The sequence below is a fragment of the Mus musculus genome, chromosome 16 (genome assembly GCF_000001635.26).
Source record: "Mus musculus strain C57BL/6J chromosome 16, GRCm38.p6 C57BL/6J".
Lineage (NCBI taxonomy): Eukaryota > Metazoa > Chordata > Mammalia > Rodentia > Muridae > Mus > Mus musculus.
This window is the reverse complement of record NC_000082.6, coordinates 23786540-23858628: the sequence shown is the minus strand read 5'-3', so window position 1 is coordinate 23858628 and position 72089 is coordinate 23786540. Positions and strand designations below refer to the sequence as shown.

Genomic DNA, 72089 nt, shown 5'->3' with positions numbered 1-72089 from the left:
TTTATTCTTTGTGTAGAGAAAGGCCATTGACTTGTGTCTTAGTTAAGGTTTTACTGCTGTGAACAGACACCATGATCAAGGCAAGTCTTATAAAAAGCAACATTTAATTGGGGCTGGCTTACAGGTTTGAGGTTCAGACCATTATCATCAAGGTGGGAGCATGGCAGTATCCAGGCAGGCATGGAGCAGGAGAAGCTGAGAGTTCTATGTCTTCATCCAAAGGCTGCTACTGGAAGACTGACTTCTAGGCAACTAGCGTGATGATCTTAATTCCACACCCACAGTGACATACCCATTCCAACCAGGTCACACCTATTCCAACAAGGCCACATCTTCAGATGGTGCTGCTCCCTGGTCCAAGGATATACAAACCATCACAACTTGTTTGAGTTAATTTTATATCCAGATACTTCACTGAAGCTGTTTATCAGGTTTAGGAGTTCTCTGGTGGAATTTTTAGGGTCACTTATATATACTATCATATCATCTGCAAAAAGTGATATTTTGACTTCTTCCTTTCCAATTTGCATCCCCTTTGATATCCTTTTGTTGTCGAATTGCTCTGGCTAGGACTTCAAATACTGTGTTGAATAGGTATTGAGAAAGTGGGAAGCCTTGTCTAGTCCCTGATTTTAGTGGGATTGCTTCCAGCTTCTCACCATTTACTTTGATGTTGGCTACTGGTTTGCTGTAGATTGCTTTTATCATGTTTATGTAGGGGACTAAAATTCCTGATATTTCCAAGACTTTTATCATGAATGGGTGTTGGATTTTGTCAAATGCTTTCTCCACATCTAATGAGATGATCATGTGGTTTTTGTCCTTGAGTTTGTTTATATAGTGGATTATGTTGATGGATTTCCGTATATTAAACCATCCCTGCATCCCTGGAATGAAACGTACTTGGTCAGTGTATTGGTAGTTTTGTGTCAACTTGACACAGCTGGAGTTATCACAGAGAAAGGAGCTTCAGTTGAGGAAATGCCTCCATGAGATCCAACTGTAAGGCATTTTCTCAATTAGTGATCAAGGGGGAAAGGCCCCTTGTGGGTGGGACCATCCCTGGGCTGGTAGTCTTGGGTTCTATAAGAGAGCAGGCTGAGCAAGCCAGGGGAAGCAAGCCAGTAAAGATCATCTCTCCATGGCCTCTGCATCAGCTCCTGCTTCCTGACCTGTTTGAGTTCCAGTCCTGACTTCCTTGGTGATAAACAGCAGTATGGAATTGTAAGCTGAATAAACCCTTTCCTCTCCAACTTGCTTCTTAGTCCTGATGTTTGTGCAGGAATAGAAACCCTGACTAAGATAGTCAGGATGGATGATTCTTTTGATGTTTTCTTAGATTCAGTTAGCGAGATTTTATTGAGGATTTTTGCATCGATATTCATAAGGGAAATTGGTCTGAAGTTCTCTATCTTTTTTGGGTCTTTCTGTGGTTTCGCTATCAGAGTAATTGTGGCTTCATAGAATGAATTGGGTAGAGTACCTTCCGTTTCTATTTTGTGGAATATTTTGTGAAGAACTGGAATTAGATCTTCTTTGAAGGTCTGATAGAACTCTGCACTAAACTCATCTGGTCCTGGGCTTTTTTTGGTTGGGAGACTATTAATGACTGCTTCTATTTCTTTGGGGGATATAGGACTGTTTAGATCATTAACCTGATCCTGATTTAACTTTGGTACCTGGTATCTGTCTAGAAATTTGTCCATTTCATCCAGGTTCTCCAGTTTTGTTGAGTATAGCCTTTTGTAGAAGGATCTGATGGTGTTTTGGATTTCTTTAGGATCTGTTGTTATGTCTCCCTTTTCATTTCTGATTTTGTTAATTAGGATGCTGTCCCTGTGCCCTCTAGTGAGTCTGACTAAGGGTTTATCTATCTTGTTGATTTTCTCAAAGAACCAGCTCCTTGTTTGGTTGATTCTTTGAATACTTCTTGTTTCCACTTGGTTGATTTCTCCCCTGAGTTTGATTATTTCCTGCTGTCTACTCCTCTTGGGTGAATTTGCTTCCTTTTGTTCTAGAGCTTTTATGTGTGTTGTCAAGCTGCTAGTGTGTGCTCTCTTTAGTTTATTTTTGGCGGCACTCAGAGCTATGAGTTTTCCTCTTAGAAATGCTTTCATTGTGTCCCATACATTTGGGTATGTTGTGACTTCATTTTCATTAAACTCTAAAAAGTCTTTAATTTCTTTCTTTATTCCTTCCTTGACCAAGTTATCATTGAGAAGAGTGTTGTTCAGTTTCCATGTGAATGTTGGCTTTCCATTATTTATGTTGTTATTGAAGATCAGCCTTAGTCCATGGTGATCTGATAGGATGCATGTGACAATTTCAATATTTTTGTGTCTGTTAAGGCCTGTTTTGTGGCCAATTATATGGTCAGTTTTGGAGAAGGTACCATGAGGTGCTGAGGAGAAGGTATATCCTTTTGTTAGGATAAAATGTTCTGTAGATATCTGTTAAATCCATCTGTTTCATAACTTCTGTTAGTTTCACTGTGTTCCTGTTTAGTTTCTGTTTCCACGATCTGTCCATTGATGAAAGTGGTGTGTTGAAGTCTCCCACTATTATTGTGTGAGGTGCAATGTGTGCTTTGAGCTTTACTAAAGTTTCTTTAATGAATGTGGCTGCCCTTGCATTTGGAATCACATAAGAGTTTTGCCAGTGGTGGTGGCCCACGCCTATAATCCCAGCATTGAGGAAGCAGGGGAAGGTAGGTCTCTGTGAGTCCATTACCATCTTGTTTACAGAGTGAGTTTCAGGACAGCTATGTGGAGAAATGCTGTCTTGAACCCCCTTCCCTTAAAAAAAGTTTTGTAAATGAAATGCTTGATCTTAAGCTCAGATCTATGGTAGTCTAAATTCTGTGGGGGAAAGTAACTTTCAGGACATGACAAGCCTTCTAGAAGTTTCAGATATACACTGAATTCTAGGAACCCCTATTCTAAGACAGTCATGGGAAAGAGCCTGGGCTGAACACACTTGATACAAAATGTGTATTTTCTCTGTCCAGAGTTCCTTGGTTTTGCTATATACACGAGAAATCAAAATAAAAATATGTTATACTTCTGTGTACTTGATCTTTTCTTCAGAATAGGAGTTTGTGCTTTTGAGGGCTACCCATTTAATATTGCTCAATGTTATTGTTGCATAGTATGTCATTGGGCAAGTCCACCTCAAAGTCTGTCATCCTCATGTTGACCAATATTTGAGTTGTGTGAAATGGAAGCAGAAGTGAAAGTTGTCAGATACTTTCTAGCTTTGTATGATTGGATAATTTGTCCTAACTGAGGGGAATAGTCACACATCTAAGTAACTACTGGTCTTATGGTCTCTTTTCATTCTGATATAAGAATTCCAAGCTTTCTGGCCAGGCAATGTCTACATTATAATTTTTCGTTCAGCCCAGGAGTCATCTACATTTTGCTTGTGTGTTTCTGGTGATTGTACTTACTGCCAGCGGCTTCCATCCTTTAGGTCCTTTTTGTAGCTCTCTGTGTGTGTGTATGTGGTGTGTATATGTGGTATATGTGTGTATGTGGTGCATATGTGTGTATGTGGTGTGTGTGTATATAGGATGTGTGTATGTATGTTTGTGTATGTGTGTCTGTATATATAAATGTGTATGTGGTGTGTGCTTGTGTATGTGATATATGTGAATATGTGACTATGTAGTGTGTCCATGGCATATGATATTGTGTATGTGATGTGTGTGTCTGTGTATGAGATATGTATATGTGTGTATGTGTGTGTATGTGGAATGTGTATGTGTGTCTATGTGCTCTGTGTATATGTATGAGTGTATGTGGTATGTGTATGAATGTGTGTGTGCATGTGTGTGTGATATGTGTGTTTGTGCTGTATGTATGGGGTAGGGAAAATTCAGAGCCTTTCATTCATCTTTGTACATACTATGTGTTGAGTTTTGGTTATTTCTGAAAATAAGGAGACATAATAATGGTCTAGGAAGAAAGGATTTTAACTCTAGGAGTAAGCACATTGATTTCTTTTTATTATTTTTTAATGGACTACTTTTTGGTACATTGGCTACATTGATCAACACTTGGTTGAAATGTTCTGGCCTTTTGGGTCCATTACTGCCACTAGACTATGGAAAGATGTTTCCTCAAACACTTAAAACTCAATTTTAAAGATGAGGAAAAAAAATTGAAATTTATGGGGGAAAGTACCATGTCTGCTGCTGCAGTCAAGGCTGATACCAAGTTCTGATTCTTTTTAAAAATATACTTAAATAAAAAAACCCATCTTCATTCAATACTGTAATGCTTATTATATTTTGCAGTGTGGAGGTGCGTGGTCAGTACGTGCCCACCACAGAGCCCCCTCCCATTTCAAACAGTGTTGACACCAAGTGAGGGGATGTGGACAAAGGGACCATGACTCACTCTGAACTCAAAAGAATATACACGTGGAGTTGGTCATTGATCCTGCAGTGTCTGGATGCTCTGGAAACAATATGGCCCTGTACACCCCATCAGGACCAATGGTAGACATAGTTCCCATGGCCTTTGTTGTGGGGTCTTCTGCCATCTATAGCAGTAAAGTTTGTACCAACTCCTCTGGCTTCTAGAGTGGCTAAAGGTGAGTTTTTGACATAGTTGGTCTGGAAAAAGCTAGTGGTGCTCAGTTGCAACTCTCCCTGTGAGGGTAGACAGCCTACTGACTATGGGTGGAGGTGCTGGGCATATGGGGTGCAGGATTAGCCACCTTCCTGCTCTGGGGGACACTCGATGCTTGTGTCTAGCCTTTCTCTGAGTTGCCACTGGCTTGTATCTTCATCTTCACAATAAAACTGGCCAGATCTGTCAGCTGCCTAGGCCCTCAGCTTTCATGTTGGCCTTTGGAGTCTCTTCCGGGATTATAATGGGTTTGGGCCTCGTGGTTAGCCTCAGTAGAGCAAGAACATTCTGGTCCTCTACATTACAATGATCCAGAAGTCTATGCTGGAGAGCCTTCTCTAGCAAGCTGCAGTCCCCATTTGTCCTCTTCCTCTTGGGACAGGCAGTGTTGTAGGAACATAGCCTAGATGTCCATGTGTGCCTCCTGCTGGTCCATATCCTTCAGATCCAGCAGATTCTTCAATATCTCCATTTCCTGTGTCTCCATCTCCTATATCATCTCCAGCACCTCCATTTCCTGTATCTATCTCCTGTACCTCCATCTCCTGTATCTCCTCCAGCACCATCATCTCCAGCTTGAATCCTTTGTGCCCTTCTCCAAGACCTCTAATGGGTTGTTTAACTTCTCATGCTCTCACTTTTTTTTTCCTGCACACACATCTCCTCCTCCTCCAGAAACTTCTCTTCCTTGAAGTTCTCCATGCATGACCTCATGCTCCATGGGTTTCCTAGATCTGTCCCCAAAGTGACCTCCACAGGAAGCACTTGCATTTCCAGCAGAACTGAGGCTGGGCAGGCACAGAGAGACCCAGTTCTGAGACATTCCTTTGTGCTCATTAAGTTTCTTCCCCTGTGGATGTAGTCTCCTAGTGCCTTACATCTCATGTTACAGGAAGTCATCAGCTGCACCATGTCCTGATGGCCTTTAGGGAGCTTGACTTTGAGGATATTTGACAGGTGGAAATTGGGTGGGAAGTATCTGTTTAAAACTTTCTGCTCTGACAAAGTAACTTCCTATTTGTAGCACAATCAACCTGGCTCTGGACTTCCAGTTTGTTTGCGTGCTTGTTTGTTTTCCTTAAATTATGCCTGGGACTGGGAACCTTGCCATCTACCAAGGGCTAGTAGATCTTACTAAAAAAAAAACCCTACAGCTGGCACTTTACCAAACCCCCGTTAACTCAAAGAATATTTTAGATATTTTCCTGTATACCCACAGATAAGTGTAGTCCTGATCCCAGGAAACTTCACTTTGCAACATATGGAAACCAGTACAGAAAAGTCACAGCCAATCAAAATGCAGAGACACTAACTCCAGTCCCAGCTGATTACATCTACCAAAGACTCACAAACCTAAAGCTCAGAGATCATTGAGGAAGAGAGGAGAAAGAATTACGAGCCAGAAGATTAAGGAGTTTTTTTTTAAGACACTGTGTTTTCTAAGATTGTCAGAGCTGCATCTATAAAATCTCACCATCATGACTGCCTAGACGTGCGCAGAACAATGACAACAAACATAGTCAGGCTAAAGTGGATGGGCAAAGCCCGGGAGGCCTTGATCCTACATAAAGAACTACAGGCAACAGGGAATGCTGATAGCAGGAGACAGAGAATCACACACAAAAAAATTGGTATTACTCAATACTGAAGATTAGTAGTGAAAACATACAATAAGTAACAGCATACAGACTGAGCAGGTTATATTTATGTATTCAGGATTTTATATAAAGTCCTAAATATAAAGACATATGGGAAAACAGGCTGGGAAGGGAGAGCCAGCTTCAATATTTTATTCTCACGCAGAGTTTTCTTGGTATACAGATAATTTAGGCAACTCCCTGTTCATCTGTTTGTGGGAAAGTTGATGTAGAAATATAAAATCTTCTCTGAGAAGGATAGAGTATGTATGTGTTCTCTTTTGAGATGTTATGTGAACATTTTCCAAATTCTGGCTGAAACTAAAAAGCATTCTTTTGGAGGTCAAAGAAAATATGCTTTTGCAATACCAAAAAAGAAACAAAATTAAGTGGTCCGTCAAAATGGCTTTTGACAATTTAGCCCTAAAATGACTTCAAATAGGAAAAAGTCAATTGAAAAGTTTGACCATTTGCCTGGAACCTTTTGTTTCTTTAAATTGTTCCTTTAGAATCTTTTTTTTCTCTTTCTTCTTAATTTCTGGTTGGTCCTTTTACATTTACTTTGTTTTAACTGATGAGGCTCAGACCTAAGTGTTCTACTTCTGAGCTTCACATCCAGCCCTTGTCTTAATTGTTTTTGTGGGGAGTTTATTTGATGATGTCTGTGACAGGTTTAAAGATCAGAAGACAGCATACGTCAGACCTTGGGGGATATTGGGAAGATCTAGTAGATGTGGAAAGCCTTTATTTTACACAGCAAGCTCAAGCATGCCCTCCTCATCTTTGACCCTTTCCTTGGGTCATTGCATGGACCTTAGCAGTTCACAGGTCACTGTTAACCAGCAGTGCTTTTTGAGTGGGATCCTGAGGACAACCAGAAATTGGGAAGATGACTGAGTTAAAGAGAAAATCAAGAGTTAAGTAAAAGACACACTGAGGAGTAACTTAGGCTCATTTGTGACAAATGAAAGGGACCCACAATAGACTTGTTTACACAAAACAGTTACCTTTTGGAAGAAACCATGAGCATGCTATGAATTATGAGATCAGAGTGCCATCAAATTATAGGAGAGGCTGGTCCAAGATCTTAAAGGAACTCACTGAACCACAGATACATATCCAGCTTACATATATTGGTCTGCGGTCCAAATCGTTGGTGAAGATCAACTGCCTGGCTCAGTGCCTAGAATCTCCTCTATCCATAGTGTGATGACTTCAAGTTAAAATTGACGTTCTAAAGCTCTCCACCATGGATGAAGCATGAAAGATGGAGTTTCAAAGGCTGAAAAGACTTTTGAATAGACTTGAATAGGCTCCTCGCCTATTTCAAGACAATCTGAGACTTCTCGGAAGCATCTACTGATAGTGTCAATCGAAGTGGAGACGATGAGCTAATGGGGACAGTTGAGAATGGAGGCTGGTGGGGAGGACATTGTTTGCTTTACTGTTTTTTAGATGATAAGGTTTTCTTATGTACAACAGTAAAATCATTGGGATTGTCTTATAGGTAGTTAACTGGTGGCATGGAAGTAGATTTGAAAAAGATCCTGGAGTCATGCAAAAAGATGAAGAAAAGGGGAGAGGACAAGATGAAGGAAAAAGAAGGAAGAGGAGGAGATGGAAAAAATAAAGGAGATGGATTATCCTGGAACTCGAGGACAATTTCAGGTGATGGGGAGTTGCTGGACAGCATCCTCTTTGTGTAGTAGAGCAGGGGAGACATCATTCCTGTTTTAGAGAGCTAATGAACATTTAAAGACAAAATGGCTTTTCCACATTCACAGTAGATTTGTAGCAACAGAGAGACCAGAGCTTGGAACTTTTGACTTCTAAATCTGTGTACCTTCATGAAAGAGCCCACAGAATCCCAAGACTGCCCTATCAGAGACTGTCTGGATCAGCCTCTGAGTTTCCCCAGACCTCTAAGGGATGCTGCTCCTTGCTACTACTGTGTCCCCAACTCTCAGGAGCCCAGTTGAGAGATATGTTGAAGGGGCACAGGACTCTCAGGTGTGCCACCAGCCTGAAGACATGCTCAGCTTTTAACTAGCCCTGACATTAGCTGAGCTTGGCCTCAGTTTCTTCTGTAAAGCTGAGAAGTTAAACCGTAGGATCCCTCCTCTGATTTTTATGGTTCTATTTTTTATAACATGGTTTATTGTTTTTTTTTCCTCTTTATGGAGGCAACACATCCTCATAAATTTTCAATGTTGTGTCTAAACCTGAAGGTGAGAGGAGATGGCAGTCAGAGGAAGAACCAGAGACCATTGTCTTTATAGACACATATAATTCAGAATTTTACCAGCTTCTATAAAGCATGGGTGAATTCAATGGGGTAACAGAAGAGTTAGGGGTGCAGGCAGGGCTGATGAAGCTCATTGGTAAAAAGCAAGTCACCTATAGTGATAACTGTGAAAAATGAAGCCACAGTAATTAGAAATAGCAGAGACCCTAGAGAGGCATTAGAAAGCAAGCTCATTGGATTGTTCAAATTAAGAACAACAAAGAAATGGCTGTGCAGGCTCATGCCAGATTCTGAGTGCTTTGATTTTTTAAGTAAACAGATATTAACAAAACTCTGTTTCTTTTCCAAATCCTCCCCATGTTGCAGGAAGCAGAGATGTTGTCACTGCTCCTTTAATGTTTGTATTCTGGAGTTAAAGAAAGATGAAATTAAGTTTATGTTAATTTTTCCTTGCAGGCCGTAAAGCCACGGGCATCATTTATCCCAGCCCTGACAGTTACATAACCTAGATACCACGGGAGCCATTGGAAGTCATTAAATAAAAGAAAACATATAATAATAATAATAATAATAATAATAATAATAATAATAATAATAATAAAGGCAGTTAAAATCCTGACTGTTAAAATAAGCCAGGCAGAAGACTGGATTTACATGCAACCTTATTGACTACCAAGGAAGGAGGGGATTCAGCAAGGAAGGGGAGTGGGCAGTTGAGGGAGTGTGGAGGGGGCAGGTCTGCACTGTGGCTATGTAGTCTTTCTCAATGGAGAAGAGTAAGACCATCACCAAAACTTGTTGGCTTTCCAAGGCTCTCTGAATCTTGGAGAGGAGATGGGGATTGCATAGGGTGAATGAGGCAAGCAATAGCTAGTTTCCAATGGTGTGAAATATTTGTATTTTATTTATTCATTTTTTATTAGTGTGTATGCTCATGCACATACATAATGCCTGCAGGATCCAGTGGTCCTTTATCTCCCCCTCCTTTATCTCCCCCCCTTATTTTTTTTACTTTTTGAGTTTGGGTCTCTCAGTGAACTGAGAGCTCACCATTTGCCTAGACTGGGGCCAGCAAGCCTCAAGGGTCATCCTGTCTCTGCCTCCCCAACACTAGGATTATATAGACACTATCATACATTTTTAAAATGTGGATGCTAAGAATCCAAGCATTGGTCTTCACACTTGCACAGCAAGCATTTTATCCACTGAGCTATCTTCTCAGCCCAAAGTGGGATATTTCGTAAGAAGACATCCATAACAGAGGAGTATGACCTGAAGATTATCTCTCTTTCTTTTCCTACCTATTTTATTATTTCTAGTCTTCCTGACTCTCACAAGGGTCAGGAGCATCTTACTTAAATAGGCGGTCTCCATGAGTGTTAAAAGCTCCACTGTTCTAGGTTTGGGCCCTTGCTGAGGTTGGGGTTGATGCTATCCTGGAAAGTTAGGATCTTCTAACAGATGGCTCAAAATTATCTTTACAACTTTCATATTGTAGCAAGGTCACTCCTATCAAGATCTCATGGTCTTATTGCCCCCAAATCTGCTCTTGAATTTCCTTGAGAGAAGTAGCTTAAAGTTTGGCCAAGAACTGAGGATGTGCGGGTACATTCCCAAGGAAGGTTAGGATCATACGCCAGTTTAGGGAAAACATAAAATGTAGCCAGAGCCTTCTGGGAAGGGCACCAAGGTTCAGCAATGAAACTGTGAGAGTCTCCCTTGGATCCCATTTTCATCCTGTGCAGTGGCTGGGATGCTATGGGAAAGACAGTCTGCAGGCTTCTCAGTATGTGGCCCTACCTAAGCCCTCTCATAACTTTGGAAGGCAATAGATTCAGCACTCTTTCCTAATTTCCTCAATTCTCCTTCCATCGCCACATATAAGTAGCTTAAGGGCACTAGCAGGAGGCTGAATAATAATTCCTAAGTAGCTCAGAATCTGATGTCTGTAAATGTAAATGTAGCTTTTATTTCCTCAGATAATGAGATGAGAGCCCCAAGCTGTGCAAATGCATGGCTTGGGCTGAGCCCAGAGCATCTCTACATAAATATTCCTAGGCCTATACCTAGGCTTGGAAGCTGCTATCCTCCATACAATCTAATATTCTGCAAACCTAGACCTACCTTGTAGGCTTCAGCTTCCAGCCTCTGTCTGCTAACCTAGGCCTAGAATGTTTCAGCCTCTGAGACTTACTGCTGAATAAATTCACTCTTTCTAGTTCTTTCTGGACTCTGACTGGATGGTTCAACTCTGTTGTTTTGCGTCAAACTCCTCTCCAAGCTGACTGATTCACACTGGCTTCTCTTGGATTCCAACTAAACTGCTCTAGTTGGAAACACTGCCTCTGAACTCCATTACGTTCTCCAAACTGCACTGAAATGAGCTGCATTGATCTGAACTGAACTGAACGCATCCAATTCACAATCTTTCCCTTACAGGTCTTTAAGCCACCTCTCTTTCCTGTCTGGCAGTAAGGTCTAGGTCAGCAGAGAGCCTGTAGGTATGAGAACTTGAGACACACACATGACAACTCTTCCTTCTGTTCATTACCCACATGGAGTAATCAATCTCACCTGGAAGGCTCCATCCTCTGTAGTACTGGACCCTCTTGTTACCAAGAAGGATTTGGCAATAGAGAACTAAGGACCACATTTTCATTTAGACCTCAGAAAATGAAATCCAAAGGTCCTGATATCATCAAGCAAACCTTGCCATAAGGGAAAGAAGCTGAGGACTTAAAGGTAGCAATGGTTTGAATGTGCATCTTCTGTAGGACTGGAATGGAACCGGACAAGCAGAACCAGCTAAACTATCTGGGCAGCTTTAGGTTGCTACTGGGAGCAGAGAGTTTGGTTGAGGGGCCTTCCTAGAAGGCCTGTTCCAGGATCTATAGAGATCTGCTTCTGGCCTGGAGCTTTCTCATGCTCAGCTTAGGTGGTACTAGTCCTGGTCAGGTGGTCCTGCATTGTGTAAGAAAAGAGGCTGAGCTAGCCTTGAGGAAGAAGCCAGGAAGCAATATTTCTCTGTGGCCTCTAAACCAGTTCTTATCTGCACGTTCCTGACTTGACTTCTTTCTCTGGCTTCCTTCAGTCATGGACTCTGATGTGGAAGTGTGAGGTGAAATAAATCCTCTCCTTCACAAGTTGCTTTTGGTCATGGTGTTTTATCACATCACAGAAACCGTAACTAAGACACCACACATCATAGAAACCGTAACTAAGACACCACACTGACAAGGGTTAAGAAGCTTGCTATAAATCCTGGATCTGAATCTGCTTTATTTGGCCTCAAGGAGCGAAGTGCTTATGTCTACCAACCCCACCTTAAGTAAGACACATGATCTCTGGGATCCTCCTTCTGCCTCACTTATATTTGGAGATCTCTATAGGCAATTTTTGACATATCTTGTTAGATAAGATCTGCAAAGTAAATACTGTGAAAAAGGTCAGTAGGGGAGAGATGATTCCCTGTTTGGACAAGGACATATTGCTATGGAAATAAGATGTGGAGCTTAAATGGTCATAGATAAGAGACAGGGTGTCTGGGCCTGCGACTGGGTAATGGATGGGGTAGATGGAGCTGTTGCTTTCAACATACATGTTGGCCCCCATTGGTTGAATTTAGGTGGCTTGTGCTTCCTCCACTGGGGAGAAAAGTTGTCCCCTGAACACATTTAAATAATCTAAAATAATCTCATTAAAGACATTTAGCTTAATCTCATCTGGAAAGTCACCTTTGTCATAGAGGTTAACATACTTGAAGCCTCTCATTCATTGGTTCTCAACCTTCCTAATGCTGGACCCATTTCGTGCAGTTTCTCATGTGGTGGTGAGCCCTAACCACAAAATTATTTTGGTGCTATTTCATAACTGTACTTTTTGCTACTGTTATGAATCATAATATAAATATCTGTGTTTCTGATGGTCTTAGGTGACCCCTGTGAACCCTAAATGGGTTTTTATCCACACAGGTTGAGAACTGCTGTTCTAAGGGTTTGGACATGAATGTCTTTGGGAGGTATCATTTTTGTCTACCACAGATTGTCTGATTGCATTTTGCCCAACATATCAAGAGTGAGCTCCTGGTTAAACAAAGTCCTTAAATTTAGGTGTCCTACTCTTCTGTTTGAAACTATCTGAGAAGGTCAACGGCAATGTTAAGATGAAGGCATTGTCCAGACTTAACGGAGTCCATAAATGCAAATAGATACAAATGGGACCATGCTCAAAGGAAAGTAAGCTCAGTGGATGGTGACACATCTTTGATTGCTACACAATGAGCACTTGAAAGCTTTTAGCTGCTGCTGAAGAGGGATTGTATATTCCTAGTCAGGATGTCAAAAAAGAGATTCAAGATTCAAGTGACAGCAGGATTCAGAGACCCTGTGATTCTTCAAAATCTGGCCATCTATTGATTTACTAAATGAATTGGAAGTAGACATCCATCTTATTTAGGAACCACAGCAACTTGGTAGTAATTACCCACTGTGTATTTACAATGATGAATCAAATAGAGTTTCAAAATCCACCAAAAAGAAGCAAAAGTCCCAGGGGACAAAATGGACTTCCTGCTCACAGCTTCCATTAAAGTTAATGAGAAGTTAATCATGTCACTAGACTTGATAAAGAAGAGTCTCGAGAAATGACGGGGAGAACAGAAAGACTCAAAATGCCATTGGCTGGATACTAATTCAAATAACTCAACTTCCCATAGAGTGTGGGGGATAAAGGACAGCAAGAGATGGCATTAGTGGTTTGTCAGGCACTCTAATTGCAGCGAGATTGCCTCTTAGCTTGAAGTGTTTGTCCAAACGAAGCACTTCATTAAAAAGAGTGGTTTGAGCTACTTAGTAGCTTCGCTTTCGGTCGTGAAGGTTGGGAAAAGGTGGCTTTGCTGTGAAGTTGTTCACATCCTGCTTCAGAAACATCTAGACTTAGCCCCCACCTCCACTTCCACTTTTAGTTTTCCTACTCCAACCCTGATGTAACTAATTTTTTTTTTTTAATGCTTGGGTGTTCTTTCCCATAAGCTGTGATCTGAAACACAGGTGCTCATATACAAGAGAAAGAATTGGACGGGCAGCAAACATGTGTGAGTGGAGGGAGGCAGGGCAGAGAGGGAAGTACCACATCTCTTGGCCAACCTTTAAAGTCCTACTATGCCGAACATGGACAGGTTTTGATGCTTATCTAATGCAAATGTCTCATCTCATAGCTAAGAGCAGGCGTTAGACTCTCAGTTCCGTTGGGAGCTGTCATGTTTCTACCGACAAGGAAGCCTGTGACTTTCTTCCCCTGCGGTTTTGTGGTAAACACATGGGCACTGCGTATTACTGCTCTTGTGTATTCCTGTTAAACTCTGATACGTCTCACCCAACCAAAAGTGATTGATGCTTTATCCTGACTTGGTGCCAATGGTTTCTTTATCTCTTACATTGTTGTTCCTGGCACACCCTCTTCCACAGCACCCTTTTGAAGGCACTTTCTCATATATGACCTCCTACCCTCTAAAACATCCTTCTCTTTACTTTTTTTTAATTAGATATTTTCTTTATTTACATTTCAAATGTTTTTCCCTCTCTAGATCTCCCTTTCAGAAGCCCCCTATCACATCCCCCCTCCCCTCAAGGGTGCTCCCCCATCCACCCAATCCTGTCGTCTCGCCCTGGCATTCCTCTACACTGGGGCCCAAGGGTTTCTCCTCCCACTGATGTCCAACAAGGCCATTCTCTGCCCATATGTGGCCAGCGCCAAGGGTCCCTCCATGTGTATTCTTTGGTTCTTGGTCCAGTCCCCAAGAGTCCCCCTGGGGAGGGGGGTCTGGCCTGTTGACACTGTTGCTACCTCTATGGGGCTGCAAACACTCTCAGCTTCTTCAGTCCCTTCTCCAGCTATTCTTAACAATAAAAGAACTTCTGGGAGAATCAGCATCTCTGACCTCAGGCTATACTACAGAGCAATAGTGATAAAACTGCATGGTACTGGTACAGTGACAGTCAGGTAGATCAATGGAATAGAACTGAAGTCCAAGAAATGAACACACACACCTATAGTCACTTGATCTTTGACAAAGCTAAAACCATCCAGTGGGAAAAAGATAGCATTTTCAACAAATGGTGCTGGTTTAACTGACAGTCAGCATGAGGAAGAATGCAAATCTACCCGTTCTTATCTCCCTATACAAAGCTCAAGTTCAAATGGATCAAGGACCTCCACATAAAACCAGGTACAGTGAAACTAAAGCATCCTTTACTTCCCTACTGGACTCTCATTCCCAACCTCCAGAGCCTTTCTTATGTTCCTCTCCCAGGCGTATGTCATTTTATAAGTTGTACTACCTCTCTGTAAGAGTATCATACTGCACATGGTGACAAACAGGGCTCAGGCCTGATCCATCCCCATAGTCCACCCTCCATCTTTGCCAGAGAGCAGCCGGGCACATGAAGAAAATAATAAGCATAGTGCCAGCATAAGCTAACACGGTACTTACTAACACCAGAAGCTGCTTCTTGAACATTTTACATTGATTTATTCCTTTTCATTTTAAACACTGATATGAGATCATCACTAGGGTTGGGTATGTTGTTCAAGGGCACCCAGCTAGTTGATCATTGTGCCAGAATTGGAACCAAGGAATCCTGCTCCAAACTTCCACTCTTACCAATTATGGGAGGAGCTTGCTTATGTGTCGGGATGAGTACACATTTGTTCATCTATGTCTATGTGTCTGTCATCACCCTACCATTTCTCTGTCCATACATCATGGATCTTTATACATAGCTATGTTCTCATCTCTAAGTGTACGGGTGTAGGGAAACATGTCTCTTAGATGGATGCTCGTCCAAGTTAAGGACACCATTTTCACTATGAACTAAAACAGACAGTACCAAGGGCTGGAGAAACACCAAGGCAGGCTGAGAGCGAAGGTCCTCGGTACAAGCATGGGACCTTTCTCTCTAAAGCCTCTCACCTAAGACATGTCCTCAATTGTACGGAGAGTGAAAATGAGAGCAAACACTTTATTTGTAATTGCCTCTAAGTGTCCACGGCTTAGGTACTTACTCCAGAAACACTAAGAGGTTCAGACACGTGGAAGCAGTAACCAGGCTGTCTTTGCATAAATAAATATTAACACCATCTGGTTTCCCTTTTACCAAGATAAGCACTAGAAGCTTTAATAATTAATCAAATTAGGACCTAAAAATAATTTCCCTTTTAGGGAGTTTGTTTCTGTTAGCTATCAATTAGCACTGATGACTTCGGCTCCCTTCTCAGCGTGTTTTGGAAAATGGGGAACAGAGAGGCTCCTCAGTGTGTTAATGGAGCCTAATACACATTGCCTAATGAAGCGGAAAGGCCTTGTTTGCTCTGAACACTGCAATCATTTAGGAGCTTTTAAAACCCAGTATTAAGCCTTAGCTCTCCCCCACCTCTTCCTTGAGACCCAAGTGATACATTTAAGGTTTTATCTGTGCCTGGTAGAGGTGAGCAGCTCATTACCCTTTCCATTTGACAAATTCTTTTATTGCCGTGAAAGGCTTTTGCCCATCTGAGTGCTAGTGCAATGGTTCATGGCACCTACCAGTACCACCACGTAATAAAGGCCTCACACTGATCATCTACATTTGTTGGGCCCTGATAAGGGCCTACAGGCTTGCAGTCCAGACCTCTCTCTCCTTTTGAGTCAGGAGGTCATACTGTCTACATACTCAGTTCTTGGAATTTGGATTTCTGTGTTTAAATTCAGGCTCTTTACCACTATTTAACCTCAGGAGGTGATTGAGCCTCACTGTGACTTTCCTTCATAAAAAAAAGATTGGGGAAGATATTCTGAACATTAGTCAGGTTTGCCTAAAGCCCTTTTGGAAAGACCTATTCTCTCATTTCCCTATAATAGTTTATTTAGTAGGAATTGATAAGTCAGTGTAGGCGGCATTTGAACCCTGAACACCTGACCTAATTCCGCATGTTGCCTGATCACCTTGGCTTGTCTTCAGCAAGGATCCTGGTGGGTTGGTCCTACCAGCTACCCAGCTCTTTCATCTATGCTTAGTAATTTTTCATCTACTAATTTACCTTCCTTTCCAGTTTGCTGAGTGCCAGCAAAATCCCAGTTGTTCGTATTGGATTTGAACTTAACCATAGTTCTGAATCCAGCTTTACCTCACCAAGTTGCAAAAGTGTTGAACAAAAATATTTCTTTCCTGCTTTAGGGTATGTGGTTTTCTTGTGAAGCTAATAGTGACAAGCTGCTGTGGATCCTTCAGAAAGGATGCAAACAGTGTCCTAAGAGATCAGCAAAGGTTACCAGTGGTTAGCACCTCATATTCATACCATGTTGCTCGATTTCTGTAAAGCCTGAAAACATCAGGCCTTGCATGTAGCAGAGAAGTGTGGGCCTAGGTATTGGAGCATCTCCACCCTGCTTTCTCTAGTTGCCTCTCTGGCTAGCACCTGTGAGCACATCACTTCTCCCTTCTAAGCCTTAGTCCACATTATGAATTGGTATTGAATTCTTCCTGCCCCACTGTCCCTTGCACCTACTATGAAGACTAATGGTTACAGTAATATAAGAGGGACTTGAGATGGGCTGGAACATTGATGTAAGGGAACCGGAAGACATGATGCTGTCCCACACACTCTACAAGGTGGAAAGAAGCAACACTCACCCTGTCCTCTAACCCAACCACAAACAGACATATACATGTACATAAAAATTTTAAAAAAATGTATCACGTTAAAACCAGAGAATAACCCTCACCAGACACTAAATCTGGAAGTGGTCACAGACTTTCAAGCTTCCAGACCTTTGAAAAATACACTTTTATTGTCTATATAATATCCAACCTCAAGGTTTTTGTTATGGCAACATATAAGGCATTGCTTAAATTAATACAGTTTGTCAGTGGCAGAGCCACTAGTCAAACCTAGAAATTCACTTTCTGATCCAGTCCTTTGGACTACAGATGAATTAGGAAGGCCTGATGATATAGAGTTTCTTGGACCCTTCATTAAAATGCGTTACTATGGGTATCAGATACTACGAAAAATAAAAATGTCAGTGCATAGAACATGAAGCTAGGGAGGACTAACAGGTGGCACCTTAGTTATCCAGACCCTGGGGTCCTGAGTGTAACAGTCTGTTGTATAACAGGCTCATTGGCATGTGGTAGTGAGAGACAGTCACACCGGGCTAATGTACACAGATTCATCTGTGCCTTTCAGGCTTCAGTTGATGTGATGACTCTTACATCCTTCATATTGTTCCTGGACAATCTATTCTATGTCATCCTTGACCTCTGCACACTGGCTGATCATGACCTGCTGGGCTGATAAGGCCCAACTTAGCTGATGTCTCTCCAAGGCAAAGCCGGGTCTAAGGAAACTCAGTATCTTCTGCCTCTTCCCCCACATTCTAGCCCTAAGAGGCTTATGGGATACAGAGCATGATCTTCCTTGAGGCCCCTGTCATATGCCTCACGTACCTGGCCCAGGAATGCAGGCAGTGATTGTGACTTTGTTGTGTTGACTTGGAGCTCCTAGCAAGTAAGACCAAAGAAAGCCCACCAGAGGATGTTTCTTTCTCACAAATACATCCTATAGCTTTTAACACCAAAGTGAGGAGACACCTTTCTGACAAGACCCTGAGGACCTGTGTTCACAGACTCACAGGTCCTGTTTAGCTAGGGGATAGGAACATGATAACCTTACAGAAAATGTCTCATTTTGCTTCAAAACATATAACACAAGCTATTTTCTTCAACTGAAGAGAACAGCCAAGTGTTAGGACCGCTGGCTATCTATCTGTGCAGACACCTTCTGAGATCTGTCTCCTTAGACTTTCCCTTAAGCAAACACAGCATGTTGTCCAGTGGAGGCCAAGTGTCAAGTACCCTGACTGACTGGGCCCAGTCTCTCTCCAATTTTATCTTCTATTGATTTTTCTCAATGTGCTTTCAGCATCCTGTACACACAATTTCACTTCGTCAACCCACTGGGCTCTATCCACCCCTCAGCCATTCACATCCTTCTCGATGTAGAAACCTTCCTGAATAATGGCTGCCTTTGAAAGCCTTTCCCCCAAAGGCTACCATCAGGAATCACTTCTCTAATTTAAATGATGCCCACAGTGATGTCAAGAAACTGTGGCATGTACTTAGATTATTTGCTTCCTTCTCAATCAGTTGATGAGATGGACTTTTATTACACGTGTGATGAGGTTTACAGCAAACACCCTAAGCTTAGCTTCATGATACGAGCTTTAAGAAAATGTCATCTCCTGTTTTTGCTGCACAATAAATATTTGAGTTGGTAGAATTTAGTAAACAGAAAAAGAATTGGATGTACCCTGAGTACCCAAGGGATGGTAATCTCCTCTGACTTGTGTTTGCCCAGTGCTTAAAAGAATGGAGTTAAAGCCCAGCTTCCAGCTCTGAGGTCCTGAACATACCACTTACTAGCCACGTGATCTTGAATACAGGCTTGTGTAACCCTAGAAATAGTGTCACCTTATTTTTAAAATGGAAATTAAAATCCATGGGAGATGTTACATCAGCTCACATAATCATGTAAAAGCTACATGGATTTGGTTGTCCTGTGAGCTACAAGGTTTGGGCATTTGCTGCGGATTCGATTCTGCTGTTAGTTAGCATAAAAGTCCTTTGAAGTGAATTCACTGTGAAAGTCTTGCTGTGTGTGTGAGTGCTGTCTCTGAGTCCTAGGCTCCAGAAATCTCAGCACCTGCATGGAATAAGCTTTGAAGCCAGTGAGCTGCTGAGAGCTGTGGAGGACACTGTCTGCTGGAAGCTCTCAGTCTGCTGACAGAGACGTGTGCCTACCTGCACACTATTCTGCACAACAGAATAAAGACAGACAGGAGAAGTCTGAAGGCTATGAGGGAGGTGGAGGCAGCACCCAAGCCAGGACTGGAATGTGGACATGAAGAGAAGGACAGACAACCAAGCAAAGGGCATTCCCAGCTAGGAGATTAGGATGGGTTCTTCAGGCCAGGCTTGGGAGATTTCAGAGAAAGGCAGGAGATTTATAAACCTTCACAGTACCGTCCAGACAAAAATGCTGCTAAGTGATGGATGGGATGGCACAGGCTTCAGTTTTCTGTGCTGTTCTTTCTGTTAATCAAAGGTGACATGAAACAGAAGGTGAAAGAACACCCCTCCCCCATGACTCTGGGAAATGACTCAATCTCCTGCACCAACAAATCTTGAGCTCTGTAATAAGAGGTAGGAAGAGCCCAAGGCTGACGGCTGGACAGGGCCCCGAGGAGGGCAGGCTGCATGGCATAGAAGCCACTGGTCGTATGCAGCCAGATGTCCCTCGATTCTGCTGCTCTGTGTTCAGCTTACATCGAGATAACATAGGTCTTTAGAACTCGAATTCCAGTAATGTGAGGTTTTGACAGGAATGCAGATGGTTTCACTGTACGACATTCACCCCGGTGGGCATGCTGACTCCAGCTGCTCTAGGCTAGAATGAGAGCCTTCCTCAGCCACTGACAGGTTGGCCTCAGAGTACAAAGAGCTAATTCCTTGCCTGGGTTGAGCAAACTGTGTGATTGGTGCTCCGACAGGACTATATCAGGCTAAGCCTTTCCCCTACCTTTCTTCTGTTTCTCTTTCTTTCTTTATCCCAAGCAAAGTACAAGTAACAACTCACCGAGACAAGAGCCTGAATCTCCAACTCAACTTCTAGACAGCTTGAGCTGAGTAAGACCTGTTTGAGATGCTAACACTAGCAGCAGCGTGTGGGTTAAACCACAGACAGTGACAGCCTGGTTTCCTGCAGGCTATAGTGACACAACCATCAGCAATTGCTGCCCAGAACCATGTTGCCCTTGCTTTCCCACAAGGCTTGCTGAAGGACTAGCTTAACCACACAAACCCAGTGCAAAGAAATCAACCTCATTTTATAACAGACAGAACTTCTCATGATGCTGAGAAAAGGAATTTGGACACTAATTTTGAACATTTTTCTCAAGTAAGGGAGAGCACCTATTTGTCTGTAGGTGGGTATGTAAAGGCTTTGGTGAGACACATTGTACTCACTGAAGAACCCAAATCTAATTATGCACACACTCGCACATGCATGCACACCCACAAACACCCAGCCTCCTCCAGCTCAACATCCGAGTGCGACACTGATAAATATTTGTGTTTAATGGCACTTATGGGGAGCATTTTGAGTTCTAAACATTAGCTGGTGAGTAATGATTTTACCAAGAGCACAGCGAGGACTTTGCAATCTTGACTATTCCTAGGCTCCTGATGACAGACAATTACTCTATACTGCAGAAAGGAGTTGACAGAAATCCTTTAAAGAGCTCCTTGGGGGACAGTTTCATCAGGGGGAAAAAAAGTAGGAGTAAAGCAAATGAATCCAAGACTGTAAACATTGTATTTTCACTGCCATTCCTTCTGCCTGTGATACCGGAACCTACTACATGGCCTTCTCCTTGCACTGGGGCCCAGCTGCCCCAGGGGCTTAGTTCTTGTTATCCGGGGTCATTGCAATCGAACAGACCTAGGTATAAGTCTCTGGTGTTTGTGAGAACCCTAAGGAGCCTGTAGCTGTCAGCAAGTGCAGATGTACCAACAAGGAGAGTGTAAGACCCTGCAGAGGAGGTGCAAGCATGGTTGGGTGAGCTTCTCTGGGAAAGTTAGCATCCCATAATTTCAATTTTTACACATGGCAAGTGAGAAGCCCGCAAGCCCACCCCTAAGACAGAGCTGTATGGAGGAGCGGCTGAGATGGCACCTATCAGCCAGCAGAGCCTTGCCTACAGAGGAGACACTGACCAATGGGTGCTCTTCTCCAGGAGCCAGGTTAGTGCCACCTCTGAGTTTGTTGGAGTGACAGGATCTGGGAAAGCCACATCAGATCTTGCCCTGTGTCACCGGTGATTCCCTGGTACTGAGTTGTCCTTGTTTTTGCTTTCTGAGACCCTCCTTGTTCTTAAGCACTGGCTGGTGCTTCAGCGTGGTTTTAGCTGTGTATGTCATCATGTCCTAGCCACACTCCAAACTTCTGGAGACTAGGTCTCATAATATTCGTCTTTATAGCTCTTCCATCCCCCAAGGGTTCATACAATGCACATGTGACACACTGAATACTACTTATTGGTTAATGGAAGAGCTGGGTTAGTTTGTGAGTTGGATTCTTGATTTAGTATATGTAATGATGGTTTTTAATCTTTACTTGAAAATTATTTCTTGTACTGAGTATAGGCTAGGCTCAGCTCTCAACTCCAGGAAAAGAGTAGAGAATGTGTGTGGTAGACAAGGTCCCTGCTCTCAGAGAACTCACACAATCGCACAAAGACACAATTAACAGGCAGACGTGGGAGAAAACAAGTAGTGATATGTGTTGTGATGGAATTAACTTGAGCTGGGATTTGCTAGAACAGGAGCAGCAGGAAGTGTCAGTTGGCCAGGGACAGCCCAGTTTGAAATATGGGTGACTGGAAGCAGACAGCCATCCAGAGACATGCAAAGTACTGTCAGAGTGATGTGGTGGACAGGACATGGGTTGAGGGCTCATCCAAGGGCTCAGGTAGGATCTTGCAGGCCAGATCACAGGTCTGGAGAGAATGTGAATGACAGGAAAACACCATGGGGACAATGACCTCCTCCATCATCACTGTCTTTCACCCTTAGAAACAGCATTGATACTGGAGGTGTCCAGTAGACAGCGCTGTGCTGACAGCTTTCAGTGTGACTCTGAGGAGCAATAGCCCCAGATTTGTTCTCCCTTTAGCAACAGGAACTTTGAGTTACATTCCCCATTAGATTTGTTTAGCTCTCTTGTACTTGCACATTTCAGAAACTGCAAAATTCCAGAAAAAGAAATTAAATGCTAAAAATTGGTCTCTCTTTGTCTCCGTCTCTCTGTCTCTGTCTCTATCTCTTTCTCTATCTCTCTGTCTCTGTCTCGCTCTCCTCTTTATTTTTAAATCAAACAAAAAAAATAGAGAAACGAAGTCATAGCAGGACCTTCTCTGGTAGGATGGCAAGGAACTGCTTGCTGCCTGTCACAGAAGGTTTTAGAAACACTGGAGAGTCACTCGACAGCTGAAGAAGGAAGATTCTGCTGTCTACCTAATTTTCATAGCCTCACAAAGCTCTTGGCTAGAGGCCTTTAGGCAGCTCATCTGCCCTGTGCTCCAGTGTCTTCCTCTGAAATAATCACAAGGTCACTTCTAAAGGAGAGCCTCTGAGCTCATTTGGATTTAGACCTGACTCCCAATTCAGTATTGTTTCATCCTCTTTGAGGCCCAGTCTTGCTGGCCAAGTCTCATAGCCTCTTGTCTCCAGGGTTGATATTACAGTACAACACTCTGAATCCTGGCTGAGTTTTAAAGCTTCCTTAGTGCAGCTGGGGCTCCAACAGGCGGGGTGGAATATCAGGTAGGAGAAGATGCTTGGAAAGGTATATCAGCCTTGCTGATGTAGCTGATGGCCCATCCTAGGGAGCTTGCCTGTCGTGTCTGAACGATTGCATTCTGGTGACCTTCCTGGATCTGAATTTTTGTCATTCCTTGAATCATCCTCTGCCTCCGTAGTCCTATCTATAAGAAGGGGCTTCTTTACAGCACCTAAAGACTAGGATTCAATAGACATTTTGCAGGGACCCATTCAGTATATAATAGAGCTATCCACGCAAGAAGTGACACTGATTTATCTAAATAAGGATGGTGACAACTTTTGATTGACAGATTGTAGACAGAGTCAGTGTACTCAAAGCTCAAAGAGACTATTTGGGAAGTGGGAACCCCTGCCCCATTTCTCCTGCTTTGTAACCAGACCTCAGCGGTGAGGACACCCTCCTTCCCTGTTTCCTTGTGCCCAGAGAAGGATTGGCTGGGGCTTCCACGCAAGGACATTAATGAGATTACTCAGCCTCTCTGTCCTCATCCCAGATTTGACTCTTTGAAAACATGATAAGAATCACGAACATTTATCAAGCATTCTGTGTGTGGTGCACTGTGATAAATGCCACATGGTATCTTCTCGAGTGTCCTTGACTCTGTGAAGCAGGCAGGGACAGTGAGGTTCAGAGCAATCCATTTCTACTGGTCCTCACTTGGCTGACTCTAAAGTTTAAGCTCTAAAGGCAAGTTAAATATCTGTGAAATTACAAGCTTACCCCACCACAGTAGCACAGCCAGTTTGAGAACAGCTCTCTCCCTCTCCCTCTCCCTCTCCCTCTCCCTCTCCCTCTCCCTCTCCCTCTCCCTCTCCCTCTCCCTCTCCCTCTCCCTCTCCCTCTCCCTCTCCCTCTCCCTCTCCCTCTCCCTCTCCCTCTCCCTCTCCCTCTCCCTCTCCCCCTCTCCCCCTCCCCCTCCCCCTCTCCCCCTCCCCCCTCCCTCTCCCCCTCTCCCTCTCTCCCTCTTCCTCTCTGTCTCCCTCTCCCTCTCCCTCTCCCCCTCCCCCTCCCCCTCTCCCTCCCCCTCTCCCTCTCCCTCTCTTCCCCTTTCTATATCAATGGCAAAAGTTGAGATTTCAGTGTTGGGTTTTCCACCTTTAAAAATCCTTTACAGGGTGTGGGTGTGGACTTAGGTAAGCCATTAACCAAGCCTCTTAGTTCTGTCTTCTGAGTGTCAGGGCAATCAAGTGCTTTTCAGTTTCTCCCAGGGATGCAGGGAAGCTTCAGTCCTACCCATAATGCACTTGAGGCACTGTGCAGAGCAAACTGCATTCAATGCTCTCCACCTCTTTCCTTCAACGTGGTCAACCTTTGGATTGCTTTCCTCCTTCCAGATGACATTTTCATCGTGGAAAAACACAACTCTCAGGTTACCAGTCACCTCAACCCTAAAGATCGTGGCTTGTGCTTGTGCAAAGAAAATCATCTGGTTTTATCTCTAAAAATATCCGAGGAGCTGGCTATCTAGAGGTTGAAAGTGTGTGGCCAAATGTGTGGATGTGACTCTTGGGGAGTTGTGACCCATCTCTGTCAGTGGCAAAGGGAGGACTAGGTTGCAGCCTGGGAAGCTGCCAGGTCTAAGATCCCATCAGCAGCAGCCAGCAGGGAGAGAGAGATTCCCTTTGACAGAGAAGCAAATGATGTGGAAAGTCTTAGTTCTTCCTGGAGCAGAACAGTTACAGTGTTGACTTTAGTCCCTCTAACCATTCAGGTTTGTTGACTTGTCAATTATTTCTTCCTTCCTTTTCTTTGTTTGCTCTGTCATAATGGACTGATTAGACGTGAGGGTTGTCAACAAATACACAGGGTGCTGTGCCTGCCTAGAGGGAAGGTGAGGCAGCATGCCAAGAGAGGCTTAATGCAGGGGTGTGGGCCAAGGCTCTTAGAGTTCATTTCATGTGGGCGTTTCTTCTGGAGCAGTATGAGCCCTTCTTGTCATTTCTGATACCAGTCTCTGGAGGGCAGAGTAAGGCAGCATGAGGCAATTGGGGACTACTTCTCTCAGTCACATGGCCAGGCCATTTGTCATCATTATGCCTCAAACATTTCATCTACAAAATAGGAAAAGAGATGTTGCAAATTGGAGCAAGGCTACTGAAATGTTTCCCAAAGGGTCCTCCATACATGGATACCATTAACTGAGCAACTGCTACATTCCAGACACTGTGGTATGTTGCAGGAACCTAGCAATGAAAATAATAAGGATTCAGGTCACCGGGCTCTTTACAGTCTTACATGTACAGTGCATAGCAATAGAAGGGGTTCTCCAGAGGTGCCTATGTCATGCAGAAGTGGACGGTGCTAACATTCTTCCTTATGGCCTCTAGGAAAGATGACATTTGAACACAGACCTGAAGGGAGTGAGACAGGTCTGGGAGCTTTCCAAAGGAAGGGAGTTCCTAAATGCAGCCAACAAGAGCTGCTCTGGAGGCTGTGCACAAAGAAGCTTGATGGGGGAGGGGCTGTCTACACACATGGCTTTTGTCATACGATCCTTGACTCCAGTAACCCAGCACTTCAGAAAGGCATAAGTTGCCTTTCTGTGTTGTCATCTCTCTAGTGTCTATCCTACATGAACCATTTCCAAGGTCATGTGTGGAAGGACAGGATGTGTTTTTTAAAAAGGCCAAATTGGTATTGTAGTCTCTGAGCCCCCATTTAAAAAAAGAAACCAAAACAGAGCTTCTGTCAAATTGCCAAGTGTCTTTTTATTTTTTTCTTCAGAACATCCTGAGTGTATCCTCCACCATGACAGGATGTTCTTTCTTCCTTTGCTTTTCTTTTGGTTGTACCGGGCTGGCAGCACTGCGTCCCTAGTGTAAAATGTACGCTTTCACTGACATTTCAGAAATGGCTCTGGGTGCTTTAGATGAACAGCTCTCTAGATGTGCACGAAGCTTCAATTATTCTGCCTAAGAAAATAACTTTTCAGAAATGCTTTTCAGCAGTGGGAGGCCTCGGCTAAGACAGGTGGAAGAGTTAATGAGCAGAATTGATAATGACAGGTCGGAAAATTGATTGTCAGTCAAGACATGACAGGCAAGTCAGCAGGGAGATGGAAGATAGAGCTGTTACAGATGGACTGCAGTATGGAGAAGTGCCGTAGCTACCAGCGTAAATTGATACCTACCTGAGGCTGAGGGATGGAGCTCAGAGGCACATTGTCTTAGTCACTATTCTATTGCTGTGAAGAGACACCATGACCAAGGCAACTCTTATAAAAGAAAGCATTAAACAGAGACTCGCTTACACTTTCACAGGTTTAGTTCATTATCATTATGGCAGGGAGCATGGTAACATGCATGGCTCTGCAGAAGTAACCGAGAGCTACATCCTCATCCACAGAGAAAGAGAGAGAGAGAGAGAGAGAGAGAGAGAGAGAGAGAGAGAGAGAGAGAGAGAGAGAGAGAGAGAGAGAGAGAGAGAGAGGAGAGAGAGAAGAGACAGAGAGAGAGAGAGAGAGAGAAGAGGAGAGAGAGAGACTATAGGGCCATTCTTATTCAAACTATCACACACCATAATGTAGGATTTAAAAGGCCGAGGGAGGGATTTACAATTTCATTGCTTCTAAGTTACCTTTTGTTTTTCAACTTCAAAGGGATGGTAGTGTCAGCAAGGTTTCACTGAACCTCCATCACCTGCTTAGCTCAGGATGGTGCTGGGAATTTCTATCTTTGACATGGCTGGTAACAAATATCTAGTTTTGGCGTCTCAGTATTGCTGCGTTTAAAAAGAATTTATGGCTGAAGGGTCCTACGGAAACATAGTCTATGCCATGGGAGAGAGGTGCCTCTGTTTACTTTAACTCCTACAAGGACTGGGTGGATTAGAATCTTGGGCTGTATCCTAAGTTGGGGACTTCTGTTATTTCATGTTGACAAGAGGCTTATTAGTCTATGTGAAGCAGTTGTGATTTGTTCAGTTCATAAGTGTTTTATTTAGTATAGCCATGAGAGAGCTTCTTGTTCTGTCTAAAACGCAATGACAGTGACACTTTGGCCAAGGATGACTATATTCCAAAATGTGTAGAAAAATTAGGCAATTGAATTTGATGGCATCAGATTACAGTAAACAGAGATGGAGTACTACTTAAAACAAACCTGACTTTCTGTCTATGGGACTCAGACAAGGTATGTGCTGTGGATGCCAGGGAAGGAGCTTAACAGATATGAGTGGGTATCTGAGCCAGTTCTCTTGTTTCCAGTTCTTGGGTCAGAAGATCATTTCTGTGGAGGGCAAATGCAGTGGTTAGGAAGGCCATTCTCAAGTCTATCAAAATTTACATACTTCTCTTAAATGTATTCATCCACTGTTACTTTTGGGGACCCCAGTATTCTTGCTGGACTATTAAAAAATCACAATTCTATTTTGTCTCACCAACAAGTTAGGGTTATAGAAGACATATTTTTTAAAATGTAGTAGCATAATAAAAAAAAAGGCACTGGGTGTCTCTGCTATTTACTATGACACTGCCAAGACCCTCTGAGTTTCGGTTTATTGCTTTGTACAGTGAAAAAACATATGCCTGCCCTTCTTTCCTGGTAAAATCTTTGTCAAGTCCAATGGAAGAGATAAGGAAAAGGAGAAACACTATGTAGTTGCAGCACATTAGATTCAGAGCTAGAAAGAAAAACAAGTCTGCTGTTTTGATCATACAGATGAGGAATCAGAGGCTTAAGAAAACCCATGCTCTAGATGAGAATTTTTCAACCTTCCCGAGCCCTTCATACAGGTTTTCTTGTTTTGGTGATTCCCCCAACCACAAAATTATTTTTGTTGCTACTTTATAACCGTAGTTTTGCTACTGTTATGAATCGCATGAATCTTTTCTGTTGGTCATAGGCGACCCCCTGTGACAAAGTTGTTGCTTCACTAAAGGGATGGTGACCCCTGCTTTAAAGTAAGCAGTTAATGACAGTAACAATGATGACAGTAACTCCAAGGTAGACTTCTTTGGTTTAGATGTGTAGTTGCACGTCAGCAAACACTGATACTTAGCCACAATACGCTAGACTTCATTAGATCCAGCATGAAGATCCTTTGGTGACTTTTAAGAGTGAAGTGGGGCTCTGGGAAAGTTGGGGTGAGGGCACTGGAGGCTAAGGCAGAGATGAGCTCTGCGTGACAACCCCAATCAGGCTTTCTGGTGGGATGGGCGTCACATGAGACAGTGGCAAATGACTGGGTAATGGTGCCAAGGTGCAGAAGGAGCAAGACTATCACCAGATTCCCTGACACAGCTTAGACCCACTGAGTCATCAACATGTAAGCAAGTAACTCCAGTCCCACAGGCCAGATGCCCCTGCCTACTTAAAAAAATGCCATTCTAGAAGCAAGCACTAGTACCAGATTTCCCTGAAGGTTTTTTTTTTTGTTTGTTTGTTTTGTTTTTCTGTCACAATTTAGTTTAATTTTACAACTCTTCAAACTTATTTCAGCATCTCTAAAATGATGTTATTAGTGTGTTCATTCACACATTACCACAAATTTGTCAGTACCTACTTATCCTACTGCTCCTTAGCTTTTCTTATTAGATGTATTAATTTCATTTTATGTATGAGTGCTTTGCCTATATGTTTGTTTGTTCATGTCATGTGTGTTTGGTGCCTGCAGAAGTTGAAAGAGGGAATCACATTTCTAGATCTGTAGTTACGGGTGCTAGTTAGGGAATCACTGTGTGGGTGCTAGGAATCAAACCTCGGTCCTCTGTAAAAGCAGCAAGTGCTCTTAAAGCCCCGACTATACTATTCTTAATGCCCATTACATCAGAAGTGGAACTCTGACAGAGCACAGGCTCTACACTGACAGAGTACTGATTTAATAGAGTATGTGCGTCAGAAGAAGGTGATTCCGGTGACAGTAGCTGTTCTAGTTTGCTTTCTATTGCGTTGATCACGACAAAGACAAAAAGCAACTTGGGGAGGAAATGGTTTCTTTGCTTTCCACTTCCCAGTCCCAGTACATCACTGAGAGAAGCCAAGAAAGGGACTAAAAAGCAAAGCACGAGCCCGGAGACAGGAACTGAAGCAGAAATCATAGAGGAGTGCTGCTTACTGGCTTGCTCAGCCTGTGTTCTTGTATTACCAAGGCCCACCTGCTTACAGTGCGCTGGGGCCTCCAAATCAAGTTAATTGGGAGAATGCCCTACAGAGTTGCCTACAGGTAGAGTTTGTTTGTTTGTTTTCAATTGAAATGGTCATTTCCTGGGTAACCCTAGCTAGTAGCAGATTGAGTTTTGAAAACTCTAATGAGCAGAGCTGTTAGAATTCAGTTAGCACAGAGAATTCATGGCTTAACTTGGGTGCAATGTTGTATAGAAACTTGGGTGTACTAGAGTACAGAAAACTATAAAACCTACAACTGCCTTCAAGGTAGTTGTAGGCTATTTGGATTGGAGAGATGGGGCAGGTACATTAATCAGCTAGATACAGTTAACCAGTAAGTGTTATGCTAGAAGCAAGTACTAGCACCCTACAAGGTGGGTTATTTAACCCAGTCCTGAGGCTTAGGGGAGAGATGAGGAGATTCATGTAGCTGAAACTTGAAGGCTGCATGCAGGTTGCCTCTTGGGAAGTGACTGGAACAATGTGGACAGGGAAACATAGGAGAACTAGAGTCACTTAATATACTCATGAGGGGATCAGGCAGGGTGTGGAGAAATGACACTGGGGATGAAGGTAGAGAGCACAGTACTTGAACGGCTTTATGCCGCAGGCAATGGAGACAGTCACAGATTTATTCTAAGCAGAGCAATGGTGTACCTCTTCAGCAAGTACTTTTGACAGGTATGTTTCAATAGGTTGTGGCTCAGGGGAGGATAGTGAGGCTGAGCCCTGTTTTGAAAGCATGTGAGGTGATGAGAAATCATTTGACACACAGTGTTCCTCTGGAGAAAGAGAGCAGAGGACATTAGTTTCATGATACCCTTGGACTTCCAGAGTCAAGTCTCCATTGAAGAAGAAAGCAACTGAAACAGTGTCAGATAGGAGATTTGGGGTTAAAAAAAGAGGGAAGAGGGCAGAGACATGCTCCGGTGTTTTGAATTCCCCCTTTTGTATCACACTAGCTCTTAACTGGCATCAACCATGGAGAGGATGACTGATCCCAGCGAGAGTCCAGCAAAACAGATAATTTCTTACAAGTCTCTGAAATTCATGAGTGCTGTGGGGTCCCACACACTAAGGCTTTGCTGATGCTAAGTCTGAGACTTCCTTGAAAGGATGGGTTTCCCAGTGGTTGGTTTTGTGTGAGTTCTTTTTTTCTTCTTCTTATCAAAAAGCAGACTGTATCCACTATATAGTTAATGCCTGGGGTCTTGCTGAGCAGAAGAGAAAGCAAGCATAGAGCTAGACAACACACCATAGTTAAGGATTAATTCTTCACACAATGAGTTCATTAAGGAGCTGCTAAATGAAAGGCTGTGTGGTAGAAGTCTGCAATGGGGATATGGGCTTGACCATGAAAGATCTGCTTACTACACATGCAGAATTTGGGCCAAAACTTCACTGTAAAGCCACCTCCCACACATGGCAAAGGCTTCACTGGCTTCCTTTAGAGTCCTGAGCCTTTGCAGAGGGAAAGCAGCCTGTGTTTATTGTACAGCTACTGTTCCTGGTTACAACCCTTGCAGGCCTGGTGTGTGTGTGTGTGTGTGTGTGTGTGTGTGTGTGTGTGTATGCTCATGCACATGTGCATGTGCGCGCGTATACACACACATACACACACACACACACACACACACACACACACATGCACACATACCCCAAAGGCCTTAATCCAGGTAAATAAGATTTTCTTCTTTTCTCAGAAGAGAAACTTAATCCAAATGGACAAGATCATATTATAAAGCTTTCACTAGTCAGTTCTTTAGAGGGCCCTGGGTATCAGGATGGCAGTGCTCATTGTAAAATTCTTTTACTGCTGTTGTCATGGTAGAGTCAAAGGTCTGTAATTACTGAGACTGTGTAGACACTGTTCATCAGAGTTTAAACAGGTCTTATATGGAGCCCACAGGGTTGAGGTTTCTTCCTTTCTATACTCGTGAATTCTGGACTGTATCTGGAAGATAGGAGTGTTTTTAACAAACTTGATCCTTGTTGTGGTTTATTTTGTTGTTGTTGTTGTTGTTTTATTCCTCTATTCTCTATTTATATACTCTAATAACAACAGCAAAACCTTCCCTTTTTCCTACCGTGTTGAGCCGTCTCATTTTTCTTCCTAGTTACCCCCTCTAATTCCACCAACCCCCACTTCTCAACTCTTTACAGGCTGTATGTGCACATATATTTCCTTGTTTCCCCATTCTGTATAGATTCATGATGATGGGTGACAAATTCCACTGTCTAGTATTCTAAGGGGATAATATCAGGTAACAATATTTGGGTTTGTTCTCAGTGATTTGAAACTGAGTACTGTATCTTTTCTCCTTCGTACATCATTTGGGGACCACTCAGACTGAAACCTTTAAACAAAGACCCAAAGACATATCTTGCTAATCTGGCATGGACCTCAATTATCTCAGCCCTCCTGTTAAGCCAAACGGCGCCAGAAAGTGGCACAGGTAAGATTATTTTAGTGAGAACACTTATGGCTCATATCCTTTTTTGTATCTATTACTTCATTTGATGTTTGCCATAAAACAGTGGAGTAGGCATGTTAGAGATGGACTGCATTCCAGGGAGAGATATAAACTGAGTCTCTGAGAATCTCATGTCCACACTAAGCTGAGCCATGGTTAGGAGTTGTACTTGAGAATTTTTCTCTAAAGTGTCAGAGTTCTGCAGTTTTCATAGGACAAACCAATCGGAGCAGAAAGGCCATGCGTCCTTGCTTCTGCGAAACAGATTTGATTTCGAGTCTTAATATGCTCTGCCCAGACCTTCCTCACTCTGTGGAGAGTGTGTTCAGCTGTGGGGATACTGTGAATTACAAACAGTGATTAATATTCTTTTCAGTTCTTAAGTATTAGAACCCCAGTAGGAACTTTTTGATGTTAAAGGAAATAGAAATCAATAGGAAATTGTTCCTCAACTTCTAAGCAGGCTGATCACTTTCCTAGACAAGTTGGAGGTGGATTATTATTTATTTTTTAAACAAATCTACAGAAGGAAGTGATTACTGAAAGCTAAAAACATTAACACAAAAAAATGCTGCCCCACATTGGAGCTGAATGTTCCCTTGAGGCCAGTGAGTAAGCTTTGCTGTCCCTTGCTCTTTACCAGCTTGCTAAGGGACCAGCCTCTTCCATACACTGTAGTGCATGAACTTGGTTCACAGACATTTGCAAACCTTGAAGTAAGATTCATACTGCCTCTGGTGCTCAGTAGGAAATCCTTTTGGAATGAAGATGACTTTACAAATGTTATCAGACCAAGGCGAAAACTCTGTCCATAGACTATCTGTCTCATCTACCTCTATACTCTCTGCCAAATCCCACCACTGGTTCTGACACTGTATTGCTGCAAGAATGTGAGTTATAAGCTTTTGAAAGCAACAACTACCTACCAGGGGGAGATTTATTCACTCCATCAAGCACAAGAAAAATTCAATTTTGAAGCTGTCAGCATGGGCCAGTAATGATGTTTAAATGAATTCCATTATGGGCAAATCTAAAATGTGAACAATATTTTTATTGATTTTCAGTGCGTTTCAGCGGGGGCAGCTTCAGCCTGCATCGCTAGCCTTCTGTAAATTGTGTGCTGTCCCTCTGGGTGAAGTGCCCCTGGCTTGATTGGCAGTTGTCTCCCGGTAAGCATTTCATGCAGAAGATGTTCCTTATCAGTCATGGCCATATTGCAGGTCATGTAAATCTCCAGTGCTGCTTGTGGACTCTGCTACAAGATTGATGGGGTAAGCGCCCATGTACATTGTATGTCAGTTACTCCCATCAGCACCAGGGGAAAAGCCAATTGAAGCATAAAACCACCCAGCACAGGATATTCACAACAGTTTTAATAAGCAAAGCCTCTCTTTTGTGTCCCATCAAGTACAAGGATAGCTCATCATTAGCAGACTTCTTGGTCATGTCAGATGAACAGAGGGTGGCTCTGGCTTCAGGGTTCATCTTTATGTTTTCCTCCAATCTGCACCTCACTGTAATTATCTTCTAATTTCTTGGTCGACTTCAGCCGTTCATTCAAATAACCCCAGTTAAATTGAAATTGGAAAGTCCCTTACAGTTTGAGAATCATGTAACTGTGCTAATCTTTGCAGTCAGTAGCACATGCTACCTAGTTGCTGAGTTACTTGCTGACATGTCCCATTTGCCTTAGAGTGACTCTTCTGTCATAAGCTTAGCTCCTTCATGAGATAAACCATTGCTGTGATACATTTTCTAAACTGCCCAGGATTCAAGAAGTAAAAGATTCACTTTGTGTGTTTGAAAAAGAGAACTTAAGCTCTATCTATAGGATTTTATTTATCACTATACCATACAAACCAAACTGTGAGGTCTAAAGATACTAGACATTAACTTCAATTCTACCTTGACAACTGAGCCTCTGTGCTCACTAGTCTTGCCCTAGAGATGTCTGTACTGTCTAAAACAGCGCCTCCACATAAGCAGGAAGTCCGTAATGTTTGGAAAACAACAGATACATGAATTACAACTTGGTTGCAATTTTCTCTAGTTCTTTTTCTTCATGCCTGCTTTGTGGGAGTATATTCATAATGTTTATGTTGGTTGGCACACATTGCTTTTTCTCTGTGGCACTTGCTATTGTATAGAGCATTCTCCATAGGCCACAGAGTCCCCTTATCACTGTCTATAATGACTGAATAGACACCAGAGCACTTTCTAACATGAAAGTTCAATGTATTGCTGGAGCTTATTGCTTTCTGAAAGTGCCAGCCCCTAGACTGGATGTTAATGTACTGGGTGAAAATTAAAACCAGAGCTTGAAGGTTGCTTCCTACCCCATGATAGAAGCTCTAAGAACTGGGTGTTTTGTAGCCGTATCAGGATCTCATGAAAATGACAGATTAAATCAAATCTTTCCCAAGAATCATTCCTTTTACTATGTGCTATGCTCATCAATAACTAACACTTCCTAATTAATCATGTAAAATCATTAAGCAATGGAACTTTGCTTAGAAATTGCCAGTAGTCTCAAATTTGCATTCTGTTAATGAATTGTAATGAAGAATCTGTTCCAGGAACCATAGTCTCTGATCTCACGGAGCCTAGTTGATGACTACTAACACATCATGAGGCTTTGGTTGCTATGTTGAAAACAAAGCCCCTCCAGCCTAGTGAGATTCAGAGGTTGTGAAAAAGAAGGGTAAGATAGCTGCCACTTTAGGAAACAACCAGCAACTTGCTCTAGGCGAAGCCTCGTGAAGGGAGTTCTGCAGAATGGAGTTTTGTTTGAGGTCAAGAAACTAAGACAAATAGACTAACAGCTTTTGTCAAGCCAGAGAAGGCTAAATGTCTTGAGAGATATGACAGAGATAATGTGGGAGTTCATTCGAATGGAAGAAAGAGTTATTTTTTCTGCTAAGAGGTGTTAAGGCTGGGATCCAGCAAGCAAAGGCATCCAGTCACAGTTGCTAGGAGGATAACTGGATGGGAGAACGGGGAAAGGGTCCTGTTATGTTGGGATATATTTGCAACTACTGCCTGTGTTCAGCATTGCAGGACTCTGTCTTCTTTTAGCAATTAGTTTTGCTCTTTTCTTGGTTTTGGCCTTTCCGGTTCCAGAGACACATTCATACATTGACCCCCATATGCAGCTCTATTGAGAATGATCTGACCCATGTCACCTGTGCCCTTTACTCTACAGTGGAACCAGCTAGCTTGGTGCTGGCTCTGTGACTGCCCACAAGGCCCCTTTACTGTAGCAGGGTGACTGTCTGTTCTTGATCCAAGTGGCCTAGTGGACCTTACAGTTAAGGGTATATGCTGAAATTCTCACCCAGGGAAATTAGCTGCCTGACCTCCAACTAGACAGTATGGGGGTATTATTCAGACTTCAGAGGGGCTGCAGGACTCAAGAGAAGGTGATCTTGTCTCTCCTTGGGAGGAAAAGCTGAACATGGGAAGGAGCAAAGAAGCTACCTAGAAGGTGGGAAATGGATACAACTCACCATGGTAGTCAATGTTCTCAGTCAAGGTCCATTTCACTCAGTGTGGATATGGAGGCCACTGGAGGTAGGGCAGATAATGCACCAAATGGGCAGGAGTTTCATGCCATCCCAGTGTCCTGAAGCCACCAAGGAGACCCTGGTCAAGGGAACCAAATGCCTAGGTTCTAGTTGTTTGCTTCCGCATTAGAGAAGCTAGAAATAACAAGTCGTTACAGAATTTCTAGCTAGAATAATACCTAGATTTTCCTATGTGCCAGGCTCTGCTGTGAAGAATTTTACTCAAAGCCATTCTTCTATTACATTTAGTTCCTGAAGTAGCTTTATGAGGTAGAGGCTGCCATAATTCTTATCTTAGAGATGGTCTATGAAAGAAGTCTGTGGAAGATGGATGAGTCTTAGGTACTACCCCAGGGCTTTGAGAAGACCAGATGTGTTCACATCTGTGAACCCACATTGGAACCTGTGGACCACTCTACATGCACCATGGACTGGATATTCTACCTGTACCCCTGCCGTTTCTTTCTCTGCCTGTCCTGATTGTGTCTAAGGTAAGGTCCATTGAAGACAGGTTAATGGAAGAGACAAAGCTTCTCCCTTAAAACCAAGAGGGGTGGGGGTGAGACAGTAGGAGGATGGATGTAAAAATAATGATGTTGTGGGAGGTGCCAGAGGGCTGGCAAAAATAAACTGTACAGGAGAGGAGAATCTGTTTTGAGGCAGGGGTTAGGAAAGGAGTCAGCTCTGGTCCTTAGTAGAATGTTGATGAATTCTGAGAGGTCTGTGCTGCCCTACCACCTTCTTAGGAACTTGTCACTACATCATTAATTCTTTATTTACTTTATCCACTTATTTCTTATTCTTTTTTTGGCACTTATATTAATCTGAGTGATGTGTTGGGCACAATGAAAACAGCTCTGCCAGTCTCGTTTGGTCATTTCATGCTAAGCTATGCAAGCTCCCAAGGGCACTGTTATCAGTTTATGAACAACAAGCCACCAGGGCAATGAACCCTGTTATTGTTATTCTGTTTGGATCTCTCCAATCATTTTTCATCTCTGCTAATCAGAAGATAAAGGCAAGCCTTCTCCAATTTCTGCCTCCAAATCCATCTTAGGTCCTTGAAGTTTCACACTGAGCTAAACTGTTTGAAATCTAGGATAAAACATCAGAGAAGAGCTATAATTTTCAGATTTGTCTGTGGGTAATGCATGTGATCAATGCAAAGCACTAGGGGTTTGCTTGTTCAAGACGCAATGATTTTTCACATCAGTATGCAAGAGCTGAAGCGGGCACAAGTGTCAGAAGCAATGTATACAGCTAGTGGCCAGACCCAAGGTTCGAGATGTTCATAGGGTTTCCAGATAAGGAGAGGAAGAGGGGAGAAAGAAAGCAAGGTTGCTATGGCATGAGATCTCTTACAAGTGCTGCTTCCAAAGAAGTCAGACAGTCAGTGTTCAGTTGCCGCCTCCCAAGAATCCTTGAAGAGGTTATTTCTTCCTTCACAGAACTGGCTGTGTCCGGTCTTAAGTTAAGTAGACTCAGCGCTGAGTTTCTTAGCACTCGCAGTATGTAGTCTCTCAAGACTCCGTCATACTCACTGAGCTCATGAAGTTGATATATGAAGCTGTGCATTTCCAATGAAAGGTAATGCTCACCAAGACCAGACTTACATAAGTCCATACAACAGAGCTGCCTTGCTATACAAGGAAACCACCCCTGAGTTAGAAGCTTGCTTGTTTGTGTGTGTGTGTTTTTTTTAATTAGATATTTTCTTTATTTATATTTCAAATGTTATGCCCTTTCCTGGTTTCCCCTCCAAAAACACCCTATCTCCTCCCCATTCCTCCTGTTCACTAACCCACCCACTCCTGCTTCCCGGCCCTGCCATTTCCCTACACTGGAGCATAGAGCCTTCACAGGACCAAGGGCCTCTCCTCCCATGGATGACCTATTAGGCCATCCTCTGATATGTATGCAGCTGGAGCTATGTGTCCCACCATGTGGACTCTTTTGTTGATGGTTTAGTCCCTGGGAGTTCTAGTGATACTGGTTATTTCATATTGTTGTTCCTCCTATGGGGCTGCAAACCCCTTCAGATCCTTGAATACTTTCTCTAGTTCTTTCATTGGAGACCCTGTCCTCAGGCCAATGGATGGCTCTAAGCACCCACTTCTTTATTTGTCAGGCACTGGCAGAGCCTCTCAGGAGACAGTTATATTAGGCTCCTGTCAGCAAGCACTTGTTGGCATCCACAATAGTGTCTGGGTTTGATGATTGTGTATGGGATGGATTTCCAGGTGGGGGAATCTCTGGATGGTCATTTTTTCAGTCTCTGCTCTGAACTTTGTCTCTGTAACTCTTCCATGGGTATTTTGTTCCCCCTTCTAAGAAGGATCAAAGTATACACAATTTGGCCTGCCTTAAAACTCAGGTGACAGCAGATGCTGTCGAGGTTATAGAGAAAGAGGAACACTGCTCCATTGCTGGTGGGATTGCAAGCTGGTACAACCACTCTGAAAATCAGTTTGGTGGGTCCTCAGAAAATTGGAAAAATAGTACTTCCTGAGGACCCAGAAATACCACTCCTGGGAATATACCCAGAAAATGCTCCAACATGTAATAAGGACATATGCTCCACTATGTTCATAGCAGCCTTAATTATACTAGCCAGAGCTGGAAAGAAACCAGATGTCCCTCAACAGAGGAATGGATACAGAAAATGTGGTACATTTACACAATGGAGTACTACTCAGCTATTAAAAAGAATGTATTTATGAAATTCTTAGGCAAATGGATGGAACTAGAAAATATCTTCCTGAGTGAGGTAACCCAATCACAAAAGAACACACATGATATGCACTCACTGATAAGTCAATATTAGCCCAGAAGCTTGGAATACCCAAGATACAATTCAGAAACCACATGAAACTCAAGAAGAAGGAAGAAACTTTCTTGTTAAGGATGGGTTCTTAGAAAGAAGAATCCCACAAATCAGATGCCAGTTGTGTCAACCACATAATTTATCTACTATCCCTGGGGCTATGACTTCCCTTCCCAAGATAACGCTGGTACACAGGCATTAACAACTTTCCTGTCTGTGATAGCCATTTTTAATTTTTTGAGAGCCTGCTATTTTATTCTTAACCTTTACCTTTGTTGTTGTTTTTATGTTGTTGTTGTTTTGGTATGGTACTAGGGTCAAACCCAGGGCCTCAAACATGTGGCAAACACTCTTCCACTAGGCTACTCTCTCAGTTATCTACTTCAGTTCTTAACATAGCCTGACTATTGTAGTGGTTACCACATTGGTTGAACCATCATATACTCAAACATCAGCCTCTAATGACTTTATCAGGTCCCTATTTCCTGGGTAAATAGCTTTACAAACTTTTCAACATTTAGTCTCTCAGCCTGCCTACAGGATACAGCTCGTGGGTATACTAGGCACATCATTTAGTGTAAGAAGGGTTGCAGGGGTTGAGCCTTTGCCAACAAATTTCTTGGTTGGTGTAGTTATCGATTTATCAAGTGACTTTATGACCTTTAGGAAACTGGTGTCTTTGACATAATGACTATGCTTGCCCCAGAAGCATGGAGACTAAGTACCATATTTGCAGCTTTTTTTTTCTGGCAGCAGGGTAAGGTCATGTGGTATATATTAAATGTACCGATCAGAGAATGTCTGGCTGTTGCCTTTCTTGTGGTTTTGTTTCTCCTGTCACAATCTATGCAATTGTTTTATACTTTTGTTCGCAGAAGCTTTGTTCCACAAAGGAAACTCTGAGCTCAACAATGTCAACATGCCTGCTGGCAATAAATTTTTATATATTAAAAGAAAATAGCTGTAAATGTCTTGGAACATCTGAGAAAAATATAATTCTTGTGAAACTCACTGAACTTCGCCAAGTTGTTTATAGTCCTATAGAAGTGGATTTTTTTTTCTAGTCTATTAGCTTTGTTGAGTATGTAGGGGACATGGTAAAGGTGAGATGATAAAATGGGGACGGAAAAATCTCCTCGCACAGGGAGAGGGCTTTGTGTACATGAGGACTTCATGCACATGAAAGGGACTCTACATACTTGGGAGACTTCATGTCTATTTTCTAGTCATCAAGGGAGTAAAGGGAGAGCTGGAAGGGTACCAGAGAGTCCCTAACTGAAGAGGCGGTGCCTACGGATGGGCTGAACAGCAGCCCCTTATTTCCAATCACTGAGAATGGGAGGCTCTGTTTTATGGGGTTTAGAAATGGGTTCTGTCTCTGTGTTCAGAAACAGAGTGATCCCTAGCCTAGACCTATCATTGTAAGGAAGAAACAGCTAAGGCTCAAAGACAGTGACTTGCTCAAGATTGTTGCTCTTCAACACCCAAGCTAGAATGGAGTCCTGGCTGGGCCTTTGCCCTATCGTGTCCCGTATGTGACCTTTCACTGACTGTTTAATCTTACACTTTGAATGTAGAACTGTCCTCCTCGCTCACTAAAACAAGATCTTCAGGAAAAGACTCAATGGCTGTAAAATGTGGAGCTTACCAGGTGTCACCCAGGAGTGTTTCCCACAGACCTGGTGTGTTTTATTTAGGAAATGGTTTCTACAGCTAGAAAGAGAAACAGAACAGGAAAGTAGTTGCATATATGGCAACATAGAAGTCTATTCTCTACCAAGTGATGACACTAGGTTATACATTCTTGTTCTAAGTATAAGACATGGACCTAGTGGTCCAGCACAATGGGCTACATATGAAAAGGAAGGCTCAGTAGCATCATAGAAAGACCTAGAAACAATGTTGTCTGGCACTTATGGTTAAGTGCTGGTGGACCACATCTCTACTTAAGTTGGTTTCTCATCTTATCCATTAGATCTTCTGAGAAATCTCTGTACCATGAGACTGGACTACATGCAGCTGTGGGAAAAATTCTCCTACATTTGTCTCTTTCTTGTTATGAACCAAGGGAATGTGCACTGGCTACCTTTCTATTCTAAGGCCCTGGAGCTGGGTAAGTAGACAGCAAATGTGTATTACATCATGGGCAGCTGCTCTGGAGTACCTCTGTTACATGTCTTCCTTGGCCAGATCATAACAAAACCATAACACCTCCATTACTAAAAGCTTTTTTTGTGGGGGAGTCTCCTGAAAGATGAGGCAGTCAATCAAATCCCCCTATGTCATACTCCCTCAGAGAAAGCTCAAAGCTATGAAAAACCTTTCAGATAATATGGGGACTTATCACCGTGACAAGATAGTCAGTGATAGGGTTATTTTAAGAAAATTCACCTGACTGGACGTGTTCATTTGCCAGAGCTGTCATAACAAAATATCACAAACTCCGTGGGCCAGAGAATAGAAATCCACAGTCCTACAGTCCAGGAGGCTGGATGGTGTTACAGAGGTGTGGGCAGATCTGTCACTTCCTGAGTCTGTGACAAAGAATTCTGCCCACACTTCTCTCCTGGCTTCTGGTGGCTTTCTTGGCATCTTTGGCACCACAGGGCTCTGTCATCACCCTCACACAGCATTTGTTGGTTCTCTGTTCATTCTCCCCTCCCCCTTGCCTAATGATATTGCTCATATTGGGTTAGATCCCTCCATAATGGCTTCATTTTAACTCACTTACCCAGATCCTATCTAGATATCTTGAGGTACTAGGGGGCTAGGATTTACGCAAACGAGTTTTGAATGGGCATAATTCAGCCCATAACCCTGGGAAGGGAAAGTCAGGCAGTGAGTAAGTAGATTACCCTTTGTCTGCAGACAGAAGGCTGAGCGCATCCTCTACTTGAGTCTGGAAATCCATAGTCATGTTCTAAATCTACTTTAACTATGTTGTAACCTTGTGACATATTTGACCTTTCAAGGGGTCTGTTTTCTCAAGAAGCGTTAAAAGCTTCCTCGGAAGGTCATTTAGTGTATCGACAGCATCACGTGTGTTAAGTATCGTGCTTAGCACACTGGCAGCATCTGACAGAAGGTTGTTCTTCTTGGGGTAATGGTATGTAAAGTCTGAGACCGGGAAAGGATGGTGCTGGGTGCTAGGCTTGGGAAAGCAGTTATATCAATTTGCCTGGTCCAATTGTTTTTGTGAAGAGTGATTTGAGTTTGAAGGTTGGAAATGGAAAGTAAGCAGTCAAAAAGCTTTTTAAATTGACAGGAGACAAGCTCTTTGATAATCCATCACCTCAAATCGCCTACCCAAGATCACATCCTGCTATTTTTTTCCCCAATGATTTCACCAATAATGACTTCTTTTTAACTTTTCATGTGGCTTTTTAAAGGCAGATGATTTATAAATAAAAATATCTTCTACTCCTGACCTTGAAAGCCACATGAGATTTGATTTATTATTTTAATGTGTTGCCCTTTTGCAACACATGTTTGGAATGTATAATGGGAGAAGCTTGGGTCAGCATCTCTGGCATAGGGAGGTGGAAGGCAATGGCAGTATCTGGACACTCACTCTTCTCACTTTTCAGCTAAAGAACAGAGAAACCTCATTGTCATCCATGGACAGAGCCTAAGTAGGTTGTGGTGTCCCACTCCATTCCATCCATGCTTACGGCATTTCTGGGTCTCTGTCTTTGAGAAGAAGAAGAAGAAGAAGAAGAAGAAGAAGAAGAAGAAGAAGAAGAAGAAGAAGAAGAAGAGGAGGAGGAGGAGGAGGAGGAGGAGGAGGAGGAGGAGGAGGAGGAGGAGGAGGAGGAGGAGGAGGAGGAGGGAAAAAAAGAACTAGATCAATAGTCTGCTTTGGCATTCCCTAACAAAACCATAGAAAGACTTCTGCACCAATCTGCAGCCTCCTTCCCTCTTCTCTATAACATTCCCATCCCAGCATTCAGGATCTGAGTCTATGGCAATGAGCTGCAGAGAATTTATGGCCCCGATGCAGCTAAAAGTGAACACAGAGAGATGGGACGGCACATGGATTAGTTCTTTGTCAACCTGACACAAGGAGAGACATGTGGAGTCCTCAATTGAGGAATTACCTCTATCGTCTTGGCCTGTAGACGAATGTGAAGGGCATTTTTAAAATTAATGGTTAATGTGGGAAGTCACTGTGCCCTCTACCACCCCTGAGTATGTAGTCCTGGGATGTATAAGAAAATGAACTGAGCAAGCCATGAAGAATCAGCCAGCAAGAAGCTGGGGCTTCTGCTTCAGTTCCTGCCTCCAGGTTTCTGCCTTGAGTCCCTGCCCTGACTTCTCTACAGAGAACTATAGTCCATAAAATGAAATAAACATGTTCCTCACCAATGTACCTTTTGGTCATTGTGGTTCTTGTCACAGCAATAGACTAGGACAAACTCTAACAAAGGAGGTCTTCATTTCTATCTAGAATGAGCAACCCTGATAGCAATACAGAGTTAAGGAAATCATCCTGTCAGCACCGACTGCTCTGTGCAGTGCTTCCCTTAGTAATGGAGTGGCTTCAAGCAGGTTACAGCAAATTAAACCAGTTACTAAGGTCTTTTGGCTTTATTAATAGTGAAAATAAATATACCTAAACAGTATGTCATTGTGGCTGTGAAATGAAATAGTTCAGGCAGAGTGTGCATAGAGGTCTGGTACTCAGGGAAGGCTAGAACAGTCAACTTAGTAGCTTCCTAGTAAAAGTGTTTTCCGTGAGAAAGCTGAAGTAGACCATAGGTTCTAGCCTGTCTAAAGTCTGTTGGATGGTGGCCTCATCCCCCACGATATAAGTACATACTCAGATGTACAAACAAGTTAGGGGTTTAAAACAGTTTAGGCACATGGGAGGATCCTGTGTTTGAGGTCAGTCTTAATTATGTGATGAGACTCTGTCTCAAAACCACAACACAACAACACCAAGAATAATACCAGCAACAGACAATAATACTAGTTTTGAAACCCACACACGGGCTTTGGAAGCCCTTGGATCCTAATCAAGAACTAGAGAATATCCTTTAAGGTTCTTCCTTATTCAGGGAAATGTTCCATTTACCTAACAGTCATGGTGCTGTATAGACATTCCTCCAAAACGAGCTAAACCATTATACAGCAAGAAAGACTCCAACAGCAGCTTGAAATAGAATAAGGATAGGAACTTAGGTGAAAGAAATAAATTGTCTCAACATTCTACATTAATTCAGAATCTACTTAGCAGCTATTGAGAAAAGAATGCAGTGTCTCATTATGATTCCATAAAGCAGGAAAAGGCCCAATGCAAGATGCTAACAATCTCAAATCCTGAGAAGGAGGACAATAACTGCTAGCCCTTGGCAAAGCTGCCCACGACCTTGAGGGCACCCTTTAAATAGCGGCCCCTTTGCAAATAAGAGTTCTGGGTTCTGTAATTCCCCAAGGTGCCCTTTGAGGAGTTAAAAACAAGAGTCTGCTTGTCTAGTTGGCTCATTAGTATATTTTCAAGAGGCTTTAAAAACACTCTGCTCCAAAGCTTAACAATCCAATGTGAGTTAACACAGTGCCCTCTTGGACATCGTGGTGTTGCCCCAGATGTTCATAGAGACATGGTACCCAGAGGGCTCTATTGGAGGGCTCTATTGAACTATGTTTTGATATAAAGACAAACAAGGCTTTATGTTTGTTTTTAATGTTGACTGCCATTTCTGGTTTATGATTTTCTTGTTGGATCTTCTTTCTGGCTATTACTTCACTCCAGTTATTTCGTTTATGAATCCCAGAAAGATGGGGGGATGTCTGGTAGGGAACTTTACTCCAACTTTACCAAGGTATCTGATGCCAAGAAAATGTAGTTGTCTCTGCATCAAGGTAGGAAGAGATTTATGTGTCCTCCCACTATCCAAAAATGCTTTTTCTGGTTTCTTGGTTTATTATTGAGAAAACTTAGGTGCACAACTGACCCAAACAAAGATGGACTCTGGGAATTCAGACATAGAGATTCCTTTAAATTGGCCAACAGAAAGGTTAGGGTTAGGGTTAAGCATCATTTTATATGTCTGTGCATACTCAGGCAGACACTATGTCTCTGATTTTACTTTTATTTTTTATTTTTAGTCACTAAGTAGCCCAGCCTAGAGTTGAAGTGATTTTGTAGCCCAGGCATCCATTGAACTTGCAACCCTTCTGTCTCAGCTTCCTGAGAACAGAGGACTATAGGAATGTGTCATTAGGTCTCACAGAAAAATCTTTAAGGAGATTTGGTGGCTTTTTAGAGTCTCTGATAGTGTGTGGAAGAAAAGGAACCAAGTGATTACTTTTCTTCTTCATCACTCAGAGAGTCTGTAGATAATCGGCATCCCCCAAGAGCTGTGGCTGACTACAGCTGTAACATATGCTCCACTGGTATTTTTGATAACATAACTCATTCCTTTATAGATGAAATATTTATTGACTGTCTCTCTAGCCACCATATTCTACTTTAGGGTAGGAAGCTTTGAAAACACAGTAATGATTCTAACTCACATTTAATTGCACATGAATGATTATGGGCATGCGTGACCTTCATCTTCCTTGCAGAACTAATGGCTCCTGTTACTGTGTTTTGTTGGTTCCCAGGGGCTGCCTTCATGAAGAGCCACAAATTTGTCTTCGTACAGTTTTGAAATCTAAAATCTTGAAGGCAAAGTATGGCAGGTTTGTCCTCCTTGGAGGCAGGGGCAGATTATTGATAGTGAACACTGTGGAAGAGATACTGACCTTAAAGACAATGGTATTCGATGTGAAAGGAGGGAGTATCTTAGTTGGGTAAACCAAGGTGGGGATGACTGGCAACTCCATCACCACAAGCATTCTGCATGCTGCATCAGTGGGAAGACACTGGTCTGGGTTCATCTCTCAGGTATAAAATGCTCTGTGCCTCTAGAAGAGTGATATGATTGCCAGTGTCTGGATATTACTCATGATGCAGAGACTCTTATGTTTCTTAAGAAGTCTTAGAACATTTTTTGGTTAACATCGGTCAAGTCAATGCATCTCAGGCAGCATCATTCTTCAAGCTACAACACTTCTGAGTAGACGCTACACTTTGATCAACTGACAGATCTCATGGACGTGTATTGTGATAACGAGAAAGGCAGCTCACTGGAGTGTGTGTGGGTGCATGCAAGAATAGAGATGCAGACAGTGGGAGTTGGAATGGCAACACCGCACTTGCACATGCAAATTCTGCTACGTGGAAAACGTCACTGCAACTCAAGCATCTCCAGTGGCTCGGATGTATAGACCAACAGATTTTTAAATTATGTAGCTTTTTACATTTTTTCAAAATTAAACATAATCACATTATTTTCTTTCATCCCCTTTCCTCCTTCCCTCTACTTCCATGTACCCATCTCACTCCCTCTCAAAGCCATGCCTTTTTGTCTTCCATGTTATATATGTGTATACATGATTAAATACATATACATATAGCCTAGTGAGTTCATTTGACTATATGTATGTATTTAATCATGTATATTGCCCACTGAGCTCATTGTATGTGATCTCAGGGCTTAGCAGTTAGAATTGAAAAATGTGAACTTTTGCTCGATGCTTGCCTGCAATGAAGCAGAAGAGGAAACCTAATCATTTAAAATTGAGATAATGGCTTCAGTTATCTAAGAGCTAAAAGCACTGTGGAAGTTTCTTGGTCAAATAATAGCTACTTGTAATAAGCAAGAATGTAATGCTTTTTAAAAGACTTGTCCTAGAAGTTGGACTTATTCACCAATTTAGCTCATTACTTTTAAACTTTAACTTAAAGTGTCTGGAAATCTGAGGCATCCTCACTGAGAACATATGACGCACTGGCTAGTTTTATGTCAAGTTGACATAAGATAGAGTCATTTTGAAGAGGAGATGACAATTGATAAAACACTCCCATCACCCATTGGCCTGCAAGTGAGCCTGGTGGGTGAACCCTTGGTACATTTTTTTTTTTGAGTGATGATTGAGATGGGAGGGCCCAGATCACTGTGGGCAGTGCCAGCCCTGGGCTGGAACTCCTGGTTCTTTAAGAAAGGCAGTATTCTAAGCTATGGGAACAAGACATTAAGCAACACCTTTCCATGGCTTGTGCATCAGATTCTGCCTCTGGGTTCCCACCCAGTCTTCTCAGTGATGGACTTACACTCTGGAAGGTGAAATAAATGCTTTCCTCCCCAGCTGGTTTTGATCATGATGTTCTGTCCTAACAATAGAAAGCCTGACTAAGACATGGGAAGTTCACTCCGTGCAAATGCTTTGGGCAAACCATATCTGATAGCTGTTTATTTCCTTCACCTGAGGCCAACAGATTAAAGTGCAGGTAGCAGCTATGGTGTCTCACTAGACATCTCCTGTTCCTTCTTTAAAGCATGTCGAAAGTGCCTAATGGGCTCTGACACATTCTCACTATTATGAGACATCAAAATGGCACATCCTGATGTTTGCCTTGACTAGAGACACCTTAATATCTTACATTTTTTTTCCTTGTCATCTTGAATTGATATCATGATGAGACAGGTCATGACTACACTCAGATTCCCCATTATCATTTAAGATGCGTATATCCGTTCTTCAAATGTGTGGAATAACGTGTGAGAGCACGTGAAATAATGATGAATATATTGGCACCAGTTAAAAATCTTTATGTGGGCTGGAGAGGTGTCTCAACAGTTAAGAACACTGACTGTTCTTCCAGAGGTTCTGAGATCAAGTTCCAGCAAACACATGATGGCTCACAAACATCTGTAATGGGATCCAATGCTCTCTCATTCTGGTGTCTGAAGAGAGTGGCAGTGTGCTCACACACATAAAATAAATAAGTAAGTCTTAAAAAAAACCTTTATGTTAGGGCCAATGGGGTTGGCTCAGTCGATAAAAGGGCTTGTTTTCAAGCCGTGTGACTGGACTTCAATCTCACAACCCATATAGTAGAAAGAGAGAATTGACTCTTTTATCTTCTGACCTCAACACAATATCCACACTATGGATGTTTCCTTCACTCTAAATAAGTTAAGAAAAAAATCCAAGCCCTGTTCCCTGGTCTCCACATCATCAATTTTTAAAAATCAACAGAACTTAATACATATCTATTCTTCACTTACTAGTTTGCAAGCCTTGCAACAGAAGGAAAGGGAACTGAGACATGGGCTCTATCAAAGTAAGCTGTCACTGTGCCTACAAGGTAACTTCAAGGGTCAAGAGACTTATGGCACAAATCAAAACGAGATGATGAACTCCAGCAATTGAAGAGAACACAGTTGTGTAGGTGTGGAGAGACCAGGGAAGGTTAAAATTGAAGACGTTAATCCAAAAGCAGAGCTTGTGATAGACAGGTGAGATTGGTAAAATGAACCACATTATCCAGCTTGTGGAGATGTCAGAGCAACCTGTGTTGAAGACCTGGGAAACCTTTTTACTTGGGAATGGACCCAGGAACAAAGGAGGGCAGTGTTATAGATGGAGGAGGCTGAGCTCAGAACAGAAATATATAAAAATCTAAGGTATTTGTTGGCATTGACCTAGGAGGAAGAGCAAGAAGAAGAGAGGAAGATAACAAGGGACAGGCAAGGGATAGAAAAGCTTGACCTGGAGCAGAAATGAGGTCTTACTCAGTATTGCTGCTTGGAAAGAGTAAATGGAGCAAGCCTCTTCAGACAGAGCATCCTGTCCTGCAAACGGCTTGATTCAAGCCTTGGTGGTCAGAGTGTACTACCATTTCTGCCTAAGTCCCTGCGGCAGGTTTCCTAAAGCACATTTGTGTACAAATCCATACAGTCGGTGCCAGGTTGTTCCTGTCTGATGGTATGTGAACATGTTACTACTGACATTGATCTGAGGCTCTGTGGCTCCTAAGGTCTTAGAAAGACTGCTCTTTATTAGACCTCTGTGTTCTCACATTTCTTAGCTCAGTGGCCAAGGACAAGAAAGGGGCAAAGAAGGAAGCCAATGGGAATATAACTGTACTGAAGATTCCAGACAAGTGCTTCAAACTGGTACAGGGTTGGCTCTTCTAAACTTCGTTTCTGCATTGGCTCTTGAAAACTACTGTCCTTGGACACTACACTAACCTCAGTTTCATGATTCAGCCATTAAAGGGTCCTTGAGTGGGTTTCTTTCTTTCTCTTGGTCCATATTTCATTCCTAAAACAAAAAATCTAAAGCTGATCTTTAAAGCTGCCCTATTTGCCCTGTGTATGCTTTTAAATAGCATCTGGCAAACCATCATCCAGATTTATATATATATATCTTATGAGATATTCAAATAGGAGGAGTTTTCTCTTGTTTAAATATAGAATTAATGTATGCCATTTAAAAATATTCAAACAGCACGAAAGAACAAAAATAAAAAGTAAATTTCTTACCACCCCCTCTCTCACCTGGGACAGCCACTGTCAGTTCTCTCTCTCTCTCTCTCTCTCTCTCTCTCTCTCTCTCTCCTCCCTCTAGCCCTTGGGCAGAGTCACAGCTTTATATAACGTAGTTGAGCTCTGTTTCTTACTTCCTGACTCTAGAACAGGGGCTATCCCTTGTTAGGTATGAGGGGCCGATGTGTTTATTCCCCCTCTTATGTCTCAGTGGTTTTTAGCTTATTGTTTTGGATCATATGCCAGTTGTCTTCATGCATTTAATTCACATGACTTAACTCCACATTATAACTTAGTAATTTTAAACAACTACAAATTTCATTCTTATAAAATGACTGCCATAGAACTTTTTAAAAAAATCTCAAAAATTTTCTTTCCTCTATAATTATTTTAGCCTATCTGAATGGGTTACGTCCAATATTCTCTGTCATAGTTGAAAATACATCTTATGTGCTTATATAATAGAACTATTTTAAAATGAACAGCCAGAATTAGTAGTGTAATGAGTATGTATATATTATTCAATGTTGAACCAGGAAGCATGGAATTATTAATGTCGTTACAGGAAAGAAATGAAGGGGGATTTTCAGGTATGACTGTCCAATGGATTCTCTCTTACTCCATTTCCACTCTTCCCCACCCATGTATGCTGTTGCTGCGGCTTCTGTCTCCTGTACCTTTTACTTCAATTTCTTCTCCAGATTGGTGAAAGACCACATCTCCAGTACTGCTTTCCTCCCACGAGTGTGAATGTGGAACACATGAGTTTTGTGCTTACAAATGATCTGAAATTTGTTTTTGTGTTCTATCGTTGCCTTGGCAGGTAGAGTTCTGTGTCCAGATATTTTACCTCTAATATGGGATGTCTGAACACCCAAAAGGTTCTGATGCTACCCTGTCTTGTTCCTTCTATAGTGGTGGCTCCTCTCTCAATTCGTCAGCGATGCTTCCTTTGTGATGAGAGTTTTCCAACATCATGATGCTCCCACCAGGTGTGTGGTTGGTCTTTTTCATTGGTCCTTCTCAACACGCAGCCCCTGTCTGTAGGAGGAAGGTGGTAACAGTGAGAAGTGATGAGGTCCACAGGTCCGAGCAAAGGATTTGCAGGCAAATGACCTGAACTCAACTCTAGATCTTTTAGGGTATCTAATTTCCTGGCTGTGAAACCTTGTAGGATATTTTGTCTTTACTTAACTAATTTTTGTTTCTACCTGAACAAAATAGCAACAATTCCAGTGCAACTCTTTTCTGCATGGGCCATCTGTGGTGTTTTATTGTGAACAACTGAGAGTGAAATTGTTTTGCAATTCGAGGGGCAGATATTAGAACTAATACTACTGTGAGGCATGGAAATGATGTGGCATTGGAAAAGTGTTGGGATTTTTCCTTTCCCTGAGCGTTTCATCACTTGCTAGTTCATCTAGATGTTTAGATATTATGGTGAGGTCATCCCTCCCCCAACCACTCAGGACAAGATTACCCGTTAGAGCAATGGGTTCTTGATACACAGCAGACAGCTAGCTCTGCTGAGCATTGCTGTCTCAGAACCCTCTAAGATGGCTGCGATAAGGCTAAGCAATAAATGACCTATCCCTTTATCTTCCTTAGAATAGCTCCTCACAATGTTGGAGTAGAAATGACATACATACTAATCTGTTTTGAGTCTGTAAATTTCAGTCAGTCACACATAATAAACAAGATGTTTAGTTTGGGCCGTGAACCTGAATGCTTCTGGGAACCTTGCTGATTCCATACATATATGGAGTTAAAGCAAAATTTAGCTTTCTAATGTACACTTTGGAGAAACAGCACTCTATAATAGAGCAGGGTCCCTCAAAGCATCACTTTAGGAAGAATTTTCCAATCACAATCTGTTCTCTGTTCTCCAAACACTGACCGATACACTGACTTCAGAAGAAACTTACATATGGTCATTGAGTGGAAATGGACTCGGACCTTCCTAAATTCACTGCACAGTTTTATTAGAAGGGCCTGTTCTCCTAACAGTCTTTCAAACTTCTGGTGGAGAATGGAAATTTTCCCTGTACTGGGAATACAGAGAGGTGGGAAAACATCCTGCTTTAGACCTGGTTGGAGCCACCAGCACCATCCATGGGGTGCTCACAGTACTAATGTGTAGCAGCCATGATTGCTCCTCCTCCAGAGATACAATGAACAAGAGTCACGTTTGGTTTGGATGAGGGACAGAGACTGAACTTGCATCTGAGCCTCCTCTTAATCAGGAGACCAGTTCTCGAAGTTGATTTGGAAATCGAATCTAGCAAACCCTCTGTCCTCCGGACTCATTCTAGGCTCCCTTTCACAGACACTGAAGAAGCACTAGTAACAAAACTGCTTTACAATGATCATCTTTGGGGCTGGAGGTGTGGCTTAGTGTTGTCCAAGTTTAACATAGAAAAAGTTCTGGGTTAAATTCCCAGTATAACAACAATTGAACTGAATATTCTATTCTGTACTTTCTTGGCACAATTCAAAGAAGTTTTAATGAACTCTCATTTAGTGGATCTTGCTGCATTTTTCTTTGACATGTGGATTCTTTTTTTAATGGGCTTTTATAATACTTTTGAAGTTCAAGGGTTTAAAATGCCTGACAAGGTCTTTCACCTCCTTGGTTAGGTTTATTCCAAGGTATTTTATTTCTTTGAGGCTATTAGAGAAATCCACAACTCGTTAAAGTGCACAGAATGCCTAACTGTACGGTACCCAGACTCCATTGGTACAGCTACGATACAATTCCTGAACCCAAAGCACAGGAAACATCATGAAAGAGGGGGAGGAAAGATCAAAAGAGCCAGGGGACCAGGAAGCCTTCTGTGAGGTTGCGCTTTCTAGCTATGACAGACAATCTATACCCAAGAATTCCCAACAACATAACTGCCTAAAGAAGACCTGCACATTCTAGCAACAGGTGACATGACAAAGTAGATAGCTGAAGTCTCACAGGGCTTCAACCCTAGATGAAGAACAACAAGCATTTCACATCTGCTGAGGTGGAGAATTAGTTTTCCCTAGAACTAGGCCTCATAATTGGTTATCCAACACAGTGTTAATCCCTGGAAACATACATGCACACAACACTTGATGGGCCCAACAAGTTGTATTTGTAATGTTCATTCATTTATATGTGTATGTAACAGTGATGGTAAAAGAAGAGGAAGCCATTAATTTGGAAGGGGCAGGATGCAGGAGAGATGGGGGGAGGTCATTATAATCTAATTATAGACATAAGACATAAAGACAGGTTGTGTCTTGCCTTGATGGAGTGCCTCCACCATAGTGCATTAAAACTTAGTTACTATTCCTAGCAAACTACCACTCTTGTCATGAGGAGGGCTTAAGAAGGAAGAGGCCTGAGACTAAAGTATGTGCAAAGCCATGGAGAAAATAGAAATGCTTGGCTCAATGGGATCACCAAGAAGATGCTTTCCAGATGACAGTTGCCAGGATCTGGATAGAATTTGAACGCATCTCAAGAAGATTCATGTATCAGAAGCTTGACCACTAGTGTGGTGATGGAGTGGTGGAAGATAAGGGAGCTCTTAAGAGGTAGGACCTAGGTGGGAAGCTATAAGAAAGCCAGGAGAGCTGTCCAAGGAAGAGGTTGAAGTAATTCATATGGGAGCCTTTAGCTCTATTGAGGGAACGTGGTTATAAAGAGTGGGGCTTGACAATTGCTTTTGACTCACTCTTGATGTGGTGATCACACAGTCCTACCATTCCCTTCTGTATGAAATGACACTGCCCCACAGACCCGCGCCAGAGACTGCACCAGACAATTTGGACACTCAGTCTTCAAATTTTATTCAAAGAAGCCTCTTTTCTGCATGAAGTTTTTCTGCCACACGCATTTATTTTTATTTTATCATACAAACAGAAAGTGTACCAACCCAACCACGAAGTAGAGCTATTAGATTTGTGTCATGTCCCCTTAAGGGGCTGTCCAGGCAGTGGTTTCAAGTGATAGAGAACTATCCTGTGGCTGACAATCAAAATGATGTTCTAACCGTCAGTTGATCTGACTTTCTGACGATGACAGCAACCACTTTTAGACATAGTGCGAGTCTATTCTGAGATGCAATATGAGTTACCTTCTGCAGTAGGGGAGCTGTAGGAGAGCTGCGATGAGGATGCAGGACTGATTCCTCTGCAGCATGGAACCTTCGATAGGAACTGGACTAAAGCCACCAGAAGTCTCTCTAACATAGACCTATTCACAATTCTCAGTGTAAGCATTCAGTCCTTCTGCAACAATAAGTAACATCACACACACACACATACACACACACACACACACACACACACACACACACACACACACACTTTAACTAAACGCATTGAATCCTTAATATATTCCAAACCTGTTCAAGTCTTTGCATATAGTGTTACATCTAATCATTATCATCCTGTTAAAATATACCATTATTATATATTTAACAGATAATGTGGACATAGTGTGGGTTAAGTAATTCTCTCAAAATGTTATAGCTAGCTAGTTAGGGTCTGGAATTTTAATCCAGATGAGCCTAGCACCAATATCTGAAACACTCCGTTCTTCTGCCTCCTTTCTTTATGAAGATTAACACAGTCAAATTGCCTTAAGTAGCCTGGTTGGCACCTAAAATAACTCAATGAGAGTTGGAGGGTTTTGACAATTAACTAAAATAATATTATGATTTCCCTGTCAGGGATAACTGACAGCTGTGCTCCATTTTGCCTACGGAAGTAAAATCTTATTAATGAGAGAGAGGTAGACATTCACAGCCCTGCAGGGGAAAAGCTTCGAGGTCTGAGAGGATCCCTGTCAGTTTTAGATAGAAGAAGCTTTTGAATGTCAACTCAGACTGTGGCTGTGAATTTGACACAGTTCTCCAGGAGTCAAGGCCAGGGAGGGAGGGAGATGAAGATTGCCAACGCTGCTTGGACTCAGGAACATATTTAACTCCATGGCCCACTGAGAGCTTGAATAATTAGAAGCAAATGTATGATCATTTGTTTGCTCCCAAGGAAGGTTGGTCTGGCTGTGACTTCTGGGCATCCATGGTGCTTAAGCATTTTCTTGAGGAGTGGCCACTTCAAGTCTGATTAGACTTTGAAAGATGGAATCAGAAAATAGAGATGTCCTTCCGGGACTCTTTGAGACAGTAAGGAAAGTAGCCATAGTTCCCCTGGCCCCCGAGGAGCATGTGAGAGGCTCTTCTCTCTGTCTGGTGTTTACAGCCACCTGAGATGGATGAGCTTTGGATTTTCAAACAATTAGTTGTCTGAGTTCTGAGCTAATTTTCACTCTCTTTGCTTCTCTACTGAGGACACTTCTATGCATAATGCCTCAGGGGCACTATAAAATTAGACTCTACTGATAATATTTCCAGAAGTTTCTAAAACCATGTTCCAGAAGACTACTAAAGGGAGTTCTAAATCTTGTCTTACTACCTAGTCGGAATGTCCCATAAACATAAGAGCATGGTCAAAGACAGATCTCTGTCCCAAGGACAAAGGCTTTGAGGAAGTATTCCACAACAAAATAAAAGAAGCCAAGGAGCTTGAGAAATATAAAATTGGGTTTAAGACCATGACCTATGGGATTGCTAGTAATCTAATCTCTGGCTGAGAAAGTGGGGACAGAGTGCTGGAAGTGGCAGCCTGAAAGAGAGTAGTTGCCACTCAAACTCTTTCTCAGTTCTGGACTACCAGGAAGTTACTCATAGCTCCGTATCACTAGAGACCTGACAACTGCCTTGGGAGACAACTGTTTAATGCCCTTGTTGAAGATGCTAGATGCAGTGCAGGACAAATTCGAGGTAAGCAGCCACTGACACAGAACAAGAGTAGTGATCAATAAACAGATTCAGATCCCATATTCCAAAGCCTCCACTTAAGACCTGATAGCTGAGGCCCTGGCTTCAGTGAAGCATGATTTCTTCTGTGAGGAACTTTCTTACATGGGGAAAAGGAAGAGATTCACAGGAGGGATTTATAGATATTGATAAAGCCCCATTCTCCTAATACAGGGACGAACTTGATGCCTGAGATCTCTACCAGGTAGACAGAGTCAGCATGCCTTCTTCACACCCAGTGGGCCACCAAGGACACAGGATGCCAGAAGAGTCTTCAAAAGTGGGTAAGAGAGATTGCCAAACATACAATGTAAAACTAACCTGAAGGATACAGAGAAGAACACAGGAACAAATGAATATTTTAATAACTAATTTTTATTTAGCATCTTCATGTATGATGGCATAGACTGTATATAATTCCAAAACTTGGGAGATGGAGGTAGAATAATTGTAAATTTGACTCCAGCTGGGGCTACAAGCTAGGACTCACCTTTTTATTTTTTTCTTTCAAGCAAGGGAAAACATAAGATGGAACACAGAACTCTCAGGAATAGAACCACTCTTTGGGAATTAAAATCTTCTGTATCCAGTTTATCAGGACAAAGTCACTTGCTGCCAAATCTGATAACTTGACTTCTGGGATGCTCACGGTGGAGGGAGAGAGTCAGCTCCCACAAGTTGTCCTCTGACTTCCACAGGTACAGCCTGGGTCAAAATCCTACATACATAAACACACACATACAGAAATGGACAAACACATAAATCAGTATAATATTTTATTTTTTAGTAATAATTTTTTTATGTGGCGGGATTTCTTACATGTATACAATAAAATATGTTTATATCTACTCCCCGTTACTTTTCTCCAAATTCCCTCATATCTCACCGGATAATTCATTTTCCTAACTTGCTATCAGTTCTTTTTTTCTTCTTTTGTGAAATCCATTAAGTCTAATTACTGCTGCCTATATGTCCATGGATGTAAAGCCATCCACAGGAGCATGGGAAGCCCATGAGTGTTATACACACTTTAAAAACAAACAAAACAACAACAACAATAAAAACCATGATCCTCCCTTTTCTAGCCAATAGCTCATTAGTAAGTGACCATCTGCCCTATCTAAACCAGAATTTTGAGTGGCTTGATTTTGTGCAGGTAAAGAAAGCTTCTGGAGGTGGGTTCATAAGAAGCTAAGAACATCATGACCAGAAAACTTCACTACATAACTACCCATCCTTCAGTTCTTAGATTCTTCCTGCATCCTCTTCCAGAATGTTCTATCACTAGTGTGTGTGTGTGTGTGTGTGTGTGTGTGTGTGTGTGTGTGTGTGTGTGATATAAAGCTCTCGGTCTCTTATTCTCAACATTCTGACCAGTTATGTGTCCCTATTTTTACTGCTTATTGAGAAGAAGAAGAAGAAGAAGAAGAAGAAGAAGAAGAAGAAGAAGAAGAAGAAGAAGAAGAAGAAGAAGAAGAAGAAGAAGTTGTTGTTTCTCAGAAAAAGATTGAAAACATGCCAGGTCTACAGGTATAAACATGAATATTTAGAAGGAAACTTGATAACTTGGCTGTCTAGGAAAATAACAATACCAGATTCTATTCAACAGCTTATGACCTCCCTGTCTGGGGGCTTTTAATCCAAATTACAGTACCAGGTATAAAATTTTCACCTGTGGAGCAGGCCTTAAATCCAATCAGGAAACAGTTATCTCACAACAGGTATGCTTTACCCCACCAATAGACACTTCTTGCCTGGCTGGTTGGTAACAAGGCATGTAGGCTCTCTTACTGGATAAGACCATTGAAATCTTTTCTCTCTAACAGCCCCAATATGCCATTCTACCTCTCTGAAAACTAGCTGTAGGGAAAAAGTTATACAATGGCTTGAGATTTCTTTATGTCCAGCAGCCAAAGTATGTTGTGTTCAGCAATACAGTCTTACCATGAAGGTGTGATAGACCCTAGGCAATGGTAAAAGCCTGTGTTGTTTGGAGATCCCTGGATTTCCCTGATGAATAACATGTAGATAGGTATCCCATGCTTTGCAGAGCAATTTTCATGTAAAAACTCATATCATCTATGAATGACATTGTGTACCCATGAAAGGTAATTACATTTGAAGTGGTTTTGAGTCATATTTTGAAATTAATTTACTAACTAATGGGCTTTCATATATATATATATATATATATATATATGTATATATATATATATATATATGTGTGTGTGTGTGTGTGTGTGTGTGTGTGTGTGTGTGTGTGTGTGTGTTATGTACATACTTAGTCTGGATTGATCCATCTTCTACCCCTCCTTTTCCATGCTCCATTCCTACCCTCACCTCCAGTTAATCTTTTAACCTTGATTACTTCCTGCTCTTATTTCAGTCATGCCTTTTGATTGGTTTGTGATGTCATTTTATATAAAATAAAGTAACAAAGTGATCAGAAGACGAAATCAAATAATTTATCAGAGGGCAATAAGAAAGTAGACATGTAAAAGTTGGCAAGTAGTAATTTGACAGGAAGTAATAGAAGAGTAAGAGAAACTATAAGAAAATAGTCTTGGCACTGCATGTCTCAGAAGTGAACAGAAAAGATTGGAGGAAAGAAGGTGAAGAGGACTAGGATTCAAGACCTGGAAGCTGCGAGCTTTCATATCGAAGATTCTGTTGAATGCTCAGCTCAGTGATTTAAATGGGACCCCATCACTAGAGGTCCCTGTCTGGACCTGGTACTTTCACATCCATGGCATCTTAAAACACACAGACAACTGGAGAAGCACACACAAAGAGCAGAATAGCAAATAATTTTATTCAGAAGCAAAGTTATGTTACAGGCCAGATATAAAAGACATCATGTAAAAGGCTGAGTGAGAGTTACCAAATAACCCCTGGTTACTGCCTGTGGTTTCCTTTTGTTGGTCCAGGAAAGAAAGTTGGACATAATGGATGGAGTGTGGGTAGTTTTGTTTTGATTAATAGGCTTGGATTATGTAAGCCTTTATTCACTAAGTGTGTTCTTTCCTATGATGCATTAATCATATGCCAGTCAAACTGTAAATAGCCATAAGGTAGTATATAAGGGTTGCCTTAATGTGTATATACCCATAGCCGGTATATGCAGGATCAGCCCATTGGCTGATTCCCTGACTTGAGAATGTTTCATACTCTGGCTACAAAAGGGAGTTAGTAAGGGTTTTCGGGAGCTGTAGTGATCCAATTGCTTTGTTTAGAGAGGGGTATGCATGTGCTCAGATGCAAGTGGATGCTTCAGATTGCTAAGAGCTTTCTTAGAAAGGGATGTGTGCAGCTCAAGCCAAGACGGGACCCCAGGCTGTTAGACCATCTCAAGACTTGCTTCTTTCATTCCCAATCACGGATCTTGGAAGAGAACCTACAGCTGCTTCTTTAATAAACCAGCATAAGAGCATAATCCCTAGCTGCATTCTAAATATTTGTGATTATGCCCACAGATAAGTATGGTTTTCACTATTCAGCAAGGAAACTTCTTTTTGCAACTGATGGAAATCTTTACAGAAAAGCACAGCCAGTCAGAACGCAGAGCAGTGGATCCCAGTCCCAGCGGGTACATTTACAAAACAACTCCCATACCTAAGGCTCAGGAATCATTGAGGGAGAGGGTGCAGAAGGATTGTAAGAGCCAGAGAATCAAAGAGTTTGATATGAGACTGTCAGAACAAAACCTCCCAACATTCCTGCCTACACATGAACTGAACAGTGACAACCATGGGCAGGCTAACATGGCAGAGGTAAAGTCCCCAGGCCTGAACCCTCCACAAACAATTATAGGCAACTAAAGAATGCTGAGAGCAGGAGAAAGTCTTCCCCAGGGAAGAGAACTCCAGTTGGTTATCCAGTACAAAACGGTCAGTCCTGAAAAACACACAACAAACGACATTATACAGACTGAACAGGGTGTATGTATGCATTTAGAAACACACACACACACACAGTCATGCACGTGCACACACAACAATGATAACAACAACAACAACAATTAAAGAAAAAAAAGGCCACGAATTTGAATGGGAGCAAGGTAGGTTATGTAAGAGAGAGTTTGAGGGAGGAGGCAAACAACCAAAAACACATTTAATAAATTCCAAAAATGTTCTCAATGCTGAAGAGACAGAAGAGATTCCAAATGACAAAAACAGGTCTGTACCCAGGACAGGACCTCAGAATGACACTATATTTTTAATTTTTAAAAACTCTGAAGAAAAATGATTTTCATCCTCGGTTTTACTTGTGAACTAGTGTGTAGCTAAACCCTACAACTCAGAGATGCTCTGCCCCTCTGCTTCTGGGGCTCAGATGAGACGGTCCCTTTCTCTGTCCAATTGCACAAATTCACAGAGCCAACAGCAGACCTCTCTGTTTCATTGCTCCAGCCTGGGGGCTCTTCTGGTCCATGTCAACATGTCACAGCATGGTTTCCAAACCATAAGAAACACTAAAGAAGTGTTGTTTTAAGAATAGAGAAGTTACATACATTAATTCACCTACAGTCCTTGGCCATGACCTAATCTTATGGTCACTGTAAGCTGCAGGCAGACTGGGAATGAATGGAAAGGAAATGAGAGCTATTTAGTGGTCTCTGTCAGGTCATACCCACAGCCAGGTGAAGATGGGGACACTGGACAAGCAAGGATTCAGAAGATTTGATAGTTAAGGGCTTTTAAAAAAAGTATGTCTCCAAGTGACATGGTTCAACAAGTGACAGACAAATAGAAATTCTTCACCAAGTGACAGGCAAAAAGTCAAAGCGGTGCAGGAATCAGGAGGTAGAACAGCAAAGTTTGTAAGAACAGTCTCAGGGTGAAGAGAGGGAAGCAAGCTGGGTTGGAGAAGGGGGATACATGACACACTTTGAAGGGAAATGGCTTTAGGATGTTAAAGATTATGTAGAGAGAAGGTCTTGTGCAATGTATGGAGGCATCACTTGTGAATAAAATGCTGTTGGCCAATTAGCTTAGGCAGGAAATAGGGAGGTGGAAGTTCTTGTACAGAGAGAGGATTTCTGGAATAGAATCAGGTGTGGGAAGAATTGTCCCAAACATTGAAGGAGATGGCCACCTGAAACTGAGGAGAGGTAACCGACCAAGTAGCAGGTTTAGAATAGGATAACCAAGTTAATTAAGTTACAAGCTAGACAAGGAACAAGCCAAAGTTTAAGGCATAAGCAATTATTCCTAAACAATTCAGTCTTCGTGTTGTTATTTTGGGAACACGGCATGGGTAAAGCCTAAGGTTACAAGATTATAAGAAATCATGAAGACCAAAGTGTTGAGATTGTTGGAACATTGGGGGACAAATGATGGGAAATACAGTTTTTAAACTGATAAAAGAAAAATAGGGCAACTTTTAACTTCAAAAGACTAGAGGTGTTGTCAAGAAAAGACATGGTCATGATCGCACAGGACTGGCTCACACTAACTATCACAGACCCATAAGAATGTACATTTTAACTGTCAGCTCCACCAGCATCTTACTATAACGATCATGGGAGATTGAAGAAACAGAGGACAACCCCAGGGACAGCTTCTTTTGTAACAGTCAACAGAAAATGTGTACAATTGAGTTAGTACATCACATATATTATTCACAAATAGTTTTGCAAATACTAAGCAGGTAACGAGAGAGCTAACTGTGATTGATGGGGGGGGGGTGGTGGTACAGGACTGCTGGGATGGAAAAGACAAAGCAGGAAATTTCCATGTGTCCATCTAGTAATATATGACTTAATTTAGAAGTATGTGAATGCATATATTCATTTCAGAAGTTAAAAATATTTGTTCCTGTAACCACACTTAAAGGAAATTAATAGGCCTTTGAATGAAAATAAATATATTCCATATATTGTATACATACTATAAATTAATTATATTATACACACTTTATATTAATTAACAAACTAAGGTATTTTTCCTAATTATCTCTCTGTGAGTCAGTCAATGTTTTTACAAATGTATTTCTAGTAATCAGAAATTCCCTTCTGTAGGGAACCCACTTGAAATCTCAGAGTTGTTACTATTGTTAAAGCAGTATCTCTCTGTGCAGCATATACCTGTGAGCTAACTCTTGTCTTGTGTCACCTGAGCAGCCTTCTGGTCTGCCTGAGCCACGCTAAGACCAGTCACCATCCTGGCAATGGCAAATAACAGCTCCCCTGGAAGAAATCGTTCTCTGTGGTTTTACCTACCTACCTTCCCCTACACATTCAGTGCAGCCAGCAAGACCAACTGCAGTCTCTTTTATCCAGAATAACCTAAAGCCTAACCTGACTCTTTAACTGTGAGTCACTGGCTGGATGCCTTTCTCGTTCTGTGCGTCTGCACTTATTATTCAGAAACACGAAGTTCTCAGAAGTTTGGCTCCTAGAAAGGATCTCTGCAGGAGAGGATGAACTGAAATGCACTGGTGTTTCAGTGAGGGACCAGATCATCACAGAAAATCCACTACTATTTCCTCTGAAACTGAAACCTTCAATCCAACAGAGAATCTCCGACTCAAAGATAGCTTCAGGAAGTCCCTGAAACCGACCAGATTCACTAAGCCTCTCTCTGGCAGAGATATTAATAGATGCTGAGAGTCCCTTTCAGGGAAGAAAGATGAGCTACAAAGAAGACTGTCAGAGGAGCCAGGCTTCAAAGAAGACACTGAGACCAGACCACCTGCCTGGAAGAAGGAGAAACCAACCAAGCTGCCTGGAAGAGATTTAGACCAACTGAGTCACTTGAAAAGGACACTCTCCAATCTGTTGAGGTCCCTGCATGCTGTGCACTCTACTCCAGGTACCCAGTATTTGTGAGCTGTTATCCACGCTTGGGTGGATGTTAGTGATATAGTTGTCCTTCAGTCATTTCTGCTCCTGCGAGTAACTCCTCGCCACTTGGAAACAAGCAAAAGAAACTTATTCTAAGTACTACCATTTCATCTCAAACTCCATTTAATCATAGGGTGAAACTAAATCCAAGGTTCCAGACCATAAGAGAGCTAGGGGTTCCCAATAACTGAGCAGCATCTGTAATAAGGAAACGATTGCCTGAGTCCAGATATCCCAGGGACAACATGTAAGGGGGTCTTGAGTCTGGACATCTCAAAGACAACTTCATCTTTCTGGCAGGGCCAAACTAAGTTCATGCTCCCAGGTCCAGGGACCTACTACTAATCTGCTTAGTGAAAACTGCCTCATTCAATCCCTATGTCAAAATATGATTGGACAATATTACAGCCCACCCAACTCTCCTTTGCTTTGTGGTCTCATCCTTAGATTTGCTGTGCAGTTTCTCTTCAGGGTCACAGTTCAGCCTTGGAGTCTGTTCTATGGCCCTGATCAATCAGTGGCAGCTTTAATCCAATAAATTTCTGACATTGACCTGGTTTTTCATTATGTTGGATTTAAGTGGACCCCCTAACACACCATGTTTCTGTAAGTAAGCCCAATGAAACTCAAGTTTCACCAAGATGGACTTTATACTTTGGACTGTCATGGGCTCCCTATCTGGGGTGAGTAGATCTGTGTGTTAGATTTCCCCAGGAAACATTTTTTAACTTGACAGGGTGCTACCTCCTATAGCTGTAGAAGAAGAGATAAGGGATTAACTTTGTAAGAATTACCCAGTCAGTATGTGTGCTAATGCCTATAATGTTCAAGTCCTGAGAGTATTGCAGAAAGAAGAGCCAAGCTTCCCCCATTATCTTGGGGGGAGGACACTCAAGTGGAAATTGAGGATGAATTTTGGTGGACAAAGTGGTAATAGAGCAGCAGCTCTCATGGATTATCAGGGGCTCAGAACCCCCACTCTGACGTTTCATACCCAGGCAGGATTAATATCACTTATATGACCTGAGATCTATTTTTCTTTTCAGAAACCACACCAGGCTCAGGGTTTCTCATCTTCAAAATGTCACTCCAAAGAATTTTTTGTGTTAATACAGCTTTGCTTCTCTACAACAATAGAACTAGAGACATTGAGTGACTAGGTGACCATTAATCCATCCTATTAGATAACACCTCATGACCCAATGGTAAGCGGTCAAGACCCTGCCCCTTCTAGGGAAAAGATATTTGGATCCACTGAGGAGAGGTGCTCAGCTTCATGAAAATGATAGATGACCCAGATAAGAAAATTGGTTTTATAACTGTCAGATAGATTTTTGAGAAAGCAGCCAAGGTACAGGAGGCTTCATTATTTGGAGAGTGAAATAATACAACACCTAAGTTTCTAGTATCCCATAGTTCAGAGCTAGCCAAAATTTTGAAGATACCATGTTATGGAAGAACATTTAGAGACATTCTTTGCACGCCTTGTGAGAACAGAAGTCCCTATGCTGTCTCTGTATAGTAATATGGCCAGTTTCAGGTCACTTGTCACATGATTTTGAATCCTTTCCCTTTTCACCTCTAGCTTGTACCCCAAAAGCTTGGAAACCCTCCCCTCTTTTCTCACTACTAAATTTACCATGGTGTGTGTTTGCTTTAAGCCTGCCAAGAGTCAAACAAAAATATCAAAGAACCAAACCTGTTATTGGGATTATTTTTTTCACTTACCATGATTAGCCTAGATAATGTTACTTGATAGGTTAGAAACACTAAAGGTAGATCCTCATGTGCACAAATCAATACACAATATAAAAGATTTCATAGTCAACCCTGCCAGTGGGTAAGGACATCAGTGTAGGAGATGTGATACTTTTCGCACAAGGCTCCCAACAAAGCTGTGAGCATCCTGAGTCTTGTTAGGACATGGAAATAAGGCAATGTTGCTTGGGAGGAAGTGACAAACATCGTTTCCTTAGCATTTCTCTGACTACAGCTCATGAAAACGGCCACAATGAGCCACGAGCTTGAGAGGTAACTGGGAGGGAACTGGGGCATGTGGTCCTTGGTTAAGCAACAATTTTCCTGTTACAACCCTTTACCAAAGATGTTGGTGAAATGACTGGGGGACAGACAGCCATGTTTCTCAAATGATCACTTTCTCACTATCTCTGAATTCAAGTCAAAAGTAGAATACAATGGTCTCAACTGGTGTCATTACTTAGCAAGTTTTCTTTAAAAAATTCTGTTTTATTTTTAAAGAAAATGCTCCTTATATTAGTTTTTTCCTGTTTGTGATACAATATTCTGACAGAAGCAACTTAAGGGGAAAGGGTTTATTTGATAATAATTCCAAGTTATCATGGTAAAGAAGTTACCAGAAGTGTGACATAGCTGCCACATTATGTCTGTAGTGAAAAGGAATATACACATCCAAGCACTCAATTTTCTCTGTCTCCATACATTGTCTAGGGCCTGCCCACTCTTTTTTTTTTGGGGGGGGTGGATTTTTGAGACAGGGTTTCTCTGTGTAGCCCTGGCTGTCCTGAAACTCACTTTGTAGACCAGGCTGGCCTCAAACTCAGAAATCTGCCTGCCTCTGCCTCCCGAGTGCTGGAATTAAAGATGTGTACCACCACGCCCAGTGAGGGCCTGCCCACTCTTAAGGTGGGATTTCCGACAGCTATTAACACAAAAAGGACAATCCTCTACTGGCATGCCTAGCAGCTTATCACCCAAGTGACTCTTAAATGCCAAGATGACAACTAACACTGACAATCTCATTATCATTTTGCAAACAAAACCAATTTTGCTCTGTTCCTCCTCTCTATAAGCAATAAGTATCCATTAGTTAAATCACTTACTTTATAAATGATCAATCTTTCTACTAGATGTTAGGAATATATCACTGAAGAAGAGAGACAGATGACCTTCTTGCATGAGCCCATGAGTCTTATGAACTTGGGTGGAAAACAGAACTAAACAAAATGTGATGTTATTAAAATGATTTGTAATGACTTATTGCAATTGATCAGATGATCTCCTAGCCGTCATTAGATAATCTACTTCTTGTGGGCAGATGTTAGTTAACACAGACTGCCAACTCACCAGCATGCAGAGAACAAAAGATTATACAGAACAAGCCCTAAACTGGTCATTCCTATCCCATCTTGAGGCTCCAGGTCTTTGCAGAACACAGAGCAGAAACACTATAAAAGTAGTGGGTGGTGAACAGTCTCTAGGACACAGATTGTTTCTCAGACACAAGAGGGAAGAAACGCATATGAGCTCACAGCAGTGGTGACTCCACACACAAGACCTTTGAAAGCTCCAGTCATACAAAATTCCAGTGGGAGGTGTGGGCAGATATGTAATAGTGCCACTAGCTGTGAAGTTAGTAGTATTTGAGTGCTACAGGGAGGGGCAAAGTAAGGCTTTTTACATAAATGATACAATCCTGGTAAGCTGACTAGGCAGGAGACAAGGCACGAAGCCTACACAGTAACTGGGCTGTGCAAACTCTGGATTCAATGGGGAAAGAAAAACAAAACAACAACAACAAAATGATCTTTAGGTTTCGTGGGAAAAGGTGGGGGCATTGAGTGTGTGGTAGGAGGAAGAACTGGTGGAGTTTAAGTGTGTTAAAAATACAAGGTATAAAAAGAATTAAAGGTCAGGTATTGAGTGGTAAGTTCCAAAAATAAAACAGTGGTGACAAGAACAATGGCTGAAGCTATTCAGGTCTTGAGACTAGGTGTGTCTTCTTTGAGGATGGCATGTGTGCATTGAGACACCAGTGACAAGAACAAGTTGACCAGTTTGAGTTCAATACTTCTCAGGCTGAGATAGATGGTCACGGGCTTCACTCATGAGACAGACCAGTGGTCAGAAAGTTGTGATGTCAAGGAGCAATTAATGATCTGAGGCAGGAGAGTGACTGTCCCTTCATCTGGCTGTTATAGTCAGATATAGTATGGATCAAAGGGGCCAGCAGAAGCGAGATCACTGAGGTGTTCATCATGGTCTCAACCGGATGATAGCAAGCGTGGAACTATAAGTAGCAGCAGAGATGAATGGAGGGTGGGGCTGATGAACGGAGTGGAGGAGGGTCTGTGGCCTGGGGTTGCTGAAGGACTCGTAATTGACAAAGTGAGAAAAAAGAAAGAAAGAAAGAAAGAAAGAAAGAAAGAAAGAAAGAAAGAAAGAAAGAAAGAAAGAAAGAAAGGAAGAAAGAAAGAAAGAAAAACCCTGAGGAACTCAAACTGCCTCCAACTTGTGATTGTCTGATGTTCAGTACCTGGTTCAGTCTTGGAGGAGTTCTAGAAGAAAGCTTTCTTGTGGACTAGGCAGAGGGTCAGGAAATCTGTGTTTCTTTTATTTCCTGCTTTGTTTGCCAGAACACATCTCTGTCACCCCTTAACTTTTGCCAGAAAACCAAAACAGCCTCTGCCACCTCCTCAAAACACTGGCACAGGGTGAGTGATGTGGTAACGGTCTCTGTAAGAGAGCGCCAGCAGGGACACACAATGTCCTCTGGCTGAGAGAGATGTCCAGGGTATTTGAATTTAATCAGACCGTAACATACTTCTCTGCCCTTTTACAACTATGATGACTAACTGGCTCCCAAGTGGGTGAATTATATTTTAGACGAAGGAGGGCAAATAAAATCACTTTTGGCTCGGGGCTCTTAATACTTGATTGAGTCATAGCTGCACAGACCATAACTGAATATGCATGAAATGGATAACATGGAGACAATTTTTATATCAAAGGAGTTTTTTTTATATGCTTCCCCTCTTTGCTTTGTCATTCCTTTGTGCAAAGCAGCCCTCAGCTCATTCTTTTTTCCCCTGACTTAACATATGCTGCAGATGAGAGCCCTAAAGTATGTGTGTGGTAGGGGGGAGTGGGAATGAATGCTTTGTCTGTGTGGTCTCACCTGTCATCTTCCATAGGTGAGGAGAACCTTACAGGCTCCAGAGAGCAGGAAATTGAGAATTTCGATATATCACAGGCTAAAGGTCAGAAAGTTTGGGGTCTCTATACACCTTACTTAGACCTCAAGCAAATGGTAGTGGTTTCCTGAAAATTCTTTACTACTGAAGAGGTGTTCCAATCTTGTTCTTAGACAGTAAAACCTCTTACTTGACACGGGAAGGAAACTGTAGAGAAAATATGTTCTGGAGGTAGCTGAAAGACTTTGTCTTCTATAATCCCTGCTTCCTAAGGGTGGGTGTGACAGCTGAACACTGGCACCCATATGTTTTCTTTTAAGGTTGATCTGAAGCACTGCCTTGTAGGGCTTCAAAATATACAAAGTTGTTCTTTAAACTGTGATCATGATAATGGCTGCTCATTAGACCAAGGCATGAAGCTTTTTAGAGTATACAAAGAGTAAATTCACAATTATGGCAGAGTTTCTGGGAAAAGGAGGACTCACTCTCTATTTGTCTTTGGCTCCATAACTCTCTATAAATAAATGCACAGTGTAGCTGATGTATATTCTCCTAGCTTTAGCTTTTTTTGTATATCTTTGTTTTGAACATATCTTTTAGAGTCTATATATATAGCAGATGATTCTAGGCATCTTTGGGGGATTTTTCTTTTGTCTTTGCAGTGATGGGGGTGGAACCCATTGCCTAGTAAATGTGGGAAAACCACTCTGCCACTCAGCTGCATCTCTAGCACTTCCAGGGACATAAAGATGAACACAAGGACTCCTCAGTGTAAGCCTTTTCCTTCATAGGAGACCAGTTAAAGGAGACACTTGCCTTAATTATGGGTGACAGCATCCCGAAGGCTGGATGTCTAGAGGGGATAAAAGGGAAGAAAAGGAATGAGCAAGTATGCTCCTCTGTGTCAGCTTCTTGGTCCCTTGGAGGTGAGATGCTTGATCCAGCCATACCCTCCCTCTCCTGCTGAGCTGATGCAGAACCTCTGAGCCATAATAAATCCTTCCTCCCCTAAGCTGTTTCTCCATAGTATTTGACTACAGCAATTCAAAATTAACTAACATAGGAAGCTTTTGTCTGAGAATTCTTGTCTTTCTATAGCATCTTTCATTTTCTCTCAGTATTATTAATTTTCTAACATTCCCCCACCCATTTTAAGATTATAATCAACTTCTTAGGCTTAGTAAGAGTATGGTCAATATTTAGCTAGGATTTTGTACTTGCTTTCTGGGAAGTGCCATGGATGTTTGGCCTCTGTGTGAATGTATTTCTTAAACTTTAGAGAGATTCACAGAGAAGTACTGAAGCTAATACAGAATGGGTTTCTAGATGTTCAGATTTTCCTGTTGCTAGCATCATATATTCATCACAACCAATGAATCAATATCATTACTAACCTAAGTCCATGTTTTATTAACCATCTCTTTGTATTTACAATGCCCCTTCTTATCCAGAAAAATCACATGTTATAGTCTGGATGTGTCGAGGTCTTGATGTGCTGTGGTCTGGATGTAAAGTGTTCTCCTGGCTAATATGTTTCCCTGCTTGGCCTCTAACTAGTGACACAAAAGGAAGGTTATGAGTTTTTGGGTGAAGAGGCTGCTAACTGGGAAGGACCTTTGGAGGTTACATCCTGATTCTGCTTTCTGGCCTGGGGTCTCTGCTTCTTCTCTAACACGGCAAAGCCTTCAAACTCCATACCACTGTGGCGTTCCCAGAATAATGAGCCAAGTCTGATAAGCCACGAATTAACCGAAAGCTCTTCCCACTCATGTAGCAGGCCACAGCAATTAATTCATTGTGTTTCTGTAGACTTCGCTGGATTATGACAGTTTCCCAGTCTTTGTTTGAGATGACCTTGACTCTGCACCTCCTACGTATCTAAAAGCACGCCCTCAATGGATGTAAGTGGGAAAAGCTTCAACCCCACCTTGTCAAGGTTATATAAAATATTTACAAAGATCGACCATCTACTCCCAAGTCATGTTTCAAGAAGTCTGTTAATCATAACACATAAATTAGAAATTAATTATCAAGGATAATTAAAAGCCCACACAAATTTAAAAATAAAAGAGTACACATAAATAATGCATCGCATCAAATGAGGTATTGAAAGTGCATTTAGAAATATTCTGCACTAACTAGATGTGTCACAAATTTTGGGACTTAGCTAAAACAGAACTTACAAGGGAAATTTGAACTTCCAATTTGTATCCCAAAGGTGGGAAAATCTAGTTTTAAATTCACGGCACTAAGATTATTCCTTGTGAAGAAAAAGAGTCGGGGACATAGCTCACTGATGGAGCACTTGTATGACAAGACCCAGGGTCCAGCTTCCAGCTCTGTAGGAAACACGTACATAAAGCAGAGAAAGAAGAAAAGAAATGCCAAGGGGCAGGGAGCTGCTTCCACCATTGCAATTGAGAAGTGAAGGATGCCCTGCCCCAGCCTGTCTGCCCACAGGCATGTAAACAGCAGATGCCGCAAATGTACAGACCACATGAAAGGGACTGAGTACACATTTCCAAGCAGAAATGTTGGCTTAAAGTAGTAACGTGAAGCCATTTCCACAACCTTCAGTGAGAGTATGCTTTTTTCTTGCAGTGTTATCCATTATCTCCTCTGATGTTCCCAGTCAGCTGTTGATGTTGACATCTTGCTTGGAAAGAGCTATCCTTCTGGGAATAATAATTAATAATAATAATAATAGTAATAATAGTAATAATAATAGCAATGAAATCCCTTCTGCTTAGCTACAATACCATTCCCACTTCAAAGAAATTACTGAAAATTCCAGATGATCACCAGAGAGTCTAGATTCCATTGCTATAATTGCCTAGGGCATCTTTTAGAGAGGCTTGCTTTTCTTTCTTTCTCTGTCAGATCTGTGGGTAGGCTCTGTTGTTATGCTTTTCCTTTGTTTCCTATAGTCTAGTGTCTACACTCAAAACAGTTTCTCTTCCCCTTAAAATCTGAGACTGGCCTTTTGAAGTACTTTGGCAGTTGTCCATGAAAACGCACTCAAGCCAGGGATGGACTCAGACTTAACAGGCCAGTGCTCTACCTTAAGCTACTCTCCCAACTCAGATTATTTCTTCAGTGTCATTTAACTTATTCTTCTGTTCTTAGAACTTCTGCAAAGTGGAAGGTAGAGCTACAAGATGTTGTTACATCAGGCTTAAAATCCTTTCGGATGGAAGTGATCACAAACAACATCCTGATTTGGAGCTGTGGTCCATGGAGCCACTGATACAGACTCTCCTGCTGGTGTTGGTGGCTAGATTGACCATCAGCCTTTTTCAACACAATGATACAGTTTCCCCCTTGAGTTAGTGACTTATTTGGTGATGTTTTTGTTCTGTGAGAATATCCTGTCCCCCCTGTTCCCTACAGTCTTTTGCCTAGTTGTTTTAGCTTTATTGTTTCAATCAGTTATATTTGGGCTTAAGAACAAACTATGATTTTTTTTTCCATTTGAATAATTCCTCTATTAACTCTGGGACTGTGGAAATGCTTCAAGCAGTATGAGCCCTTTCTGAGTGCAAAATAGAGTAGCTGAGCAGAAAAAGATGGAGAACAAAAGATGAATTCCTTTTATGATATTTAAGCCAAGATCCCAAAGTTACAACAGCACTTTCTCACCCTGAGGATCTTCATAGAGACACCTGCTTTAGTTTAGACCTAAGAGAGACCATTTATAGCAGGCATGAAGGGCTTATAGCATCTGGCTAGAAGGCTTTCCCATGAGCAAGTATGCAGATCTAGGATATAAAGATATTTATTAAATACATGTGTATATAGATATATTCTGAAGCCATTGAAGGATGACAGAATTATATTTAATGACAAAATATTCTACAGTGTAAATTAGTAGAATACAAGTCAAACACAGACCCATTCCTTTCCTAAAAGCCCAGGTACCAATATAGAAAGACACGTTGAAAGGTTGGAATTCCCAGACTTCTTTCATATCAAGTCTAGGGCTTCATTTCAGCAGTGTGACAAATAGATTTTTGACTTAAAATAAGTATCAGATGCATTTTGTTCTCAATATCAAATACCTACACACGTATGATCCTGCTCACAGGTCACCCCCACCCTCCTGCCCCTTTGCTTCCAGCTTTTCTAAGTCAGCCTGAGTCAAAAGAATAAGAGAGAGGCAGGCTCCTGCAGAACATCTGGCGAGCACAGAAGGCACAGTTCCAAGTACATAGGCCCTCAGCTCAGTCTGCGCAGGAGACTTATGCTTCCTTGAGTGTTTGTGCACAGCTATGCGTCCTTCCACGTGCAACCCCTTACCTGTAGTCTTCTCCAGCCATGAGCAAGTCTTAGGCTCCTTAATTTCGTTAATTCCCTGCTAACATGCCTTTCCCCACTCTTTCTCAGCAACTTTTAAAGCTAACGCTGTTACAGTAAGGAGAAGGAAATAAAAACTCTTCCAGTTTCTCAGTTAATCTTTAAGTGGAAAAAAATGGTTGTAAATCACAAGTAGTTCTCTTCAACATCAAATAAATGTTCTATTATTCCTCTGTGTTTCTTAAATAATACATTCAAACACATTGAGAAATGGGTACCCTTTTATTATCTTACATTGGGGGAAGGTTCTAGTGTAGGTGATCTTTAGGGTACAGATAAGACTAACCGGGTCAGTAAAGGAAGGAGGTTCACAACTAAAGGAAGCAAGACACTGGTAAACGATAGAGCAGAAATCAGGGGCAGAAATTAAGGCAGGGGCCCTGCTACCACTGGACTGGAAAAGGGATAAGAGATTAAAGTTACAGTTATGATTAGGTTTATTAAACTCAAATTTAAGCAAAAGCAGAATGTATTGTCTCATCCATAGAAGGAAACTGGTTTCTGCTTTTACATTTCTGTTTTTCCTCTTCCTCATTTCGACTCTTGAGTCAACAGACTCAGTAAAAATGTAAACACGGCTGTAACTCAAGTGGAGAAGCCCATTCCCCCACCAGCATGGGGGGGTGTCCAGCAAAAAATAGGTCAGCATGGGGCCCATACCTACTCACAGTGCACAGTTGGCTTATGTCTGGCAGGGGCTTCCTCCCCAAAACAGCCTGCAGGAGAAGGCCTGGGTCTTTAAGAAGGAGTGTTGTAGGCAGAAGAATGGATGTGTAACAAAACTACTTGACAAACACTCCCTAGGACAAAGCCTGAGCCACTGCATGTCACTGCAAAACACAATACAGGACTCATTATTTCTCCTCTTGAAGGTCTCTTGTGCACCCCAAGTGCTTTTAGGGAAAGAAAAATATGATGCCTCTGGTCCTTCTAACTGAGGGGCAGAAACTGATTTTGAGTCAGCAGCAGTATTATCTGTGAGATGTTTCAGGAGGGTGCTGATGAAGTAACATGTAAACTTCACAAATTGAATGGGGCTCTTGTGTGGAGAGGTTTCCATTCCTAAATTCCACCTCAGCTATTTCAGAAACACAGATCCATCAGGCTCTAGACCTATGAGAAGCACTCCCAAATACTAATTTGCAGAAAGCTATTGTTCCTACAAGCTGGTGCCTTTCTTTGCGTGGATGACATTTTTAACACAGCAGGCAAGTAAACCAATTGGGGAAGACATTTTTCTCAGGTGGAAGTAAATAAAAAGTCTCACTTTTTTCTTTTAAATAAAATACATATTTTATATGTGTTAGTGTTTTGTCTACATGCATGTTTGTACACCACATGGGTCCCTAGTACCTACAGAGGCCTGAAGAAAGCACTGCATACCCTAGAGTTGCATGCAATTATAAACTGGCATGTAGGTGCTGGAAATGGAACCCAGGTCCTCTGGAAGAGCAGCCAGTGTTCTTAACGACTGAGCCATCCCTCCATTCCCCCAGTTCCTCTTTTTCTGTCTTGGAAAGCACCTACTCCTAATGAAGATGGAACTTGCTTACCTAGATGACCACTATGTGTCTTGGTTAGCACAATGGCATGGCATATAAGAAATAGAGATTCTGAGAGCCACCCAGGAAACTTAATGAAACACCCACCCAGAACACCACCACAGACACTACAGCTGGGAAGGGGCAAGTATGCTTTTGTTTATGTTCCATGTGTAACTTGGATTCTGGGCTAGGAGCTGCTGCAGTGAAGAGGGTTCAGTGGTATATGACATGAGGTGTCT

At 42.1% G+C, this 72089-nt stretch overlaps 1 long non-coding RNA gene across 2 annotated transcripts; it reads left to right on the top strand.

The window, feature by feature from the left end:
* Positions 1–11750: 11750 nt before the first annotated feature.
* Positions 11751–54435, top strand: Gm31430. 2 transcript variants are annotated; one of them, XR_384769.1, is made up of 5 exons: positions 11751–11844; positions 32598–32702; positions 39896–40033; positions 49218–49294; positions 54332–54435. It is a non-coding gene; the product is annotated as a predicted gene, 31430 (long non-coding RNA). The 2 variants fall into 2 exon arrangements; XR_384768.1 differs by having other exon boundaries at positions 32598–32804.
* The last annotated feature ends 17654 nt before the right edge of the window (positions 54436–72089 follow it).